This window comes from Macaca thibetana, chromosome X (genome assembly GCF_024542745.1).
Source record: "Macaca thibetana thibetana isolate TM-01 chromosome X, ASM2454274v1, whole genome shotgun sequence".
Classification (NCBI taxonomy): Eukaryota; Metazoa; Chordata; class Mammalia; order Primates; family Cercopithecidae; genus Macaca; species Macaca thibetana.
The window spans coordinates 12,563,015-12,635,103 of NC_065598.1; the positions used below are offsets into that span (position 1 = coordinate 12,563,015).

The 72,089-nt window shown below is 41.5% G+C and overlaps 1 protein-coding gene across 4 annotated transcripts; it reads right to left on the reverse strand.

Moving 5' to 3' along the window:
• Positions 1-8,027: 8,027 nt before the first annotated feature.
• FAM9C (family with sequence similarity 9 member C) lies at positions 8,028-34,760 on the reverse strand. Of its 4 annotated transcripts, XM_050775826.1 has the most exons (10): positions 34,618-34,752; positions 29,925-30,079; positions 29,719-29,813; positions 16,153-16,281; positions 15,608-15,728; positions 15,398-15,429; positions 13,274-13,388; positions 12,054-12,162; positions 10,659-10,746; positions 8,028-10,333 (listed from the first exon to the last, which is right to left on the reverse strand). In XM_050775826.1, exons 3-9 carry the CDS (start codon positions 29,729-29,731, stop codon positions 10,684-10,686), a joined length of 582 nt encoding a protein of 193 aa, XP_050631783.1. In that variant the 5' UTR covers positions 29,732-29,813; positions 29,925-30,079; positions 34,618-34,752; the 3' UTR covers positions 8,028-10,333; positions 10,659-10,683. The 4 variants fall into 4 exon arrangements, 3 of the variants coding, with proteins under 3 accessions (XP_050631783.1, XP_050631782.1, XP_050631784.1); XM_050775825.1 differs by lacking the exon at positions 8,028-10,333 and having other exon boundaries at positions 10,600-10,746; positions 34,618-34,754; XR_007722532.1 differs by lacking the exons at positions 8,028-10,333; positions 10,659-10,746 and having other exon boundaries at positions 12,084-12,162; positions 12,995-13,388; positions 34,618-34,760.
• Between the last annotated feature and the right edge of the window lie 37,329 nt (positions 34,761-72,089).

Below are 72,089 nucleotides of genomic sequence, written 5' to 3' on the forward strand. Positions count from 1 at the left end.
GGCAAACACAATAAAAACAAAAATTATTAGTATGTTAGAAGTCAACACGTGTGATTTAGAAATAATAGAACAGGCTAAAGAGCCAACAGGCATCATCCTAACAATGCAGCCCGGATTCCAAACAGCTCCTGAAAACTGGACTGAATGTAGACTTTAGCATGGTTTTCTCAGTCACACTTACAAAGGCCCCATGGAAATCAACTTCCAACAGGACTTCAGAGAAACAGAGGCTGCCATGAATGGTCAGGTATTAGGGAATGAGGTCATCCTTCCACTGGACACTCTCCTACATCCCCTGCAGGTATGTATGTCTTAAGCTTTTGTGCTCACCTGCAGGAGAAAGGCCAGAAAGTGGCTGCCACATTTTTCTCCCCCAACTGCAGGAGTGAGGCCACAGAGGTTTACCTGGGAAGAATACTCTCCACAAACTTAAATCTCAGCACATTACACTGGTAAATGTCACATTCCAGTTCCAGATATCAATCTGGATCCAGGAATGTGTGTGCTTCACTCATTCCAAGCACTCATTTGTTTGGTTTGGGGGAGGAGAGACAAGGCTAGAGCAATCTGAAAGTTCAATCAAGCCAAAATGCCTTGATCAAAAACTGATGAAACAGGGCCCCCAATCCATAACCAGAGAATGTTGGGCACTTTCCTCTCTGCAGAAATGTTTTTGCATTTAAGTTTAGGTAGTTTTAAGAGAGGAGTGTAAGGAGAGAGTTTCTGTAACTAGAGGAGGGGAGCCTTTCCCGCCTGCCTCCGGAGCTTCTCCTCCAGGGTAATCTGGCAGCCATTCAAGGCAGCCTGAACTTTCTGAGAGACTTGATTTCCTGTTCCCACTGCCTCAGCCGACTGGAGGACTAGGGTGACCTGGGGTGGGGGGAGCAAGGGACACTGGTTAGTTTAGGATCAGCAAGTGGGAACTGTTTATCCCAATATGCTTAGAAATTCTTCCAGCAGCAACTGTAAAAATAAGTTTGAACTGTAGAAGAAGCTTAGTTATTTCAACAGTGAACTTCAATCATGAGATTCTTGAATATATTTTGGGAAGACAAGTTATTTTGTTTGTTTCATTCATTTAAAATATAAAACAACAGACTTCTTACAATGCAGAGGGGACCTCACTGTCACCTAGTTCAACTCACACATTTTACAGATGATGCAGAGTTCAGAGCTATTCATTGACAATGGCTGGGGGGATGGGAGCAAGACCCATGTTTCCTGGCTCTGAACTCAGTGCAATTTCCTTCACGGATTATAGAAAAGTGCAATTCCAAATGCCACGCCTTAGGGGGAAATTTACTATATGTAAATTATACCTCACAACCTGACTTAAAAAAAAAAGTATATGTTATCCCTGCTTCCTCCTGAACCTGGGTCTGCTTGACACCAAAGCCCAGCGCTTTCCACTCTCTGCCTCTCAGTAGTCTTATTGTAATTCCTGTGAATCCATGGTCCTTTAGTGGTTTATGTTTGAGGAGGGAGCTGTGGACTGAATAAACTATGCAGCACAAAGGCATTAACCATGGATTAATGGGAAAGAAAAGCTTGCTGAGTTCTGAGTCTGACGGGTCAAGAGCTTCTGATGGTGTCATGCAAATTTCACTTCCCAATGAAATCAGTCACTCTTCATGTGGAGGGGCCATCATATCTTAGCCAGTTCCTGCTTGGGGTTCAGAAGAGAAAACAAAACAGTCTGCCCCGTGGTGGGAAAGGGACATTTGGTATTCTCCTTGGCTTCCTAGCTAATTACAAAGTGTTAATGACATTCAAAGGAAACTTGCCTCCTTCAGGGCTTTACAAATAAGGAAGGGCGGGGGAAGGTGAGCCAAAGAACAGACAGGGGCTCCAGTGAAATGCAGGGCACAACCAATCAGCCCCAGTAATCAGCAGAGGGGGAGGCAGCCTTAATTTACAAAGGAAATAGACACCCCAGCACAGGCTGAAATTGGGTAGGACCAAGAGTTCTTAAACTAATCACAGCTGGTTTCCAAACCTCAAAGATTTGTTATTGCAAAAACATTCTCAAGCAATAGATGAATAGATTGAATGGTGACAGAACAAAGAAAAGATGGAGAAATTTTCCCCACAGCAGCTTCAAGATAGGTTCAGAGAGGTATGAACTAGCAAAGTAACACATTTATCCAATCAACATTTTTATACCCATCTCCTACACTGGGTCTGAGGACACAGCTATCGTGAAACATTTAACGTCCTCTAGTATCCTACAGAAAAACAACTAAAGCATGCTTGTGCAACTCAGAACTACAAGCTCTTCCTCATGAATTGGACAATAGGTGCCTTCAAAGAATGGTTCTTTTTCCTGTATTTTCCTTCCCTTCTCTCAATGGAGAATTTTTTCCTCCACCCTAAAAAGGAAACACGACCATCAGTTTCCCAAATATGAAGAGGGAAATGCATGTGTGTATAAACAGCGGTTGCCACCTAGTAGAATTTTAAGGCTTTAAGGATTTTACCCCCTAACGATTGCAATTTCCTAAGTTAACTTTCAGAACTTCAGTTACTATTGTCTTATGTCTTGTATCCAATGTACTAGTTAGGTATTTCTTTACAGGCTTTTTAAGATTTACAGGTGTACCTGATCAAAAATAGCTGGAAAGATTCGAGATGTTTTTTACTGGATAATTTATTCCGTGTGTACCCAGGAGCCAAGCACTTGGCAAATGACCAAAAATATGATTTATTTATTTTTATTTATTTTTTTGAGACGGAGTGTCACTCTGTCGCCCAGGCTGGAGTGCAGTGGCATGATCTCGGCTCACTGTGACCTCCGCCTCCTGGGTTCAAGCGATTCTTCTGCCTCAGCCACCCCAGGGATTATAGGCATGTGACACCACACCCAGCTAATTTTTTATATTTTGGGTAGAGACAGGGTTTCACCATGTTGGCCAGGCTAGTCTCAAACTCCTGACCTCAAGTGATTCGCCCGCCTCAGCCTCCCAAAGTACTGGGATTAGAGGCATAAACCACTATGCCCAGCCAAAAGATACGCTTTAAAAAGCCAGAAGAGCTCATGCAAGAAATAAGTAGCTGACAGATAAAATGGCAACTTTTTGCTTTAATGGCAATGTAAACTATCCAGAAGGGACATTTATCGGTTCAATGAGAATTGATTTTCTTCACTCTCAACTCCTATTAACAGGTCTTCTCTTTCTGAAAGATAGGAATGTGTGCTCCAGTAATTAATTTGTTTATGTGTGACTAATACATTGTGAGACTCTCTATAGGACATCTTTCTCTGGCACTTATTTTGTCTTGATCCTGGATGGAAGACAATGATAACCAAGTGACCTGTTTGTTGACTAGGGCACACTTAAAAGCAGGTATGGATATTTGATTTCATGTACATTAGCAGGACATCAATGAAAGTGTGTGAGTACTGAGACAGGTAGGCAAGTGGCGGGGTGAACTTCACTCCTTAAAATCGTGAGCTCAAGAGACGTGAACTACCGAAGCTGTCTGACTTTTTTTTTTTTTTTTTTTTTTTGAGACGGAGTCTCGCTCTGTTGCCCAGGCTGGAGTGCAGTGGCGCCATCTCGGCTCACTGCAAGCTCCGCCTCCCAGGTTCACGCCATTCTCCTGCCTCAGCCTCCCGAGTAGCTGGGACTACAGGCGCCCGCCACCACGCCTGGCTAACTTTTTTTTCGTATTTTTAGTAGAGACAGGGTTTCAACATATTAGCCAGGATGGTCTCGATCTCCTGACCTCGTGATCCGCCCGCCTCGGCCTCCCAAAGTGCTGGGTTTACAGGTGTGAGCCACCACGCCCGGCCAGCTGTCTGATTTTGTTTGACGTGCTCTTTTAAATGATATAAGGCAAAATATATTTAACTGGTTAATTAGTGAAAATCTAGCAACAAAGGATGTCTGGTTAATTCATGGAAAATGGGAAGTTTGAATAAATTTAAAGATAATGTTTGAATTAGGCAAATAAAATTAATTCTTGTGTTTACATAGACACAGAGATTGGAGAATTGCTGTGTATTCAGTGTTCTTTCAAATAACCAGTCATTCATTTATTTAGTACATGTCTATTGTGCCCCTCTTGTATGGCTGGGAACACACCAGGTTCCAAAAATAAAACTGGGACTATGATAAAATTTTTACTCTGAAGGGTAACAGTGAAGTAAATAACAGCCACGATACGGGATTTGAGAGGTACAAAACCACTAAAAGAGAGGAAAAGGGGCACAATTTTGTTTAAGAACTAACGGATTCCAGAAAAGGTGAAGAATTAGGTGGTCTTTGACACAGATCTTAAAAGAGTAAGTAGGCACTTGCCACACATAGATGAAAGAAAGTGTAGCAGACAAAGAATAGACCAGTTCATGGTTATTAACTATCAACTAGTCCATCTTTACCACTTACTTGCTATTCATTCCTGGACACAATTGATCTCAGGGAGGTAGTGAGTAGAATGGTGGTTACCAGAGGCTGGAAATGGTAGGAGGGATGTCAGGGAAAAAGAAATGCTGGACAATGGGTATAAACATACGGTTAGAGAGAAGAAATAAGTTCTAGTGTTCAATGGCACACTCGAGTAACTACAGTTATCCTGTATTTCAAAATACCTAGACAAAATTTGCAAAGTTCTTGACACAAAAAGTGATCAAAGTTTGAGATGATGAAAATTCCAACTACCCTGATTTGATCTTTACATATTCATGAATCAAAATATCACATTTACCCCATATATATTTACAACTATTACATATCAATAAAAATCATGAAGATATTGGTAACTAATAGCTAACATTTATTCAACATGTACCATGTGTCTAACCTTCTCACCATCGTTTCCTCTGACACTCATAGCAACCCTCTGACATAGATACATCACTGTCAGTTTTACAAATAAATAAGAATAAAAATAATTGATTTCAATGTGTTTTGGGTGAGCAGCGCTGAGAGAGCCCTGATTCACCTGAATAAGAATGCAATGTGCTGTCCAGTTCTGGTTCAATTTTACATCTCAGAGCTTTTGTACTGTGAGTGCAATAAAATCAGGTGTGTGCACAGAAATTCAGGGCAGAGTTAAGCTCCTCCTAAGGAGTGAGTCAAGTATTTGTGATTTGACTGAATCACCTTAATTTAGATATCGTTACAAAGATATTAACTTATCAATCCAAGATGAAATTTTAACTAACGTCAGGGAGATGAGATGGCCCTTTCCCTCTGGTATCAGGAGAACCCCTCTCCAAGAGGCAGAGGCAAGAGACTCTGTTTCTCCTGGGTTTCAGTTGCTGAAGGAAAGGACTTGCCTCTGGTCTGTGGGAAAACTTTCTTGGGAGCTGTCTTTGCATTTGAACTCTGAATTTTGTTCAGTACATCATTGTTCTAAGGATATATTTAGTGCTTTGTGACTGTACATTTCAACATTCAGCTATTGAGTGAGACAATATTACAAGACATGATGCTCTAGATATCAGCCATTCTTCAAACAGGGTGTTTATTATGGAACAAAAGAAAATATGTGCTTCAATCTAGAATTTGAAAGCACTAACTGCAACGTTTCAAGCATATATAAATAAATGTTATCTGTCTTACCATTTTTGGGAGAAAAGTGAATCTTTACATTTGTTTTAGTGTAACTTGTTCCTGATATTCTAACCTAAAATTTCATGGTCACAAAAAAGTACAAATTAAATGTTCTCTTTATGAGAAATAAAACAGGGACTATAGCACAGGTGATGTGAAAAAAATAGTCACTAAAAAAAAGGAACCAAGAGTGAACTCTGAAGTAATCTATGGACTTGGGGTGATAATGATGTGTCAATGTAAGTTCATGGGTTATAAGAAAGGCACCACTCTGGTGGGGGATATGGATAGTGGGGAATGCTATGGTGGGAGAGCAGGGGGTAAATGAGAAATCTCTAGACCTTCAGATCAATTTGTTGTGAACTAAAAACAATTCTAAAAAATAAAGTCATATATATGTGTGTGTGTGTACACATATTCACATATACTTATATGCATATTATTTATGTATAGATACATGTATATGCATATATACATATAAACACACACACACACACATTTATACACACACACATACACACACCCCTAATAACTTTTAAGGACAAAAACTTTCTTCCCTTCAGAATATCTGCCAAAGTGACTTAAAGTACACCATTACTCATTTGAGGAAGTAAGGGGTGGCATAAATATCAACTGTTTCATCACTAAGTACATTTCGTCCTAATTCTCATCCTTCCACTATAGAATAAATGGTTACATAGCCCAGTATGTATAATAGAACTCTCATATGGACCTCTGCAGATCTCAAATAAGGATTTTCTTAGAAACCTGAAGTAGTACTTAGACTTGTACACCAACACACGCTTTGGGTAAAAGGAAAATCCTTTATGAAAATACAAGCTTTAGGAATTAAATGCTCCCCATAGGGACTCACTTATTCCTGTATAAGTGATTGCAGGCAGAAAACCAGAATCTGAATGAACTTTTTTTTTTCCTTAAACTTGGAAAACCTAGAAAAGACAAGAGTGGTATATAGGGGCCAATTAAAATAAAAAGCACAAGGGAAAATGAGAGGAAGTCGCTCCTCTCCTCCCAATGGGAGTATTGTGTTCTGAAGGATTCATGAATGGAATTTCAGAAACTCAGCAAAAGAATACATTTAACTGACTTACTCCAAATATATTCTGAATTTCATATTTACTAAATAAAGTGTTTCAAATGAACATTTTGTATGTTGTTACATGTAAAAACCGCATATTACAAAACGAAAGGTAGGAGAATTCATCACTTAAGTTTTTAGATGCATATATACTTAAACTTCCGCATACTCCACAAATACTAAACTTGAAAAACAAAGCACCCTACATAATTTACCTTGCCACAGATGTGAAATAATTGTAAGCATACATAAATGTTAACAAAATACTTTCATTCAATGCTAAGGGGAGGTATCATTGAATGGTGGACCAAAACAAACTACATGGCAATTTGATGTCTTTGGAAATGACATACCCACAAACCAGTGGCTCAGCACTGATATTAATATATCTTGCTCAGTTGTCTCAATCATTTATAGTAGTTTAATTTTTTCAAGAACACAGACGTTAAGGTACTTTTAATAATTTTGAAAGGCCATAGAGTATATCTATTTTTTGAAGTCAAGCTTTCATTGGAATTGCTTCTTTAACCTAATGATTAAATATAAAGAATGCACAGATAAAATAAGGTTTTGTCTTCTTTTATTAGAGAAAAATGTGCTTTTCCATGCCCATGCTTTCCACATTTTTGGAACTGATACAGAACCACAGAGGCCAAACCTAAAACTAAATTATCTTTAACGTTAAAATTTAATTGACTGTGTATGTAACTGTGCAATTGCTGCTTTCTCACAGAACTGTCTAGGGTTCTTTCAACAGATCATAGAAACGTGGTCCAGCATTTAACAAACAGGCTAATGATAGAGGAGATATACTAATTTATACAAGAATTAAGTAAACACTGTCATGTGGTTTAGTGTAGCTCAAGTTATGCTTGTATCATATAACATAGGTTCAAGTTCTTTTGTCAGTCATCAGAATAACAGAGGTTGAAGATACATATGAATAAGTGGCAATTATTGCTGCAGCTGTTTCAAAAAAATAAATTTAAGTAATTGTGATACACATTTCTACAAATAAAATATTCCAGTGCTTACATCAATCCTGAGTTTTAAAGATTAAATATGCACTACTTACAATTACCACAATATTATTTTGGAACAGGGCGATTTATTTATTATTTATATTTTTATTTTTTGAGACAGAGTCTCTCTCTGTCGCCCAGCGTGGAGTGCAGTGGCGCGATCTCGGCTCACTGCAAGCTCCGCCTCCCAGGTTCACGCCATTCTCCTGCCTCAGCCTCCCGAGTAGCTGGGACTACAGGCGCCCACCACCATGCCCGGCTTTTTTTTTTTTTTTTTTTTTTTTTTTTTTGTATTTTTAGTAGAGACGGGGTTTCACCATGTTAGCCAGGATGGTCTCCATCGCCTGACCTCGTGATCCACCCGCGTTGGCCTCCCAAAGTGCTGGGAATACAGGCGTGAGCCACTGCACCCAGCCAGGGTGATTTATTTTTTAAGTTGACTCTCTTCACCAAAAAGAGGGCTTTCATCATATTCTTCCAAGTCCTTGATACTCTTAAAACAAAAAGTCTAGTTCACTGACAAACTATCACTTTACATCTCACGTTTTAAACAGAGTAAATTAAATGTCAAAAGGAAACACCTTTTAGTATTCAAAGGATGCTGGTTACTTATTATTATTATTTTTTTTTGAGACAGAGTCTCGCTCTGTTGCCCAAGCTGGATGGAGTGCAGTGGCACGATCTCGGCTCACTGCAAGCTCCGCCTCCCGGGTTCACGCCATTCTTCTGCCTCAGCCTCCCGAGTAACTGGGACTACAGGCACCCACCACCATGCCTGGCTAATTTTTTGTGTTTTTAGTAGAGATGGGGTTTCACCGTGTTAGCCAGGATGGTCTCGATCTGACCTCGTGATCTGCCTGCCTCGGCCTCCTAAAGTGCTGAAATTACAGGTGTGAGCCTCTGTGCCCCTTCCCCTTATTTCAAATTTAAAAACTGTAATCAATACATGGAGCTCCAAATACTTAAATATTTTAATACCAGATTTCAGTGAAATATTATTATAGCACGTCCAACAGTCATGTACTTTGCTTGAAGAAAATGGTTTGATAAACATGTTATGGTCAAGATGGAGCAAAAACAGAAAAAGACTGGTAGTCTTACATCATGAAATACCGTATTTTTTCACCAGGTAGTGACCCATTTGTTATCACTAATAGTCCATATAACATGGTTTCCACTGAAGGGATAGAATGGTCTGTGATATGACCTCATCAAGTTAGAGAAAATATAACTATGTTTGAAATATATACTATTCCCTCAGCAAACAGTTCAACAGTTCCTACTCCCTAAAATGTGGTATGTTAATGCTGAGGAAGATGTAAAAAATGAACACACAATCTCTTTCATATTCCTGTGACATGAGGAAATGCACGAATAAAAAAAAATTGATAACAAAACTTATGTAACTGCTATGGAAGGGCAACTCACTCGGACATGTAGCCAAAAATGGAGACTGATGTCAACTTAGTTGGCAAAAGATTTCAATCGGTCAAAAACAAGAAAAAAAGAGATTTAAAAGCATTGTGAGGGAAGAGCATGAACAAAGCATGAGATTAATGGAGAGGACGTTCAGAGAAGGCTGTCAACCCAGAGAGGCAAGAAGAAAGACAGAAGGCGGCAAAACAAGCCTAAGAGGGGGTCATGTAAAGGGGAGAGTCTCTGAATATCTAAGAACTGACATGTGGGTGCCACTGACAGGCTGGGAAGAGGGAAGGGCTAGAAGCATTTTTGGAAGGGAAGGGTTTTAGGAAGATAGTATTTCTGATCAATGAAAGGTGGCTCAGAAGAGAAGAGAGAACTCAGAAAAGAGTTTAATAGTATAAGCAAGGAAGAATGAGGTCTTGAACTAGGGTAGCCTCAGTGGCAATTTAAAAAAAGAAATTTAAGGACCATTGCAGAGGTAAAACTTGCCTCATGATAACTGCATGGGAAAGATAATGGACTCAGAAGAGTCCAAGATGATACCGAAGTTCCTACCCTAAGTGGTAACATGTAGCATTAACATTGACAGGAAAACTTTTCTAGTCTCAAGTTCATACCAATTAATAAATGGTTTCTGGGGAACATTATAGTAACATGTTCTCCACTTGTGACTTCTATATAAATAACTGTGTTGTGTATAGATAATCCTCAAGTTGCTCAAAAATTTTATTTTCAAACTCTTTCCCAGTTTATTTAACACATCTCAGTTAGTGTAGAGGAGTGACATATGAACATGTCTTTTCACAAGATTGTTAAAAAGAATACCTTACCTCACAGAAAGGAATTCCATTGTTTCCTAAATAATATACATCTACATGAAGAAGAGGTCATTGTCCGATGACAATTTGCTAATGTGCTGTACGACAGCAGATAATTCACAATTCACAACATGTTAATAATCTGCTGGCTTTCCCATTCTGTTGTACATCTGAACCATCCCTTATTATTACAAATTGTCATGTAAAACCATTACTAGTCACTAATAATTTTGAAAGTGAATATGCCATAAAACACTCCTACATTACAGCAGAAAATAAAAGAGATACTCAGTAGTTACATTTGCCTACTTCCTATTTAACTAAAACTCTTGAAACAACACAAGTGAAAAAGACATCTAGAAAGGACTTATGGACTTTCTGCCTTCCAAAGATTTGTCGCTGATCTCCTAAAAACTGAAAATAAAGTCTTCATTAATGTGTTCATAAAGTATCAATTTTTATACACAAGAGGTATATTTCTAGATAAAATTTCCAATTTACCTTTTCCTGTTCTAAATAACTCCCACAAAACTATTCATGAATCCTAAAAATACTGTTTTATGTTACTGCATTTACCAATTATGTTAAATCTGGAACAATACATTCAAAGTGAAAATGGTAATTCAAAATGTATAACCAAAATATCTTTCCATACATTCAGAAACAAGCAGACTGTCTTCTATTTTTATGCATGTGTTGTATTTTATAAGAATATATTGTGTTACCAAATAGAACAGACCTTTGTGAATTGCTCGTGTGATGGCTCAATCTCTTTCAGTTCCTTTCTTATCTTGTTGCCACCTCTTTTGTTGCTCTTGAAATATCTTCTAGAAGCACAAAACAAAAAAGTGATTAAAATTGGGTAAATTTTAATACTTACAAAACATAATTCTGCATTAAAGAAATACTCTTTAAATCAATACCTGTGAACACTTTATTTTAGACAACGTTTATGACCAAATTTGAAACAATTGTGTTCACCACTCATGTGCTAAAACGATAACCTTTTTAATCAGTAATGGAGTAAAGAATTTTCTTTCTTGTACATATTCAACATGCACGTCCCAATTCTTGATTTCAAATGAAGAGTATTTGATGACCTTCCCTATAATTTGTTGACCACAGATAGGTAAGATCTATACAGAAATTAACTAAGAAACATTCTTTCTTATTAAGATTTTAAACACGTATTAAATCTTGGTCATTTCAATATGTACATAGATGAACCTTCCATTAATGACTGTTTTTCTGCACCTTGACCTAATCTCCAACAACAGTGTTCTTGTCTCCACTACGTGGCACACACAGTCATCCCCTAAATTTTGTCGCTCCCAATGACCATAATACCTACATAATACTAATAATAGCATTGATAAACAGCAACCATGAGCCAGATCGCATCCTGAAAAATTTAAATAAACCCGTTACATAGGAACCCTTTAATCCTCCAAACAACTCTGAAGTAGGCACTCTTACCATGTCTCCTTTCGTATATAAAGAAACTTTAGCACAGAGATAAATAATATGCCCATGGTTCCTGAGCTAGCAATGGTCAAACTGGAATTGGATCAAAAGCAGTGGGGCTCCAGAGTCCCAGCCCTTGACCACTGCAATCAGCTGTTTCTCCATCTTCCCAACATACAGCCACTACCTTCCTGCCACTGTAGGTCACTCACTTCAGTACTACAGCTCAGGAGTCTGTCAGGACCTGATGCCTATTGAATGGAGCACTTTTCACTGCCCAATGTCCCACCCCCATGTGCTCAGGTAACTCAGTCCCAGCTGAAATTCCACAGCTAGTCATCATAACCCCATCCCTGTGTCTATGCCCTGCCCAACTCTCCCTCTATCAACATGCTCGGCTACACCCCAACCCAGGAAATTCCAACCCTACAGCTGTTCTTGTACAAATATGCCAACTGGGCTCACTTTAACTTCTTAATCGCTATGATGCTGACCTCAGTTGGACCCCTAAAGCTGCATGGCAATTATATTCCCCTGGTACATGAGTCCACTAACGGGCCCCCTCTTTGGGCTCATGCTCTCTTCCTTCTTCGCTGGATTTCTGCATGAACTATTACTCCCTGAGACATTGATACAATAGGTAGATCATAAAGCTAAGCCTGATACCAACAATTTGTTCTTCCTTTTCTCCTTCTCCTTCCTCATCTTTCTGCTCATCTGTGGTGAACTCTTCAAGGACATTCGGCAACTTCAGAGAAATTCTGTAATCACGTTTCTGCCTATAACACATAATAAGTAACAAGGTCATACATCATAGAGAGATGATAAATTAATCCTATTCAAACCAAAACTGACTTGACATAGTTTATACTATAAAGTAGCAAGGGAGTAATAGCAGCTGAAATCTTTTTGGGAAAAGGTGAAATGAGTTACTCTCATTCTGAAAGGATCCTTTCCTAACTGACTACTAGAGCAGCTATCTTATATTCTTTACGTGTTGAAGACTAAGGAGGGTTTACTGCACTATAAATTTCCCAGAAACAATCATTTTCTCCAAGAGCAGTTTACTTTTCATTTCTTCTTACTAAATAACATATGGGTTCTCATAAGTAGGTTCGAGAATATTGTAGCCATTCATCCCGTAAGATTTCCCAAAAGAAATACTTCACTTAACTATTTCTCCACTTTGGCACAACAATGATTTCGTAAAAGGAATAGTGAAAACAGTTTAACTAATAACTTATTTACAACATAAGGTTATCCCTTTCTACATAATTGAATATTGTTAAGAATCTACAGACTAAACATTGAAGACATTTATCTTATATTCAGCTACCATATTTCTAGAAATGGCTAAACATTAATTTACAGGAAGACTATTTTATTTATTTTTTTTGAGACAGAGTCTCGCTCTGTGGCCCAGGATGGAGTGCAGTGGCCGGATCTCAGCTCACTGCAAGCTCCGCCTCCCGGGTTCACGCCATTCTCCTGCCTCAGCCTCCCGAGTAGCTGGGACTACAGGCGCCCGCCACCTCGCCCGGCTAGTTTTTTGTATTTTTTAGTAGAGACGGGGTTTCACCGTGTTAGCCAGGATGGTCTCGATCTCCTGACCTCGTGATCCACCCGTTTCGGCCTCCCAAAGTGCTAGGATTACAGGCTTGAGCCACCGCGCCCGGCCCCAGGAAGGCTATTTTTATCTGGAAGGCAAAAAGAGGTCATCTTCATTGGCTTCTAGGTAATATCTCTCAATTCTGTTAAACTGAGGTTATAAAACTAAAGAAACTTACCTGCTTAGGGAACAATCAAGTAAAATATGTTCTTCACTAGAGATGCCAATATGTAGATGCCAATGATATAAATATCATGATGCAAAAAAGCCAACAATCATACCTTTTTAGTTGCATTGTTCTCAAAACGTTTTTAACTCTATTCTTTATTTCACTGCAAGCTTTTGCAATCTTTTCACTCCTTTTTCTCTTTGCAGCAAGATCCTCTTTAATGTCAGCTAGATAGTAAATGAATATGCATTAAAAGTTCATGTTGAAAACTAGTTTCTTTGCATATATTGAAATCAATATGTGACTTGATGGTTCAGCAATATCAGAAGGACATTTAAAATGTAAAATGCAAAGATCGTTTTACAAAGCAAGATTTACTCACTTTATGTAAAACCTTTCAGGTATTAATATTAGTATTCCAATTTCAATTGGTATAACAGCAAATCACTTAATTGACGGATGATGAAAAAAAGCAAATAATTAAAACAGTTCCTTTTCTTTTTTCTGGGACGGAGTATCCCTCTGTCGCCCAGGCTGGAGTGCAGTGGCGCGATCTCGGCTCACTGCAAGCTCCACCTCCCGGGTTCACGCCATTCTCCTGCCTCAGTCTTCCTAGTAGCTGGGACTACAGGCGTCCGCCACCACGCCCGGCTAATTTTTTTGTATTTTTAGTAGAGACGGTTTCACCGTGTTAGCCAGGATGGTCTCCATCTCCTGACCTCGTGATCCGCCCGCCTCGGCCTCCCAAAGTGCTGGGATTACAGGCATGAGCCACCGCGCCCAGCCACAGACTTTAATTTCTACATTTATAAAATGTCCTACAATTCAAAGGACATATTTTTGTGAAATACTGTCACAACTCATTACGTAAAGCACAAAAAAGTATCTTATTTAATAAGACCATCAAAAGGGTAGAAATAATACACAATAAGCAAAGTATTTTTAATCAATCTCGTGGTTGATGCTATTAACTGTATTTTAATAAAAGAAGCAATGTCCATGGGTATAAACATTTAGGTTTAAACAGATAAAGAAATACATTCAAAAACACGTTTGAAATATTTTCTGAGAGCTTTTTATCTGACACTTTTACCCATAGTGTGGTGTTTCAGAAAACTGTAATACTGCAAGGAATGCTTTCCCAAACATGGTTTCACATCAGAGATCTACCATCAATTGCTAAGAATAGTTTTCGGCAATCATAGAAGAGCTGCACCATAATACAAATATTTTTTACATATGGTATCCATCTATAATGCTCAATGTATTAGGAAGCTCACAAAACCAGCACTTTGTCACCACCAAGCAGAGCAAAGTTTTCCAAATATACTGCTTGTATGAATTATCACTATAGAAGAGCTGAAAATTAAAGTAAGCTTTTTAAAAATAAGAGTATTGTCTCCATCGTCTCTACAGAAATTTTCTCAAACTTTTTTGAAGATATGGTCCTATAACAGTGCAACTAATATTTCACATGGCAATATAAAGTTTATGAGTTTTTGGATCCAATTACATGTTTCTCACTGGATAGAAAGGTTGTCTTTCCTTTTCTACTACACAATTTATTACTGGAATAATAATAGAAAATCATCATTTTAGATAATTCAATTTTCCCTGGTACTTTAAAGAAAACAAAATCAGAAAGTTGTGACAATAGCTAAATTACGAACATGAAAAGCTCATGTTAAAAACTTTGAGTACATACAGACAGGAAGAGGGGAACAACACACACCTGGGCCTACTTGAGGGTGGAGGGTAGTAGGAGGGTGAGGATTGAAAACCACCCATCAGGTACTATGCTTATAATCTGGGTGACAAAATAATCTGTATACCAAACCCCTGTGACACGCAATTTATCTATGTAACAAACCTGCATATGTACCACCAAACCTAAAGTAAAAGCTAAAAAAAACCTGATATATGACTTAATGTGTGTACACTGAAAGGAATGAATAGAGCTGTTTCTCCTCCAATGTCCTCTAATATCCCCCAAACAATTAAATTTCCACGTGTATGAAAGAAAAGCCATCCCTCTTGCCATTATTAGAAGCATCCTCACATTCTGCATGAACAATTAAAAAGGTAAGTAAGAAAAATTATCAGATTACATTAAATGCTATATATGAGAAGAAGGCATTTAAGACCATCTTGTCATCCACTAATTCATATAACCTACTGTAACAGTTGTATGGTTAAAAACAATTTTCATAAACCACAAATAGCTCGTAAAATATACCTGCAATATCTTCTAGCTCCTTGGTATCAACCCTGTAAAAAAAAAGTTGCAACAAAATTTTAACATAATGCTACACAAAATGCCATGTTTGTTGGGAAGAAATGTTTTATGTGAAATGTTCTGCATAGAACAGAACAGTGATGACATGATCCAAAGCTGACTTTTCCTAAAGACCTTATCTGACAGGCAAAAGTGACTTAAACACTTTACCCCACGTGTTCATCTGTTTCAGCAAAAGGTTCTCTTTCCTGATGCTCATCAGTTACATCTCCCTTCTTTGTCTCTGTAACAGGTTTTCTTTCCTCATGCTCATAACTTACTGGAGCCTTTCCTGCATTAAAATAAAAAAGACAAACTTTTTTAGAGGAAGACGCTGTTGTGGACATTTTTTTTTTTTTTTTTTTTTTTTTGTAGAGAAACGTACTATTTGTAGACTTTGTAGATTTGGAAGCCCTTCGGGCTCAAGTCCTAGTAAACAACGTTCACAGGTCAGACCCCTTGGATGTCAGGACAGCACCCATGGAGAAGAGCTGCTTTGAGAGCATTTGTAACCCTGCTATGAGGGGGAGCCTCCCACGGGAAGCCTAAGGCCCTTGAGCCTGCGTTGAAAACCTGGGGCATCTTAGCACACGCACGGTGGACTCCAAAGCCACGAAGGGGTCGGGGGCCTCGGGCTGCCCGTGTGCCCCCAGCGCAGAAAGCAGGCAGACCGTCAGGCGTGCACCTTCTTCCATATCCCCTTGGACTGTGTTTACCCGCAAGCTCCATTTCCTGGGCGACCGTAACTTGAGCCTCCAACTGGTCCTTGGCAGCCATCCTGCTGCGCTTCCTGCCCACGGGCTGCATGGCTGGCTGTCCTGGGAAGCTAGAGGCAGCCTCTGAACCTGGTGAGTACAAAGACACACTAAGGAAACTAAGGAAACGAGGCGTGTTAAATGAAAGCCATCAGGATCGCGGGTTCAAGGGCGCCCCGAGTCCCCTGTGGGAGCAGGAGGGGACGCGGAGAAGATGCCATCATCCTTTCCTGTCCTGGCCCGTCCAGCGTTTCCCTGGGGCTGGCTGCAGAGCTCGCAGAATTCCGCGGCCTCTGCGGGATTCCTGCAGTACCCTTGGGACAGAGCTTGGCCCTGCCCCTGGGTTCCCCAGCGACCCCATGTAGTCAGGAGGGCCGCGGGGAGACACAGGATCTCCCCAACCATCTCCATGGATTGAGCCGGTGTGCAACTGTTTCTGACAGTCAGGGACAGGGACTGCCCACTGGCCAGCCTGAACGCCCAGGGAACCCCTGGTCACCCCAAGTATCCCGTCCTGATGGGCGGCCAGACAAGACGGACCCATGTCGACCCCCCCAGCCTCCCTCCCACAAACGCTGCACACATGTACAGGCCTCCGGGACCCTCCTGGGCCCTGGGGACCACTCAGGCAGCTCCAGCTCCCTGCCCTGCCCATTTCCTCGCAGGTCAGCCTGGCTGCCCCGCCCTTCACACTAGCTTCCCCAAAGAGCCTCATGCCCGCCTTCCCCGCATATCCACCGAAGGCACCTCGCCTGAGGGATCCCTGATCTTGCTCCCTCAGAGGACCTGAAGAGGCTGGCACCACGAAAGCTCACTGCCTGGTTCCTGGGTTCTCGCGAGAGCAGCCGGCCTGGCTGCCCGCGCTCCTCGCTGATTGGTCGGCTCAGTGCGCATGCAGGTGGCGTGCGGCATGGGGCCACGCCCCCTGCCGGCACACCCTCCCGCTCAGGGACTGTCCATGGCTGCTGTGGACTGATTGGGTGGCTCTCTGAGGCCTCTGTCCCCACGATTTTCCAGCTCCTCATCCTGGTGAAGGAAGCAAGGACCCGGGAGTGGGGAGTGCCAGAGGACCCTGCCCTAAGGAATGGAGGCCAAGTGAACGGGGCTTAGGACCTTCCCCCAGGCTCGTTCCAGCCACTCCTGCCCCTTCGGGTGGAATGGCCATCACCCCTGCGGGTGGGGCCCAGGCTCCCTCCCATGCCCTGTGTGCTTCCAACACGCCCAGCTGCATCCTTTTTATCAATGCATTGTGCTTTTATGTTTTATCTAAGAAAATTGTTGACTCCCAGCAGCGGCAGGTAATTTTCTCCTATCCTACTTCATTCTCTCACACTGGGTATTGCATGATTCTGTAGTGGATATACAAAGTTAAAGACTTTGTCTAGATTTCTCATGATGTGATCATTTCTTTTCTTTCTTTCTTTCTTTCTTTCTTTTTTTTTTTTTTTTTTTTTTTTTTTTTGAGATGGGGTCTTGCTCTGTCACCCAGGCTGGGCTGCAATGGTGCAATCACTGCTCACTGTAGCCTCAAATTCCCACGCTCAAATGATCCTCCCACCTCAGCCTCCCAAGTAGCTGGGACTACAGGCGTGTCCCACCATGCCCGGCTAATTTTATTTTATTTTATTTTATTTATTTATTTTTACAGACAGAGTCTCACTCTGTCGCCCAGGCTGGAGTGCAGTGGCGCGATCTCGGCTTACTGCAATCTCTGCCTCCTGGGTTCAAGCAATTCTCCTGCCTCAGCCTCCCGAGTAGCTGGGACTACAGGCACACGCCACCACGCCTGGCTGATTTTTTTTTTTTTTTTTTTTTTTTTTTTTTTTTGTATTTTAGTAGAGACAGGGTTTCACCATGTTGCCCAGGCTGGTCTCAAACTCCTGAGCTCAGGCAGTCTGCCCGCCTCGGCCCCCCAAAGTGCTAGCATTACAGGCATGAGCCACTGCTCCCAGTCAATTTTGTTTATTTTTTGCAGAGATGAGGTCTCACTATGTTGCCCAGGCTGGTCTGGAACTCCTGGGCTAAGCGATCCACCCGCCTCAGCCTCCCAAAGTGCTGGGGTTACAGGCGTGAGCCATCGTGCCCAGCCCGATGATTTCCACGGCTGGGTTGGAAGCCATCTTCCCCTGACAAGGCAGCTCACCTTTATTTCTAAGAGTTCTCTATAACCTAAAGAGAATCCCTAATTACTGAAACTAAATACTACCAGCTGTCCCCATTTCCCCACAATCTACTTGGTACCCAAATTAGCCAATGAGACATCTTGGGCAATTTTAAGCCATGATTGCCTCAGGTTTCCCTCTCTTTCGAGCTTAAGATGTGTAACATTAAGAAAGAAGACAAATCTTGCAGAGGGCTTTGTGCAACCAGTCTTACAGCTTTCTATCCCATCTGGATCAATGTAATTTTCATATGCTTCATCAAAGATTTCAGCTGAAAGTACTATACCAGGTTCTGTCTATAATTGGAAACACATACACACATACACCAACTACTGGTATTCAGCTAAGAATTCAATGCCGGCTCATTTTTCTTTAAAAGAATGTCAAATCAAGGAACAATTCTCCATCGCAAAGCGGAAGTTGATGTCAGGTGAAGACAAATGGGGATTACAGAGCTACTTCTTTGGCATAACCGCCTAGAAACAAACTGAAAAGGATTCTGCAATTTTAAATAGGCACAAAGACATTCTTTTCAGAACACCAAGTGTCCAAGTTACAAAACCCTGAAAAAATTCTTCTTTTAAACTTTCGGATGGAGCAATTTATCTCTTTTTCCCAGCTGGAGTATTTGTGAGATGTCTCTCAGAAAGAAACAACTCAATACACAAATCATTAAGCCTTTGTAAAGGGAGGAAGTCTATTTGAAGCAACTCTCCGCTGAGGAAACAGGTTTTGTGAACTAACCAAAGCCTTTAGGGCAAACATGGTCACTTCAATTTTTTTTTTTCCCCCACTGGAGGTTATCTACAAAGACCACAGGAAATGTTTAAGCAAATTTAAAGGCGATTTCTCAAGAGTTATTAGAATAAGTACAGTAATTTAGAGAATTGGTTTCTAATAACTGGAGGCATAACCCCCTCTTACCCCCGACACCCTACTCCACCCTATGTGAATCGAATGACAAGTAAGGATAATGCTTCATAACAAATGTAGAAATAACACCAATTTTCAAAGCAGCCCTTGCTCTTTTATTGCTGTCATTGAGAACTAACTGAAAGAAATGCACCCCTTGGATTCATAGACAGACAGAGGGACAAACAGATGGCTGGATATGTGATAAGCAACAACAGTATGGCCAAATGTCAATGATGGAATCTAGGTGGTGGGAACATGAATGTTTTCCATGAAATTCTTTCAACTTTTCTGTGTATTTGAAATTTCTAATAATAAAATGTTGGAAAACAATTGTTCATTTTGAAAACATCTAGAAATCTAAGATGTGATCACTGGGTTAAAGACTATATACATCCATACTCTGTAGCCTGAATTAGTGATTTACGCTCTAATAGCCAATCAAATTGCTCATTTATCAGACAGGGCTGGTAGCACAGGAGATGGAAGTTTCTCTACTGATAACCCTCCAGATGTTTGAGGGCTTCATGTTCATTTACATTTCAGTCTTTTCTCCAATTCTTAGACTGTTAGCAAAAGTTTATACTCAAATGAAGCAGCAAATTCTAGGCTCCAGCTGTTTAAGAATAAATGAAAACATTCATGTCTTTCAGAAAGGCTTATCTGATGTACTCTGCACAAATACGCTCACCTATGATCTTCTCTGTGCAGACTCTATCAGGGCCGTTCTCAATGGGCTTTTCAAGACTCTCTCCAATCAGATTATAATTCCTTCAAGGGCAGTTCTTTGTCAACTTTGCTTCTCCAGCACTCAGCACCATGACTGGCACATGGTGTGCCGTCAGCAAATGCTGTGTTTGCTATATGTGAATTAATGCTGTGCATACATGTAGAGACATAGGCTCAGACCCTCTCATCAAATGGCAAAGTCTACCACCCAGTCCTGAGAATTACATCTCAGCTTAGAGCAGAGGGGCCTCACCCTGGCGTCTCCTGGAATCACTCAGGAAATTTCAAAACACACTGCTGCCTCCATCCTACCCACTGAGTTTCTGATTAACTGTGTTGGAGTTTGGCCTGGGTCTCAGGATGGTGAAATCTCCCCAGATGATAGAAAAGTGCATGCAGCACTGAGAATTCCAGGGTTTGGACTTTACAAGCCACCAGGTAATTTCATTTTCACTCACCTTCTTTCCTTTGATTCTCAGGACAAGCTACCAGGTCTCCAGGACTGAAGGTTATCATCTAAGTTGATGTTCTCAACTGGAGGTAATTCCACCCCCCCACCCCCTACCAGGAGACAGTTGGCAATGTCTGGAGGTATTTTTGGTTTTTATAGCTAGGGATGGAGGTGCTACTGGCATCTTGTGGGTAGAAGCCAGGGATGCCGCTAAACATCCTACAATGCACAGGACAGCCCCACCACAAAGTATTATCTGGCTCCCAATGCCAACAGTGTTGAGATTGACACACCGTGGTCTATTGTAACTGTTTGATTAGCTAGGGCTTTCTTAACCAAAGTAATCTCCTTTGTGCACTGTGTGCCCATGGCCTGTATAAGACAGACAATTGCACAACAATTTATCCCAGAGTACATCTGAGTCAACTGTTGATGTTACATGTTGGATTGGCTCCAGCAAATGAAGAGCTGACATTCAATGAGTGTTCCCTTTGTGCCAGGCACGTTATATACATGGCCATATGTTCCTCCCAGCAATCTTGAGAAAGAGAGAGAGAGATTCTAAATTTGAAAACTAAACTCATTATACAAGGTCATACATTGAATTAAGAGTTTGAACCTTTAACAACAAGCTAAAGACAAGAAGTTGCCTCAGATCCTTAATAGGTTGCCTTAATATAAAATTAATAGGCCGGGCGCGGTGGCTCAAGCCTGTAATCCCAGCACTTTGGGAGGCCGAGACGGGCGGATCACGAGGTCACAAGATCAAGACCATCCTAGCTAACATGGTGAAACCCCGTCTCTACTAAAAAAATACAAAAAACTAGCCGGGCGAGGTGGCGGGCGCCTGTAGTCCCAGCTACTCCGGAGGCTGAGGCAGGAGAATGGCGTGAACCCGGGAGGCGGAGCTTGCAGTGAGCTGAGATCCGGCCACTGCACTCCAGCCTGGGTGCCAGAGCGAGACTCAGTCTCAAAAAAAAAAAAAAAAAATATATATATATATATATATATATATAAAATTAATAATGCCCTATGTTTCTCAAAACCCCTTGTTTGAGAAACTCAAGCCTAATACATTGTTCATCTTTCCTGCTCTTATTGAATGGAATTGATGTGCCATTCAAGCCTAATCATTAACAAGACATACCAGTACCCTTTCCTTGTAATCCTACCTTCCTCAACCCCACTAAGGATCCACAAAATACCTTTTAAGGTGAAGTTCTAATCACTTTCACATTATTGTAACCATGGCTTATGGCTTATCTTTGTTGTCATGGATAATTGAGACAACTGTGTGGGAATGGCAACTTATGAATGATCTAACAATAGGCCTATTAATATAGCAGTAAATGTCACAGTTATAATAGAAGGTACCATGCTTACACAGAGTATTGCCAGACCTAGCACAATTTCTGGCATAAGGTTTGTGCTTAATAAATGCTTGCTGGATGAACCAATGAAGTAATCAAATGAGTCGGAATAAGAGGTAACATATTCAAGAGATTTATAGAATGGAAGATCTAGAGTGCTTTTATTTCAGATTGATATGTTCTCTAGTGGTAACCGAAAGAGTAATAGCTGACTTTCACTTTATTATTAAAGCACAAATAGAGCATATCAATTTTTATTTTCTCATTCTTATTTTGGTATCTAATAGTGTCACCAAATATTATATTATATGGATAACTATAATTCCGATACTCACATCAACATTTCTAATCTTGTTGGTAGACATTATATTTTTCTTTAAAAGAAGGATAAACAGCTTAACATGGGAAATATTTGACATTATTAGATTTCTTAAAAAGAATTTTTGTGCTTTTATCAGCCTCTGACCAATATCTACAGGACTGACTTCTCCTTTAGGCACAGAGTTGAGGGACCACAAAATTACTTCAATTTCTCTTAAAAATAGCAAGGGAAAATATTAATATAATTCAGTATGGATTATATTATCTTTATACTACCAGAGTCATAAAATATAATTTTTATTTCATGTATTATTTTATATATATAATTTTTTTTTTTTATGGAGAAAGGGCTTCACGAAGGAAAATGTGTCTATAGCTTATCAATGTCATGCAGTGGCCCTGGATGTCACCTCTCTATATTCCACTGCCCTACTCTTTTCAAATAGCTTTTTTGTTTATTAGTTTTTTGGGGTTTTTTTTCTTTTTCTTTTTTGAGGCAGAATGTCATTCTGTCGCCCAGGCTGTAGTGCAGTGGCACGATCTTAGCTCACTGCAATCTCTGCCTCCTGGGTTGAAGCAATTCTCATATCTCACTCTCCCGAGTAGCTGGGATTACAGGCATGTGCCACCACACCCGGCTAATTTTTGTATTTTTATTAGAAACAGGGTTTCACCACATTGGCCAGGCTGGTCTCGAACTCCTAACCTCAAGTGATCTCCCCACCTCAGCCTCCCAAAGTATTGGGGTTACAGGCATGAGCCACCACACATGACCATTAATTAGCTTCCAATTCCAATTTTTTTTTTTTTTTTTTTTTTTGAGATGGAGTCTCACTCTGTCCCCAGGCTGGAGTGCAGTGGCGCGATCTCAGCTCACTGCAACCTCCACCTCCTGGGTTCAAGCAATTCTACTGCCTCAGCCTCCTGAGTAGCTGGGACTACAGGCGCCCGCCACCATGCCTGGCTAATTTTTTGTGTTTTTAGTAGAGATGGGATTTCACTGTGTTAGCCAGGGTGGTCGCGATCTCCTGACCTCGTGATCTGCCTGCCTTGGCCTCCCAAAGTGCTGGGATTACAGGCGTGAGCCACTGCGCCCGGCCCGATTTCAATTTTTTAAGAGAACTTTGTTTCATCATCTAAGTGACTATCTGGGTCCTTCAGTGGAGGGAGACTGGCAACTGAGGACATTTTACAACCAACTGATGACAAGGGACTGACTCAAGGTGTGGAAGAGGGGAGAGGAAATTGGTGATGTGGGAACATACCAGTTTGCAGGTCAAAAATGAGGGGTTAAAGATAACTCCAAGACTCTTACCTCAGGGACATGGGCAGATGAAGGTGCAGTTAGGCTAGCAATCTCAAGTAAATACCATGAGAGAGGAGATGGTCAATGGGTCTCACGGAGATTGGGACTGGAAAGGGCTAAACCTGGCAGAGATAAAGGAAAAGGAGCCAGCACAACAGACTGAATAGATAGGAGGACATGCTGGAGAGCTGAGTCCAGGGACAGAAGAGGACAGAGATTTTAGAGTTGTGGAGAGTTCAGTAAATTCAAAGACCTCAGAGGGATGAAGAAGGTTGAGGCTTGGATGGCCACCACAAGCTTTGACCATCGCGAGGGTACCCAAGGTCTTTGGTAGTTTCTCAAGTGTGATGTAGGGAGAAACCAGATTGCAGTGGATAAAAGATATGAAGGCAGAGGCCGGGCTCGGTGGCTCATGCCTGTAATCCCAGCACTTTGGGAGGCCGAGGCGGGTGGATCACGAGGTCAGGAGATCGACATGGAGAAACCCCATCTCTACTAAAAATACAAAATTAGCCGGTCATGGTGGCATGCACCTGTAATCCCAGCTACTCAGGAGGCTGAGGCAGGAGAATGGCATGAACCTAGGAGGCAGAGGTTGCAGTGAGCCAAGATCGCTCCATTGCACTCCAGACTGGGCAACAAGAACAAAACTCTGTCTCAAAAAACAAAAACAAACAAACAAACAAATGATATAAAGGCAGACAGGGAGAAAGAGGGTTCCTCCCTCCAGGGCCAGGACATTTTAGAATGTAAGTTGAGGAAAAGGAATCAGTGGTCACAGAGAGAGAAAGAACAAGCTGGTGTTTTTTCTTCTCTTCTGTCTCTCAAAATTATACTTTCACAGAGAGAATGAAATGTAATAATCTAGACCAGGATCAACAAACTACGACCCCTGGGCCAAATCTACATTGCTGCCTATGCTTGTAAATAAAGTTTTATTGAAACACAGCCATGCCCATTTTTTTCTCTATTGTCTATGGCTGCTTTTACACTATAGTGGCAGTGTTGAGTAGTTGCAGCAGAAACCACCTGCCCAGCAAAGTAAAAAATATTTACTACTCGGTCCTTTTGAGAAGGTTTGTCAACCACTGTTCTAGGTCAACTCCCCTGATATAAAGATGGAGAAACAGACATTCCATTCCATTTCTATGTTCATTTGCTTTCGTGTTCTGACAAAGCAGAAGTGTCTACCGGAATTATTAATTACGTAGTATATGCGTCATCACCCACTGAATTTTAAGAGCTATGTATACAACTTTCATGCAAAGCGTCACCACTTTCTACTCTCATCAAGGTGAATTTTCCTCCCCATTCTAGCTGCAAACCAAAACTAAAGCTAAATGCACTTCCATCCTTTATACAGGCCTCATTTCAGGAATGTTTGTTGGGCACATTAATGAGCAGAAATGACTTAGCTTTATAACTGCTTCTGAAAATCTTGAGATTTAAGTGAGAAGAAATATTTTTGTTTCTGCCTCCAACCTATTTTAGTGTAAATCAAAGTTAATAGCTCATGGTCTGGTTGGCAGTTCACAAGAAAGGGCGAGGTTGCCAGAAAATCAAAATCACACAATTTCCTGTTTTTGAAGATGTATTTCAACAAGATCACTGAGAGCTTCAAAGACAAAAATGGCTGTCTGCCAGGGCCAGACCAGCTCCAAGTGCCTTTGTTTGCTTTATTGTTTGATGCTGTGGGGTCAAAGCACTCTCTCTATTGTGTTGTCTCTGCTCCCCACCTCTGTTATTTTTTTTTTTTTTGGTTGTTATTCTATTAAGATTCCTGCTGAAAATTAAATTAAGCTTCCTAAGTTCTTCTTTGTTGATCCTAGCAACTAATTATAGAGAAACGAGAAAAAATTCTCAATACTTGGGCATTTTTTTAAGATTGTAATTGGCTACCCACAAAGTTGGTGGAACAATAGTTTTTGGGGAAAAAAAGAGATTCGTACTGATTTTTCAATGAATATTTAAAAATACCTTGGCATCAAACTTCCTCCCATTAACCTTGTTTGAACATAAAAAGGTCCCTCTTACTGGTGCTATAATTGACTTTCCCCACCTTACTCTTCCCTGTTCATCCTGACACATCCCCCACACTCCTTTTTAAATTGTGGCATAGGACCCATGTGGCCCCTGTAATCTTCCTTCAAGGCCAAAGCCAACTCCCAGAATACTCAGCATGTCAGTGTCACCTGCTCACAACTTTGGTTCTGGCATGGTTGAAAATTCTTCCAAGTAATGCCCAAGAGGGATAGCTTTTTTCTGGGGTGAGCTTGCTAAGCCAACTCAGAGGATTACAGTAGATTGTGATTACATCTTTCAGTGCAGAATGTCGGGGGTGGGGTGGGGGCGGGTGCATCTATGGAAGGATTAGAAAACTCGCTGACTAGAGGGGCTGCCAAGATCACTTTGTGTGAATTCGACTGCTATAGAAACTATGAAATTAGCTCACTGATCTGAACTTTGGGTCAAGACCCATGCAGCCATTCTAGACATGAATGGTTTTGGCCTTCAGTCACAACAATTGAAAATTAGACCCTTGAAGAAGGCAGGAGTCTCTGAAGCCTCCTTAGAATGTGAGGGCTTTAGACCTGGAGTACCTTAAAGGTTTTCTTTAAAAAACATTTGGATATAGTGACCACATTGTCTGATTTTAAATTCAGAAGGCATCCATAGAGTATCTGAAGTGCTACTGCCTTCGAGCCAAGATGCGTTATTTAGGGTAATGGCATTTCTGTAATCTGTCACTCCTGAATCTCCTGTAAGAGAAGCATTTTCTTAGACCTGGTCATTCCTGTCTAGGTTGACTATCAAGAGCTGTACACCTCTAAGAACAGATCTGAGGTGTGATGTCACACAGGTGGCCTGAAGGGGAAGACAGAGCTCTCTAGTTGTTGTAACTTAAGGTAAAAGGTGTGTAACCCCGGTACTACAATGACAGGGTCAGCTCACTCTGAAACCTGGTGATATCACCTGAAAGTCCTTGAGTTGAAATGGAGCACCTGCAGTCATTATGGTGATCACACCCTTCATGTCTTGCTAAATATCCCTCAACAGTTTAGTGATATAGGTAGTCATTAACAGGTCCCTAATGAGATTTTATTTTATTGAATTGTATTTCATTTTTGAGACGGAATCTCACTCTGTGGTCCAGGCTCGAGTGTAGCGGCACCATCTCAGCTTACTGCAACCTCTGCCTCCCGAGTTCAGCGATTCTCGTGCCTCAACCTCCTGAGTAGCTAGGACAACAGGCGCATGCCACCACACCCGGCTAATTTTTTGTATTTTTAGTATAGATGAGGTTTGCCATATTGGCCAGGCTGTTCTTGAACTCCTGATCTCAAGAGATCTGCCCACCTCAGCCTACCAAAGTGCTGAGATTATAGGCATGAGTCACCCACTGTGCCCGGCCCCTAATAATATTTTAGTTAAGGAGATTTTCTGTATTTACGTAAGGCCATGCCAGAAATGTTTTCTTTAAAGGTGCTTTATTCATAGAAGTTTGCTGTCCTCTTTATAGTTTAAAATAATTGATTACTAGTTAGACACTATCAGTGTTTAATATTGAACCATCTCTGAATCACCAGTTTATTCTGTTCAGATTTCAAGTGGGTCGGGATTCACATACACATTCGAACTTCGAATCCATATTGGTTCCTCAACACAAAAGGAACAGAGACACAGAGATAATCTTTGGCCATTAGTATTCACCATGGAAATTACCAAGATAATCTTAAAAGATCATAAAAATCAAGAAGTTATAGTTTAGTCCCATAAAATCAGAATCATAATGTATTTCAAATAAATATCACTCTAAATCAGTATAATCCGTTCATCACACTATAAGTAACAATTACCCATTTGAAAGAGCTTCCTGAGTAGCCTGCAGGCTCAAATCAATGTTTTCTACTTAGTACAATCACAGCATTAAAAATTTTTTTTTATAATTCTAAAAATTATATGGGCTTAGGATAAATAAATGACAGTTTACCCCTTCTCAGTTTCATTCTTCAGAAGGATGTTAACATTACCTTATGTAAGCTTTCAGAACATTGTTTACTATACTGTACTTATAAAAATATAACTGAAATCGGTTGATTTGCTCCTCAGCAACCCTGTGAGTGGAAGCATTTTTAACTAATAAATCTGTTTTCAAAAAATAGGATCATAATATACATCTGCACTGGCCTTCTTTCCTAACCTAATGATGTACTTTGGACATCCCTGTGTATTATTAGACATACATCTTCCTCATTTCATGGTTACACAGTATTCCACTGTATGGAGATATATTTTAACCAGTTCCTTCTTGATGGCTATTTATGTTGATTCTAGCTTTTTTTCCCCTTGGCTGGTATAAACATTGTATTTTTATATCATTGTGCAGTTGTGAAAATGCCTAGAAATAAAATAATTGAATCAACTAGATCCAGTTATTTAAAAATCTTGTGATCTGTTTCTCAATTATTGCCCTCTCCAAAATTGTCCCAGTATATATTTTCACTCATAGGGCATGAAAGCCAATCCTAGTGTTTATAAGGGAAGCACTTGTGTTAACAGAGGTGTTACTCTTATAGTCTAGAATAGAGCCTTTACGTGCATGCACTCTCTCTCTCTCTCTTTCTCTCTCCCTTTTTTTTTTATAGACTCTGTGAGCAGATTAGCAGACATTTTGTATTTATAGCACTCAGTGGCAAACTGCATGTGATGATTATACCAGATTTCATCCTTATCCTTGATTGTGTGACGTTGTTCACATAGACACTGAACTTTAATTTGTGAAGATGGGCTTGATGATTTCAGGAAAACAGAGAAGACAAGATAAATTCTTAAGATCGCTATTTAGAAAACTGTTGTGAATTTGCTGATTTGGCATGTGGATGTAGAATAATAAACCTTGTTACTGGTATTACAGATACCATGCAAGTCTTTGCCCTATATTATTGTTTTTCAGAACTCAAGCCATTTTACATGTCCATAGGATCATCTTTCTGCAATGACACCGGCTGTCAGAATAATTTATAGAACATAGAGTCCAACTCTGGATAACCCAATCAAAAAAAGGAGTTGATTGAAAGGACATAGGTAGTTCATATAATCATTAGAAAAGTGAAAGGTCAGACACAGAAAACAAACAGGAACCAGGGGCAGGCCTGATGACCAAGGGCAAAACAATTCACACTGTGCTTTGGTTAAGGCCACACTGCTGACACCACCACTCCTGGGCCTCCCCACACCTCTGGGCTCCTGACCCCACTACTGCCACCTAGAAGAGTCTCACACCTGTCTCCCTCAACACACAAAGTCCTAGGTGCAACTTTCTCATTGGATGAGCCTAGGTCATGTGCTCAAGCCCCAGCCACAGAAAACTCTGGGAGAGGGAATTGTCTGAGGTCCTTTAACTTCCCCTTTGGAAAATCTAACAACACCTGCACAATGGCGAATTGTCTCCAAATAGAGAGTTCAATGCCTCATAGCCAAAACAAGTCAAAAACAATAAAGAGGAGAAACGAGAACTGATCACCACTCTGAGGTCTCCACTTCTGTTTCTGGAATGATGTTATAATTTATTTCTGACTTTCTTTATTGGCACCTCCTTAAAAGCAGCAGATTAGCTCTTTGTAACCTGATCTAACCTCTCTGCGTTGGCTCCCAGCATTATTGTTTTTAAAGATTCTCAGCGCCGGGCGCGGTGGCTCACGCCTGTAATCCCAGCACTTTGGGAGGCCGAGGCGGGCGGATCACAAGGTCAGGAGATCGAGACCACGGTGAAACCCCGTCTCTACTAAAAATACAAAAAATTAGCCGGGCGCGGTTGTGGGCGCCTGTAGTCCCAGCTACTCGGGAGGCTGAGGCAGGAGAATGGCGTGAACCCGGGAGGCGGAGCTTGCAGTGAGCCGAGATCGCGCCACTGCACTCCAGCCTGGGCGACAGAGCGAGACTCCGTCTCAAAAAAAAAAAAAGATTCTCAGCAATAACAAGAATGCTTCGTGATCACCTAGCGCTTGCAGGTTGCTAGATGCTTTTCCACGTAGGACAGCATGTGCTCAATCGCCCACTGTGTAGTGGGGATAATTCCTCCGTGTCTTGTTCGTTTTTGGACGTGACTTTTTTTTTCTAACCCTTCTCTCTCCAAACCCTAACCTGGCCATTCCCACTGCTTTCTCAGCAACATTGGAGAGCACCATATTAATCATCGGAATGAAGACTTAACTGTTCTTGGATTTCAGGACCCTCCTTCTCCCATATTGTCCTGTCCATCAAACCACTGCTTACCACCACAAATCATTCATCCAGCCAGCGGGGTCCCTCCTGCTCAGTCCTGGGTCTTACCACATGCATTACCCATTGGCCTCAATGGAAATAAGATCCTGTATTTTGAATGAAAAAAAAAATGCCTTTATTAGTATTATTTTTATTTTTAAAACCAGCTGTATGTTCTTTGGAAAAGTAGGGAAGCCTTCTGGACCTAGATTACTTACCTGAAAGCTGAATGTGGAGCCGGGTGATTTCTGATTTCTTCCTCCACTGTAACCTTCTATATATTTAAAAAATTCCATGAACAGAAGTGGGATTGATAGAGGAGGGTACTCAAAGCAACATTAAAGGGGGGAACTCCTTCTTTCACTGGCTTTATCTGAAAATGAGAATCATAACTGATATTCTCAAAGTAGCTTGAGGACTCGAGTTCATTGACACCATGTGAGTTAACTGTTGAATGCTCCTTTGAGGTCTTAATATACATGCCCATGGAGATCTTTTTAGCTTTCAAATAAAAACCATAAGCATGAAATGCCTAATTCCTGTCCTGGGCACTTCATGCTTTATTAAAATATAATAGTATTTGTTATTTTCATGTGTGATAATGGCATTGTGGTTGTGTTTTTAGAAAGTGTCTATCATTTAGAGCAGGATTTCTCAATCTCAGTGCTACTGACATTTGGAGACAGTTCTTTGTTGGGGCTGAGGGTGTCTGTGCATTATAAAATATTGAGCAGCATCCCTGACTTCTACCCACTAGATGCCAAAGCACCCCTTCCACAGTCGTGACAATCAAACATGTCCCCAGACATTGCCAAATGTCCCCAGAGGAGCAACTTCACCACCAGTTAAGAACCACTGTTTTAGAGATACATACTAACATATTTTCCAACGAAATAATAAGATATCTGGTAGGGAGTGGTTGAGGATATGGGTGTGGATAGGGCAGGATTGGCCAAGGACTGACAGCTGTTGGATTGGGTGATAAGTACTGGGGCCTCATATTATCTTGACCACTTTTGTGTATATTCAAGTATCTAAAATTAAAAGTGCAAAAAACATTGTTTTAACACATCAGTGGTATTGATTTTAAATCTGTTCTCAAGGTTGAGCCTGTAGAGCATCTTACCCTGGAAAGATTAGGAGCTGAGGATAGGGGAAGTAGAATATTATTCATGCTCTTGACTAACTGTTTTTGACCATTCTGGGGACATACTAAGTTTTGAGTGGTTAAACTGAACTCTTAATCAGCCTTACTAGTGTCAAGCCATTCTGCACATGCCACCATTATTTTTTTCTTCCTGGTCATCTGGATGAGCATTAGCCAAATTGAAGGTTGAGGCTGCATTATCTGAGGAAGCCTTCCATCCTCCCCATGGCCAACAGCCCCTTGTTTAGGCCATTTGCTTGAGTGCAACTATATCCCAGCCTTGCTGCTTTCAGGGCTGATGCTTAAGGGCAGGTTTCCCTTATTACAGTCTCATGGGCACCAATGTACACAGTGAGAAAGGGCCTAGGGGAAGGCTGAGCCTGGCTGGAACTAGAGGAACACCAGCAGGGATCCAATTAACAATACATAATTACCAGTGGGCCTGACCTTTCTTTAGCCTGAGAAACATAACTGGAACTTAGCTTGAGACTGGGCAGAGTAACTCTTAGAACCTTTATTTTGAGGCTGAGTATTGGGTTGGACCATCCAGAATGGAGCAGGAATATGTAAGGATCACTTTGGAGATGATGTTGGGCTGGTGGTAGCAAAGAGGTTGTGCAAACTGGCAGTAGAACATCAAAGTGATTCTTTTCTAAGTTTAAGAGGAGTAATCAAAGCTGTCTAGAAAAATTGGCAAATCATAATTCTCTTCGGCATAGAAAAAATGTAGATACAATTGATTTAGAAAAATCCACAGCTACTTTCAATCTTAAAGATAGTAGATGGTGTGACTAAGAGCTGGAACTCCAGCCACACCACCTGGACTTAGATTCCAATTCCACTCCTTATGCGCATCCCACGCTAACCTTTGTAAGGCAAGTTTCCTCACCTCAGTTTCCTATCTGTAAATCCAGGACAATAATCATATGCCTCTCCTAGGGTTATATGAGGATTAAATGAGTTAGTATACTAATGGGTTTAGAATAGGGCCTAGTGCAGAGTAAACAATGGATGTTGGTGATTGTTAGCTAGAACTAACCTTCTTTATCTTGTAAGACAGTGTAAACATTATGTAGGCAGGACAATTTGAGGGTCGGGGAGAAGAAGCCGCTTCCATAAAATTTAAAATGATCATCAAAGGCCATTTCTTTGGATTAGTAAGTTACTTGCTTTTCATATTTTTGGGAGTTGGCATGTAGCATGGGGACATTTATCAAGTGCTGTTTCTCTGATAGAGCCATTCTTAAAAGACAGGAATTTGAATGGGGTGAAGGTGGGAGGAGCAGGGGACATCTGGATTATGGGGGCTCTGCCTTTGAAATGGTGGCTGTGTGGGTCCTGGAGGGACTTTAAACCCTCAGAAGACAGTGGCCACTGATGCTGGGAGATGGGTGAGGGATCCCCAAAAAAGATATGCCATTTGAGAATTATTTCTGAGCTAAGAATCTCTTGACATAAAGTAACCGTGTTAAACTGAATGTGCCCCGTATCAAAGGGTTCCCATTCTCCGTTCAAATTTGTCTTTTTTACTATTAATGTGTTAAAGACTCCCAAACCCTTTGCCCTTGTTGGGTACTTTGTTTTCAACCCCATCTCCCAGATGACACACAAACCCTCTCTAGTGTCATTTCAAATCTGGAACTGAATCTGATAGCTCTCTTTGTTGTCAGAATTTTCTCATTAAATGAGGTTACAATACTTCATATTTACAGGCTCCTTAATTTCATCTTTGATGTTTTTCTTTTTAGCAAGCATATTATTCTGGCTTTCTTACAAATACTGCTCAGAATCAGAGCAAGGGCTTCTTACCCCCTTGCAAGGGTGGCCCAATCACTGTCTGCTTTTGATTTGTGTACTCTGTGCCTTCTGTGAGCAGCACTGCCACTTGAAACCCGATTCCCAGAGCAGTCCTTGGACCTCTTGTATCAGCATTCCCCAGACTATGAATTAAAATGGCAGTTTTCTGTTTCAACCCTAGACCTTCTGAATCTGAATTTCTAAGAGTGGGGCCCAGGAAACTGAATTTTTATTAACTATCCCAAGGGATCTGATGCACACTGAAGTATGGAACTGTGACCTCGTACCCTAAACCCACGTTCTCCATTGCAAATCCTTCAGCATCCTTACCTTCTGTCTTACCCACCCAGGAGACTCCCTTCCCAAATACGCATCCTGCATGGTGTCATTGCATTTGCTTTCCTAGGGAGGGATGAAGATAAAATCTTGACATGTGCTTTGTGGTGAGGGGAGAAAGCAGTTTTTATCTGAGGCTGAAAAGTTACATCTTGAGCCTCAGACAGAAAACTTAGGATGAGTCACCCAAGGAAAGGGTCAAGAGGTCGGCTAGCCTGAGCTGATAGAGCGAGACAGTCTTGTGAGTCTGACTAAGTTAAACCATGATCTTGGGTCAATAAATACTTGCAGAATGAAACAGATGATTTACTGATATTGAAATGGCCAGGCCACTTGGATGATCTCCCCAAGTACAATGTCTAACTTTGAGACTTTATACATTATAGTAAAATAGTGGCCAGGCATAGTGGCTCACACCTGTAATTTCAGCACTTTGGGACGTTGAAGTGGGAGGATTGCTTGAGCCCAGGAGTTCGAGACCAACCTGAGCAACATAGCAAGATTCAGTCTGTAAATTTATACGTGTGTGTGTGTGTGTGTATAAAATAACTTGGGCACCCTACAAGCTGACTGGGACTTGGCCTTGACTCTGACCTTGATTGCTCTTATTCTATGAATAATTCCAAAAAGATTGATTATCTGATTACTCAGGCCACTGCAAACGGGAAGCACCTGATTAGAAGCAATTTGCAAGAGCAAGAGAAATATGCAAATACAGGCACAGTGAAAGAGGCAAAAATTGACAGAAATTTCTGGAAAATTTGCTTGTGTGGAACTTATCATTCCTTGATGATGAAAAATGGATAGGTGAGAACGTAAAGATAGCTGTAAAAATCGAGCACTTCCAACTTTAAGACTTGACCTTAAGAATCCTCTAGTACTTAAAAAAAAGTAGGCCATTGTTGATCAAATATAACATTGACTACTTTGGGATGGAGATGTAGAGATGATGAAGGGTGAAAAAGGCTTTACAAAAGTCATGGAATTGAGTCAGTAATGATCTAGGGGGCTGGAACTAAATCCCAAATAGGTCTCTCCGAATTTATACATTTGGTTTCATAAAAGGAAATTGACAGCCTAGAAACCTCTGTTGAGCTTCTCTTCCATTTGATTGACCTAAATTTCTTTTGGCTGATTACCAAAGCATTACACTAGCAAAATGTTTGCCACTACTATATGGACATTTAAGCTGGAAATACAATACTCAAGTAATTAGAATCAATGTTTCCTATACAAGTATAAGTGATAGCTCAGATGTTTCTCTGCATATAGGGGAGAAATAAAATCAAGTTCTGGCAGAATTCTGTAAACATCAGCTAATTTCAGACAATTCCAACAATACCATTATAATGTACAGGGTGTTGAAGTCCAAATTCTAAAATAAAATTGAATAATATTATGCCTAATTGTGTGACCCTTAAGGTTATGCTAAGAGAATAAACTTAGTGTTTATTGTTATCTGAGGATATTAACTAAATAATTAAGGCAATAACTTGTGTTTGATAGTACAGTGTGCCTATGTGATTTTCTGTTAAGAGGGAAAATATATGCATTAGTCTGCTTTCATGCTGCTGATAAAGACATACCCAAGACTGGGAAATTTACAAAAGAAAGAGATTTAATGGACTTACAGTTCCATGTGGCTGGGAGGCCTCACAATCATGGTGGAAGGCAAGGAGGAGCAAGTCACATCTTACATGGATGGCAGCAGGCAAAGAGAAAGAGAACTTGTGCAGGGGAACTCCTCTTTATAAAACCATCAGATCTCGTGAGACTTATTCACTATTATGAGAATAGCATGGGAAAGACCTAATACCATGATTCAATTACCTCCCACCAGTTCCCTCCCACAACACATGGGAATGCAAGATGAGATTTGGGTGGGAACACAGCCAAACCATATCATTCCACCCTGGCCCCTCCCAAATCTCATGTCCTTACATTTCAAAACAGTGAAATATGTCCCAACAGTCCCCCAAAGTCTTAACTCATTTCAGCATTAACTCAAAAGTCCACAGTCCAAAGTCTCATCTGAGACAAGGCAAGTCCCTTCCGCCTATGAGCCTGTAAAATCAAAAGCAAGTTAGTTACTTCCTAGAGACAATGGGGGTACAGGCATTGGGTAAATACAGCCATTCCAAATGGGAGAAATTGGCCAAAGCAAAGGGGCTACAGGCCTCATCCAAGTCTGAAATCCAGTGAGGCAGCCAAATCTTAAAGCTCCAAAACGATCTCCTTTGACTCCATGTCTCACATCCAGTTCATGCTGATGCAAGAGGTAGGTTCCCATGGTCTTGGGCAACTCCACCCCTGTGGCTTTGCAGGGTACAGCCCCTCCCTCCTGGCTACTTTCATAACCTGGCATTGAGTGTCTGTGGCTTTTCTGGGCACACAGTGCAGGTTGTTGGTGGATCTACCATTCTGGGGTCTGGAGGATGGTGGCCTTCTTCTCACAGCTCCACAAGGCAGTGCCCCAAGAGGGACTCTGTGTGGGAGCTCTGACTCCACATTTCCCTTCCAAACTGCCCTAGCAGAGGTTCTCCATGAGGGCCCAGCCCCTGCAGCAAACTTCTGCCTTGTCATCCAGGCATTTTCATACATACTCAAAAATTTAGGTGGAGGTTCCCAAACCCCAATTCTTGACTTCTGTGCACTGGCAGGCTCAATACCACATGGAAGCTGCCAAGGCTTGGGGCTTGCACCCTGTGAAGCCATGGCCCAACCTCTACGTTGGCCCCTTTCAGTCATGGCTGGAGCAGTTGGCATGCAGGGCACAAAGTCCCTAGGCTGTGCACAGCATGGGAACCCTGGGCACAGCCCACAAAACCATTTTTTCCTCCTAGGCCTCTGGACTTGTGATGGTAGGGGCTGCCATGAAGACCTCTGACATGCCCTGCAGACATTTTCCCATTGTCTTGGGGATTAATATTTGACTCCTTGTTACTTATGCAAATTTATGCAGTCAGCTTAAATTTCTCCTCAGAAAATGGTATTTTCTTTTCTATCAAATTGTCAGGCTGCAAATTTTCTGAACTTTTATGCTCTGCTTCCTTTAAAAAACTGAATGCCTTTAACAGCACCCAAGTCACATCTTGAATGCTTTGCTGCTTAGAAATTTCTTCCACCAGATACCCTAAATCGTATCTCTTTCAAGTTCGAAGTTCCACAAATCTCTAGGGCAGGGGCAAAATGCTGCCAGTCTCTTTGCTAAAACATAACAAGAGTCACCTTTGCTCCAGTTCCCAACAAGTTCCTCATCTCCATCTGAGACCACCTCAGCCTGGATTTCATTTTCCATAATATTATCACCATTTTGGTCAAAGCCATTCAACAAGTCTCTAGGGAGTTCCAAACTTTCCCACATTTTCTTGTCTTCTTCTGAGCCCTCCAAACCGTTCCAATCTCTGCCTGTAACCCAGTTCCAAAATCCCTTCCACATTTCAGGTATCTTTTCAGCAGCACCCCACTCTACTGGTACCAATTTACTGTATTAGTCTGTTTTCACGATGCTGATAAAGACATACCCAAGACTGGGAAATTTGCAAAAGAAAGAGGTTTAATGGACTTACAGTTCTACATGGCCTCACAATCATGGCAGAAGGTAAGCAGGAGCAAGTCACATCTTACATGGATGGCAGCAGGCAAAGAGAGAGATAACTTTTGCAGGGGAACTCCTCTTTATAAAACCATCAGCTCTTGTGAGACTTATTCACTATCATGAGAACAGCTCAGGAAAGACTTGCCCCCTGATTCAATGACTTCCCACTGGATCCCTCCCACAACATGTGGAAATTCAAGATGAGATTTGGGAGGGGACACAGCTAAACCATATCAATATACAAGGGAGAAAATGTGGGAATAAGGGCTAGGGAAATTGTTAGCAACAACCATCTGGGTGACTTTCAATTTTATTTTTATTTTTATTTCTTTTCCATTTTTTTTTTTTAAATAGATACAGGGTCTAACTGTGTTGCCCAGACTGGTCTCAAACTTCTACGCTCAAGCAATCCTCCTGCCTCAGCTTACCAAGTAGCTGGGACTACAGGTGTGTACCACCATACTTAGCTAATTTTTTTTCTCTTTTAAATTGTAGAGACAGGGTCTTGCTATGTTGCCTGGGATAGTCTCGAATTCCTGGCCTCAAGCAATCCTTCTGCCTTGGCCTCTCAAAGTGCTGAGTTTACAGGTGTGAGACACCACACCTGGCACAAGCTTAAATTTTATTTATTTACTTATTTATTTAAGACAGAGTCTTGCTCTGTTGCCCAGGCTGGAATGTGGTAGCACAATTTTGACTCACTGCAACATCTGCCTCCTGGGCTCAAGCAATCCTCCCCCCTCAGCCTCCCGAGTAGCTGGGACTACAGGTATGTGCCACCATGCCTGGCTAATTTTTGCATTTTTTGTAGATGCAAGGTTTCGCCATGTTGCCCACGCTGGTCTCCAACTTCTAGGCTCAAATGATCCACTGGCCTAGGCCTCCTAAATTCTGGGATTACAGGTGTGAGCTACCATGCTTAAATTTTAAATCTCAAATGGGAATTTGCAACATTCATCTCATGCTGAAAAACATCTTTCTTATGAACTCTGAAGAGGCCTAAAGCCCTTTCTGCTCTTGAGTTCTTCTATTTCTTGAGCCAGGAATCACTAGAGGCAAATCTCTAACCTTCTTGGGTCTTAGTTTCTCCATTTATAAAGTGGGAACAGTATTGCTTACCATGGCACAACTACCCCAAGATTAATGGTGGCCAGGATGACACTCAAATTCCAAACAGGATTTCTGAGAGGACCTCTAACATTTGAATGGAGTACTAGGATGTTAGATCTGGGAGAAATTTGTCTAGTTGTATGGCATTATACTCATCTGGTAGGGGACAGAATGGAATCAGAGAGGTTAAGTGGCTTCAGCATCTCTTTTTATGCATTTTTGTGGTACACAACCTCAGTGTGTCTCCTCAGCTCTGGGAGCTCCTTCAAGGCAGGAGACATATCTTAATCATCTTGATGTCACTCAATCCTAGCGGAGTGCCAGGAACACAGCAGATGTTTGCTATTTGTTAAATAAGTTGCTAAAGGCAGTCAGAAAAGGAGTCTCTCTGGTAACTGGACTCCTAGCCAGCCCTCTTTTCATTAAGTCTCAGCTCTGTAAACATTCTTGACAAATATGTTAGTTCAGAACATTCTGGACTCACTGAGGGATTTTTCTCAGCAGCATCTCACTGGAGATGTTTCAATTCCTTTGCCAAGGGTCCTGGTTGTGTGGTCCCCCAGGTCTTGGCCAAGTCTGCACAGACGTGGTCTATTTATCTGGGTCTCTTTCTCCCTGCTGTGGGTCCCTTGAGGATCGTGAAAGCGAATTAGTCATCTTTACATCACTGCAGACAAGCACAGTGCCTGCTGCACAATCGTGGTTCTGTGAGAGTTTGTTGAAGAAATTAATGTTAATTAACAGTTGTTGAATGCTAACCCCTGTGCCAGCCACCTTTTCAGAGGACTGTACCCAAGGAACTCCTTTGATTCTCACGACAGCATTCTCATCATTATTTTTAAAAATATTTATTTATTTATTTGAGACAGAGTCTCACTCTGTCACCCAGGCTGGAGTGCAGTGGCGCAATCTTGGCTCACTGCAACCTCTGCCTCCTGGGTTGAAGCAATTCTCATTCCTCACCCTCCTGAGTAGCTGGGACTACAGGCATGAACCACCACATCTGACTGATTTTTTGTATTTTTAGTAGAGACAGAGTTTCATCGTGTTGGCCAGGCTGGTCTTGAACTCCTGACCTCAAGTGATCTGCCCGCCTCAGCCTCCCAAAGTGTTGGGATTACAAGCGTGAGCCACCGTGCCCGGCCCCCTACATTCTTATCATTATTCCAGTTTTATGGAAGAGGAAACAGGCACAGAGAAGCTTGGAACCGAATACAAAACCACACAGCTAGTAATTAGAGGAGCTGGGATTTGAACCAAGGGAATTTGGCTTCAGAGCCGACCATACCAGTGATTCTCAACACTTTGTTCTTGGCCCTCCTTTGCGCTCTTAGAATTAACTGAGTGTCTCAAAGAGCCTGTCTTTATTTAGCACCTCAAGGCGCTAAATCTCTCAAAACTTATAATAGTAGAAATTAAACTGAGGAAATTGACAAATGTTTGTTGATGAATTAATTTAAATATAACAATCATAAGTCCATTGAATGTTAATGTGACATAGTTTTATTTTAAAAAACTATACTTTTCTTTAAAAATGTAGTGCAAAGAGTGGCAATGTTTTTTGTTGTTGTCGTTTGTTTTGTTTTGTTTTGAGATGGTTTCACCCTGTTGCCCAGGCTAGAGTCCAGTGGCATGATCGTGACTCACTGCAGCCTCCACCTCTTGGGCTCAAGTGTTCCTGCTGCCTTAGCCTCCCAAGTAGCTGGGATCACAGCTGTGTATTACCATGCCCTGCTAATTTTAAAATTTTTTGTAGAGACAGGGTCTTGCTATGTTGCCCAGGCTGGTCTCAAACCTCTGGGCTCAAGCAATTCTCCTGCCTCAGCCTCCCAAAGTGCTGGGATTAGAAGCGTGAGCCACTGCCTCAGTCCTGAGTGGCAATATTTTACATTGTTGCATATTTCTTTAATGTCTGACTGAATGGAAGACAGCTGGATTCCCTTATCTGCTGTGTATTCAGTCTCTTGACATATGTCCTGTAGCTTCTGGGAAACTCCACTGTACACTTGTGTGTGAGAGAGAAAAGGGCAAATAACATCTTGGGTTTTGGCACTCCCCAAGGGTGCCCCCAGGGTATAGCTTGGACAATATATAACTCCCTCTCTGCATGCTCCCCAGAGTGGAATGGTATCACAAAGCAAGAGAGTTGGCCTTTCAAGGGACCTTAATGCTACAGAGGTGAGTGGTGCAGCCTACTCTAACCTAGGGCGTCCTGTGATGTGGCTGTGGACTTATGAAACCAACGTGTGTCCTATGCCCTCAAACTGCATGTGGTTTCCTGCCTCTGTGCCTCTGCTCTTGCTGAACCCTCTGTCTGGCATGCTGTCCTCCTTCAGGTGGTTTCCTGGAGGCTCAGGCTGTACTGAATATCCCCCTCCTCTAGGCTCTCATAGTACCCCAAATAGACCTCCATGGCAGCCATCACCACACTACATGAGTCTCTCTACCCCAGGCTGAGTGCTCCCTGAGGTCTGGGATTTAGGATTTAGCCCTCTTTGCATTTCCAGTGTTGAGGGCAGAATGGCAGAGCAAAGTGCTGGCGAACATGGGGGTGGAGGAGACAAATTTGACCTGTAGATCAAGGGAAACTTCCTGGAGGAAGGGGATTGGGCCTCGCCAGGGGCAGAGGGAAGGAAAGGGCAATCCTGTCATTCGGAACAGTTTGACCCTGGGGCAGGGGCATCTTCCAGGGGAAGACAGAATTGGTAGAAGTGGTTGGAGGGTCCAAGGCAGAGAAGTCAGTGGGAGACAAAGCTGGAAAGATCAGAAAAGACACATAGTCACTGCATACAGAAGTCACTTGGATGAAAGGAACTCTTCTGATCTCAATCTGTGTGCGTTTCAGAGCAATTGGACTGTAGGTGACGTTGATGCCTGGCTCAGTGCAGGAAATGAATATTCAGGCCCTTTCAGCTGAGATTAAAGTACTTTTACTGAGCAGCAGTCAACAGACCTCACATTTTAGGAGACTCCTGGTCCCCAGAATGACTATTAGCTGGATTGAATTCTGAACAAGCAAGGGTTTTTGTTGTTTTTTTTTTTTTTTTGAGGCGGAGTCTCACTCTGTCGCCCAGGCTGGAGTGCAGTGGCTCGATCTTGGCTCACTGCAAGCTCCGCCTCCCGGGTTCACGCCATTCTCCGGCTTCAGCCGCCCGAATAGCTGGGACTACAGGCGCCCGCCACCACACCTGGCTAATATTTTGTATTTTTAGTAGAGATGGGGTTTCACCATGTTAACCAGGATAGTCTCGATCTCCTGACCTCGTGATCCACCCGCCCCGGCCTCCCAAAGTGCTAGGATTACAGGCGTGAGCCACCATGCCTGGCCTTTTTTTATTTTTTATTTTTGAGACAGAGTCTTGCTCTGTCGCCAAGGCTGGAGCGCAGTGGCACAATCTCAGCTCACTGCAACCTCTGCCTCCCAGGTTCAAGCACTTCTCCTGCTTCAACCTCCTGAGTAGCTGAGATTACAGGTGCTCGCCACCACACCTGGCTAATTTTTGTATTTTTAGTAAAGATGAGATTTCACCATGTTGGCCAGGCTGGTCACGAACTCCCTGACCTCAAGTGATCCTCCTGCCTCGGCCTCCCAAAGTGCTGAGATTACAATTGTGAGCCACCGTGCCTGGCCAGGAGCAAGGTCTTAAGCAGAAAAATGCTCACAGCCACTAGGCTGGTAAGTCTATTTATTCTCAAGGATGAAGGCTCTAGCCTTCATACAAATATGACAGAAAGCAATCACACACCAAGCTACGTGACTAGGAATTAGAGTACTTAAGGAGGCAGAGATTTGTTTTTAGTTAACAGCAAGAAATACATATTTTCCTCTTATTCTTCAGCTACCATTCTGGCTAGTTTTTATTACTCTCAGGAGAGGCAAAGCCAAGAATTTCTTGTAGACATTATTTCCCAGCAAATGTCGCATTTTAGAATGCATACTGACATCTTCCCCTTAATTGATTTATTCCAGACATTCAACTTGGCAGCATTTAATAAATTATGATTACAAACAGCACCACTTAAAAAGTATGACTATTAAAACGGTGCTCATTGAAGAATTTGAAAGTACAGAAAAACAAACAAAAAGTAGCAGGCCAGGTGTGGTGGCTCACACCTGTAATCCCAGCACTTTGAGAGGCTGAGGCAGACAGATTGCTTGAGCTCAGGAGTTTGAGACCAGCCTGGCCAACATGGTGAAACCTCGTCTCTACAAAAAAATTACAAAGATTAGCTGGCTGTGGTGGTGCATGCCTGTGGTCCTAGCTACTTGGGAGGCTGAGGTGGGAGGATTACTTGAGCTTGGGAGGCAGAGGCTGCAGAGAGCTGAGAGTGCACCACTGCATTCCAGCCTGGGTGACAGAGTAAGACCCTGTCTCAAAAACAAAAAAACAAACAACAACAACAACAAAAACTAGCAGGAAAAATCTCCCTTCTCTTCTAATTCCAAACACTAAGATTCCCATCCCTGTGTGGTAGTCTCCCCAGATGGCTGCCATCAATTTTTTTTTCCTTTGTATGCACATGCTGTTCCACCCAGCAAGAAGTCATTCTACCTCCCCTGGAATCTGGCCTGACATCCTGAATTGGATTGGCCACTACTAGAAGTCTGCATAAATGATGCTGTGCCAATTCTAGGCCTGGACTTTAAGACGTCTGGCAACTTTCACTTTCCCTCTGAAAACCTACTGCCACATAAGAAGTCTCTGCATTGTCAAAGACACCATGCTGTGAGGAAGCCCAAGCTGTGATGTGGAGAGGCCACCAGAAGAGAACCAAGGTGTCTGACATGTGAAGAAAGCCTTCTCAGTCCTTCCAGCCTAGCCCAGCCCCCAGTTCAGTACAGTAGAATTAGTGAACTCAGCCGATGCCACCTGGAACAGAAAACCACCCAGCTCAGACTAGTCTACCCAAAGAATCATGAGAAATGATAGTTATTGTCTGATGACACTAAGTTTTACCAAGTTTGTTATTCAGCAGCAAGTAATAACTGAGACGCCTTGTTCTATTTTAGAATATTTTCTTAGTATCTTTTTTCACAGCTTTTTTAGCAGTCACACTTACACAATAAATACAATTGGTTTTTAGCACTTTTCACAATACATTTCAGGACTTGTCTCTTCTCATTTTATCAAAAGTGGAAGGAATATTTTTAGTGACTACACACTGTTCAATTGTAGGGATATATTATCATCTGGGCCAATCAAATTCTGTCTGCCAGGAAGGTAGAATTGGGACAAAGTGATTCTGGTCAACCTTTGTGACTGAGGTGGCCACATTTGGACATTGTGCAAGCAGAACTAGAAAATCAGAACTAGAAAATCAGTCATAGACAGAAAGAAGAAAGACGTGGGCATAGAGGCTGGGCGTGGTGGCTCACGCCTGTAATTCCAGCACTTTGGGAGGCCGAGGTGGGCAGATCACTTGAGCTCAGGAGTTTGAGACCAGCCTGGGCAACATGGCAAAACCCCATCTCTACAAAAAATAAAAAAATTAGCCTGGCATGGTGGTGTGCACCTGTAATCCCAGCTACTGAGGAAGCTGAGGTGGGAGGATTGCTGGAGCCTAAGAGGTGGAGGTTGCAGTGAGCCAACATTGTGCCACTGTAGTCCAGCCTGGGTGACTGAGTAAGACCCTGTCTCAAAAAATATAAAATAAAATAAAGAAGTGAAAAGAAAAAAGAACTGGGCTTAGAAGGAAGAGAGAAAATGAAAAATAGAGACAATACGGCCCACAGTGTGTCCTTGAGTTCTACTGATTTTCTAGTTCTAGCCCTTGTGTTGTATGAAATACTTGAATAGCTTTTTTCCCAGCTGCCATGTAAGAAGTGATAACTGAGATGTAAGAAGTCTGACTATGCAGAGACACCATGGTGTGAGGAAGCCCAAGCTGTGATGTGGAGAGGCCACTAGATAAGGCCTCCTGTATTCCATGAAATACTTGAGTATTTTTTTCCAATAAATTCTTCATTTCCTTTCAAACCACTTTGAGAGACTTTTGTTCCCTGCAATCAAATACTTACTGAATAAGGCCAATAGTTTCAAAAGAAGAGCAGGAAGGAATGTCATGTTGGAGAGGCAGGAAAACCTTCTTTTTTGCAGCATGAAGTTGCCTCTGTGGTCTTCAGTTTCCTGATAGTGACTCAGCTCTACAACTTGAAAATGAGCAGTTAACAGGCTGCTTGTGCCAAGTAATTCTGGTGATAGATGTGCATTTTTTCTATAGCTTCCCACCATTATAGTCCACTTTGGATGCTGAATTCTCATTCAAAAAGGAATGGAGGCCAAAAACCATGTGTGCTCCTCAGATAACAGTGCCAAATTCTCCACTTGCAAAATGGGACATTAATAATTGCCACCTCATTCCACTCAGTCTATGATTAAAATCATTTCTTCAGTTTTTCAAATTTAATCACAGCTTTTGAAATTAAGGACATCTGAATGTTGTGTGTGTATATACAGTATAATTAATGCTGTATTTCTGGGCTAAGAGCCCAGAAACTATTGTATATAAGTATGCACAAATGTACCTTTACAGTTTGATAATATTTCATTTCCATGTAGGCAATTTTCTTCTTGAATAAATTACTTGATGGTTGTATTTTTTCATGAACCATCATGAAGAATATTCCAGATTTCCAGATTTGCTCTCCAGTGTTTTGAATGTATAGCAACCTTGCCAACATGTGGCCTTGAACGTTCTGCACATGGCTAAGGATCTGTTGGATTACCATTCTCTATAGCTGCCCTTTTCCATACAAGAGCCACTAGCCACATGTGGCTACTGAGCAGCTGTAGTGGATTAATTCCAAATTCAGGTGTTCTGTAAGTGTAACATACACACTTAATTTTGATGACTTAGTACAAAAAAAAAAAAAGGAAAAGAAAATATCTAATAATTTCTACATTGACTACATGTTGAAATAATAGTTTAAAAAATGTGGTTACTGGAAGATTTTAAATTACATATATGGCTCACTTTTATGGCTTGCATTATGTTTCCAGTTGACAGCACTACTCTATGGAGCTGAATCCAACTTTTTGTGAGTTTCTCTGGGCCCCCAACCAACAGGGACAAGTAGCCTTAAAATGCTAGCTTATTACTTCTCAGTATTCCCAAAAACCAGGGAAAGCAAATAGAAGAATCAGGATGTGTCTGCCCTGGATGCTTCCTTTTTTTTTTTTTGTCTCCTTCTTGACTCTTAGTGTCCTCTCTACCACCTAGTGCTCCCTAAGTGGCCCACCAAGAAAACCTACCCAGCAAGCGCTTCCTGAAACATCTTCCTGAGCTCCAGAGTGAGCATTGTATTCTTTTTCTTTTTCATCTCCCCCAAAACTAACAAACCTCTCAGTGTAGGAATCTCACATAGCTGTTATATGAAATATGGACTTTAAAAAATTTCTCACAAGGGTATGAAAGATAAGCCTTTGTATTAGCCTGTTAAAGGTAAGGTTGAAAGGCTCTCCAATGGGACAATTTCTGGCCAGGTGTTCTAGTAGAAAGATGCATTTCCAGCAGTTGAGAGGGCAGTATTTTGGGGTAATGTGTTTAAACCAAACATTGTTAGCACACACCTATTCTGTAAATATATTAACCTTTTCCCTCTAAAGGCATAGTTATGGGTCATATGATCAAAACCATGTGATCTTATTAATTTTCCCTAAAATAATCTCTACCAGCTTCCATAGAAGCCCCTTTTGCCCCTGTCCTCATATCCTCCTCCCTAATTAAAAGTCTATAAATCAGAAGGTTCCATTATCGACCAAATCACTTCTGTTGTAAAACTATCGGCTGAGATGTTTCTAGCTGTCCTCCATTATACATGACTTTCTCTCCTTTGAAGTAACTAACATGTTTTTTATTCACTCAGTCACTCACTTGTTCATTCATTCATTCATTTAATATTTATATACCATGCACTTTCTAAAAGTTCTTGAAGTTCTTCGGTACCCTTCATACGCATGCAAACCTGTGCTTCCACTGTTGTGCTGTCAAACTGGGGGCCTCTAGTGAAGAAGGAAAATAATTCCACAAGCACACCAATCCTGTTCAAACAGACACCAAGCCCTTTGGGAATTTTACACTCAGACCCAGGTGGAGAACTGGGCTTCTTAAAAAAGTCCTGTAAATCAATCCATAGTATATAAAAATTAGCCATGTCTAAAAGAGGTTTATTAAGCGATTTCCACAGCCACTGCATTAGATTTCAAGGAGTTTATAAGGATAAGCAGATCTTTATTGAGAATCACCATTAACATGGTCATTAGCTTTCACATCATTAAATATCTCATTTCAAGGGCAATTATGTTGGATTTCACATTTATCAGAAAATAATTGCAGAAAAATGTGCCATACACACCATTTTTTCAGAGGCATCAGCAACACAAAAGGTGGAACTCAAAAGCAACATTTCCTTTTTGTGTATTATTTGAAACTTACGCAGCCCAGCTGACAACTTGATTTCAGCCTCTTGAGGCCAGAGCTGAGAATCCAGCCATGCCATACCTAGACTCCTGGCCCATGGAAACTGTGAGATAATAAATGGGTGTGGCCAGGCACAGCTGACACCTGTAATCCCAGCAATTTGGGAGGCCAAGGCAGGAGTATCACTTGAGCTCAGGAGTTTGAGACCAGCCTGGCTAACATGGCAAAACCCTGTCTCTACAAAAAAATACAAAAATTAGCTGGGTACAGTGGTGTGCACCTGTAGTTCCAGTTACTTGGGAGGCTAAGGCACGAGAATCTCTTGAACCCAGGAGGTGGTGGTTGCAGTAAGCCAAGATTGCGCCATTGCACTCCAACCTGGGCAATGGGAATGAAACTTTGTTTCAAAAAAATAAATAAATAAAAATTTAAAAAAATAAATGGGTGTTATTTTGAGCCACTAAACTTGCGGTAGTTTGTTATATAGCACAGAAAACAGATACATTGGGTTATTCATTCATGTCTATGACACAGTATTCATAAATTTATCTTTAAACTAGTTATTCTCAAACTCTCTCTATGAAAAATCAATGTTTTAATCTCCAATCTATCATGGAAAAATACTTCCATAAAATGAATTATTAGAAAAAACTAAATTTAAAAGGTATACAAAATACAAGTCCATGAACCAATACTCATAACATTTAAAAAAATGAGTTCTTACAAAAATTTAATAAAGACATACAAAATGCAAGCCTAAGAGTTTTATTAGATTTGATAGAGAGTTACTCTGTCAAATTAGTGTAAAAGTATTTAAATATTCTCAATTTACACGTCTCCCTGAGGCTGGATAATAAACAGTTCACTGAAGAGTGGCCATCTACAGATCATCTATTTAAATGATACCAAATCAACTTATAAAAATAGCTGGTATTTATGGAGGTTTTATTATGCCCAGGACAGTGTCCAGTCATTCACATGAATTACCTTCTAGTGATGATCATCCCAACTCTGAACTTTATGAATTCTCCTATTTTATGTATGAACAAACTATGATTAATGGGATGAAGTAACTTACCCAACTCGGTCACACAGCTAGTAAGTACGGGAGGTTGTGACCCAAACCCAGAAATCTTAACTACATAGCATGACACTGCAGAATCCCTTTATCCATGGTAATATTTGAGATAATACAATGCTCAAACTATGGTAAGTATGGGATGAAATTAATTTCACCCTGGTCAAAATTTCCACAAAGTCCTACATAAGGAGATTTCTGTGCTTTTGTTCCCTAAAATTGAGACCCATCACTTATACCAAACATGAACTAGAGAGAGATGAGGCATGTGGTGAGGTCTAGAAGGAAATGAACCGTGCTGTTGTTGATGTCTCTTCTCAGAGCATGGTGGTTCTTAGTATAGTGGCAGAATCAGAGATGCGGAAGAGAGGAAAGCAGGTGTACCTTGGTGATTTATGCTCCATTTACACTGGGTTATGGATTTTACTTCCTTCACTGAAGTTTGTCAGAGGCTTGAGGGTAACAGTTTCCATCACAATCACTGGGGGGATTTTTGTAACTACTGATGCATAAGATCTGTCCCAAGAGATTCATAGCTTACTGGTCTAGAAGAGGCCTGGGAATCAGAAGTGTTTCCAAAGCTGCTTGGGTGATTCTAATGTGTAGCCAGGGTTGAGAACTGAAGTTTTAAGAAAGATAAGCATGGAACTAGGTACAGCTGAGTCATTTCTACTGGATGTCCTCTTGCCCAGGGGTGGTGTGAAAGCCACAGGAGAACAGCCTTCTGCCCACGGCACTCACTGATGGGGAATGCCCTATTGGGATTAGGGTGGCTCAAGTACCTCCATGTTATATGAAGCTCAGGAAAACATTCACCAGCCACTTTAATAGTCTCCAGCCTCTGTCATTTCAGACCTTCATTAGCTTAGGTTTCAACTACTTTGCAAAATATCATTCCATTGATTTTAGTGTTTTAAGTTATCATTTATGGCAAAATTAGAATTTCATTGTTACTCAGCCCCCATTTGTGGTTTTTGCTTATACCATAGGAGATACGTCCTAAGTATTAGAACTTTCCTAAGCATTTTAGCATTTTTACATTTAACTTACATTTTACATTTAACCAGCTTTGACCTGCATCACAAATCATTGATATTTTGCATTTAAGAATTTTATATTGTTTTATCTTCCTATGTCAGATTGGACATAATAGTAGATCTAGGGTTGGTGGAAACTGTAATCTCACAGCATGTTTGTTAGAATCCCAGTCTTGTGAGAAGTTCCTTGAAAAGAGAGTTTTCTAACTCCTTAGTACTCAACATGTGGGGATGTATGAACCAGAACATTGGCGTCTCCTGAGAGCTTGGTAGAAACACAAAATCTCTGGTCCCACTGAAGACCTATTGAATCTGGATCTTCATTTAACTAGACTCCCAGGTGATTTTTATGTTTGTGTAGGAAGGGTTTAAGAAGCATTGAATGTTGAGAAATAACTGCAAATTTTGTTCCTTTTCCTGCAGATGCATTATACACATTAGCATATGAAAGCTTCTATTAAGTACAATGGTAAAGAAAATGGTTTATCCCAGATATTCTCAAATGTATTTGAACATAGGGCAACATTTTTTTTAGGGTAGCACTTTAAAAAAGCCTTTTATTGGAGCATGACATATATCAGAATAGTGCATATATTGTTGGGTAACCATTCTCCATGGGTCTCTCACCTTTCTGCATGCCTTGTAACCAGAGGCTCTCACTCCATTTGTTCTGAACTCTCTTCTCAAGGATGTTTGTATAGTGAACAGCCTTGGAAGACAGAGATAGGGTTTACCTCCAGAACAAAAATCAGTCCAGTATAATAAAGCCATTCCAACACAATAGTGGTTCTCTCCAGGTCAAAGGTCAGGCAGGCTTACTGCCTCTTTAAAAATATTTGGATTCCCTTCACTTTGTGTTCTTAAACTATGGCATAAACCCACTGCATGTGCAGTATTCAACTGGGCTCCTCTACATTGCCCCCATGGGACTTAGAGGGCAAGAGAAACTGATACAAATATGAAGCTCATGTTGTATGCTGTTCTCTGAATAAGAAAGTCCTTTGCCTCTGACCCAGGAGTCTCATGTCTTCTGCCAACATCCATGAAACTAGGGCAGGATAACTTGTCAGCTTACAAGTAGGGTCAAATCTGAGAACCTTCACAGTTCTTGATAATTATATAGGATTGATTTGATGGATCTTTGCAAACTGCATATAACTGTGTAATAGGTGATCAGTTCAAGAAAGATAAAATTGCTAGTGCCCAGAAGGCCTCTTCACGACCCTTTGCAGTCACTACTCTCCCCAACTCATGTGGACTAACAATGACCTCATATGTATGTAATGAGCTGTTTTCTAAACTGAGATCATTGAAGCTGACATTGTTCAGTACCTACTATGAGTCAGGCAACCCTCCTAATGACTTTATGTGTAGTAAATATTTTAATTCTCACAGCAACTGTCTGAGGTAGGAATTATTACACTCATCTTGCAGGTGATAAATTGAAGCACAGGAGAAACTAAGTGACTTGCCACAGGTCACAAAGCTAGAATTTGAACCCAGGTAATTTGACCTCAGAGCTTCATTTTATTTTATTTTATTTTATTTTATTTTATTTTATTTTGGAGATGGAGTTTTGCTCTTGTCGCCCAGACTGGAATGCAGTGGTGCAATCTTGGCTCACTGCAACCTCCACCTCCCGGGTTCAAGCGATTCTCTTGCCTTAGCCTCCCGAGTAGCTGGGACTACAGGCACCTGCCACCATACCTGGCTAACTTATTTTTGTATTTTTATTAGAGACAGGGTTTCACCACGTTGGCCAGGCTGGTCTCAAACTCCTGAGCTCAAGTGATCTGCCTGCCTTGGCCTCCCAAAATGCTGTGATTACAGGCATGAGTCACCATGCCCGGCCTTCCTCAGCGCTAACTGTTAATTCTGTCACACACTGGGCCCCATGCTCTGACACTGGCACAGAATATTTGCAACAGGCATAATCTCAGGAAGTCTGAGCGTGAGTGGTTTTACAATCACAGGCAGGCCTCAAATATAAATATGCTGTGTTCCAAGAATTTGTTTATAAACCAATCATCTTTCTTGTATCATAGAAAAGGTATTGGATACATCATCTGAAAAATCTAGACTCCAATACTGACTTGCATTTTTAGTAGCTGTGTGACCTTGGACAAGACTTTACCTCTTTGGGCTTCAGTTTCCTCATTTATAAAATAACAGAGGTGGACCAGATGAGCATGCAAGCTTCTTCTGACTTTAAAGTTCTGTACTTTTACATCCAATATATATTCTCCACAGAATTAGCACTATCGATTCCAAGACTAGCACCAGAATATTTTTTTCTGAGTAAAATGATCCTGGAAATTTGAAAAAAAACCCATAGAAATATTTCTGTGGACTGGAACCTGATTTTATTATCTGTGACTTGGGCAAGTCATTTAATAGATGTGAAGCTGTTTTCACCCTGGCAAAATGAAAATAAATAATATTTGTTCTGTGGGGAATCATAAAACTTCAAACAAGTTATCTATCTATCTATGTATCATCTATCTATCTTTATGTTTTATAAGGTGATATGTATTATACACACAGGTATGTTATTGTTGTTTATAACCTCATTCATCCATTTATCTATCCATCCATCCATCTATTCATTCATTCATAAAGCATTTATTGAATGCCTGCCCACTTCTTGTCAAGTACTATGTGAATAGTGGAGGTATAAGATTAGAATGCAGTGTGATAGAGGCTCTGAGAAGGGCAAGTACAGGGTGCTCAAAATGGGCACCTAATCAAGTTGGGTGTGTTTTGTGTGGCGAGGAGGGGGAGGAGAAAGCAGGGAAAATTCCCCAAGGAGTTAATATAAAAGTTGAGACTTGCGGGACAATGTTGACCAGACTGGTGGGAGTGGAGATAGAGCGTGGGAAGGGAACACAGGACACAACATGGGCCAAGGATAGGCCCAGGCTGAGAGGCATAAGGAAGCTGAATTATTTGTAGTCAGTGTGGTCGATGCATTTGGACTTCTCAGAGCCACGTTTCACGCAGCGAGTGTAGGGGTAGTGTAGACGGCTCCAATTATGGGATGGTGCAAACAGCTGTAGTTTGCAAACTTTCAACCTATGCTTAGAAAAGGATCCTTTCTTAAGCAGCTTTTCTTCCTCCAAATTGGGGGAATTGGGGGAGAGATCCCTGGAGCAAGTCCTGGCTTCTTTTGAATCCCTCTGAGAATTACTTTTCGTCAGAGGTTACGTATATAGTCATCAGCCCAGGATGTCCTAAACTCCACATCGGCCTGTGGCTTCATTCCTCACCTTGCACCTCTTTCTCCACTTTCCTTCTTCCAGCCAAGAGGGCATGGAGGCTGGAGACGGAGGCTGGAGACTGAGGCCATGTTTGGGGGTATACTTTCCTCTTTGAGGCTGGCTGACTTTAATCCAACTGCTCCTGGGTTAAGATTCTGGGAGGTGCTTCTCTTTCTTACCTTTCTCCTCTCAGCCTCCCACTGCCCCCTCCTGATCCAACCCTGGGCCTGACGTGTTTCAGGAGTCTTAAAGACATGCCTTGCTTCTCCGGAGCTCATGCAGAGGCTGCTGAGGCCAGAAATCTCACAGATTACTTTTGCTCCAGCCTCTGGTTTTTTTTTTTTTTTTTTTTTTTTTTTTTTTTTTTTGAGACGGAGTCTCGCTCTGTCACCCGGGCTGGAGTGCAGTGGCCGGATCTCAGCTCACTGCAAGCTCCGCCTCCCGGGTTCACGCCATTCTCCTGCCTCAGCCTCCCGAGTAGCTGGGACTACAGGCGCCCGCCACCTCGCCCGGCTAGTTTTTTGTATTTTTTAGTAGAGACGGGGTTTCACCGTGTTAGCCAGGATGGTCTCGATCTCCTGACCTTGTGATCCGCCCGTCTCAGCCTCCCAAAGTGCTGGGATTACAGGCTTGAGCCACCGCGCCCGGCTGCCTCTGGTTTTTTTAAGAGCAATTGCCTGGGAGGAACTCTGAGGGAGGCTTTCTGCTAAAGAAGGGAAGTGCTTTCAGTTTCGGCGTTTTCATCTGGAGTTCAGCAGGGCCTCCCGCAGCCTTTCCAAACAGACCAGGCACATGCAGAGTGGGGAGATGGCGTCACCCAGAACACTTCTAATTTTCCTTATCCGAATGATTTATGTGACTCAGAACTCATTGGCTGATGCAAAGCCAGGGAGCTGGGAGCTCCTTTCGAACTGGTGGAAAGACTTTCTATGCATGGGAACTGACTTTCCTGGGCACCAAGTGCTCGTCTCTGGGGCCCTATTTTGTTTTCATAGCTGCCTTCTGGTGGAGGGGAGAATGTATTAATACCATGATTACTTGCTCCCTGCCAGCAAGCACTGCCTGGCAGGTTGTAGACCCCTGGATGATTTGGTAGAAAAGGGAAAATGTGGTCAAAGAAGCTCAGGGCCTGGGTGCTCTCGTTATCCTCTTTCAGGATTTAGTCCAGTATACCACGGTGCATTTAATGCATCTGTATTTTTTTTTTTTTTTTTTTTTTTTGAGATGGAGTCTTGCTCTGTCACCCAGGCTGGAGTGCAGTGGCGTGATCTTGGCTCACCGCACTCTCCACCTCCTGGGTTCAAGCAATTCTCTACCTCAGCCTCCCAGGTGGCTGGGATTACGGGTGCCTGCCACCACGCCACGCCCGGCTAATTTTTTTTTTTTTTTGTATTTTTAGTTGAGACGGGGTTTCACCATCTTGGCCAGGCTTGTCTTGAACTCCTGACCTCATGATCCACCCACCTTGGCCTCCCAAAGTATTAGGATTACAGGAGTGAGCCACCACGCTGTGCCTGCATCTGTATTTTTAAGCAAAAACAATTTCCCCTTTCAGTTGGAGAATTTTCATTCTTAATCGTTACTGCCTATCTTTCTCAAAAATTCCTGTGTCAATTTTGGAAAACACTAATTCTTTGGATAATGGGGACATCCTTATATTTAACAGTTGCTTGGCCTTTAATTACCAATGGAAGGGGGAAAATTATAGAATTTTTAAAAATGGTTGTGTTGGAAGAAGATCTTTTAAGCAGTCAAAGCAAGTGGTAGCATGTGGCAAAGGGGTGGCACTGATGGGAGAAGCATTTATTTATTTACTGATTTTTGCCGTTTTAAAATGAATTTACTAATTTGGGTTAGTAGATGACTCATAAAATAGCCCTGTATGTGTTGTATAAAATAGAAGTGAGATAATGTCCCTTTTCTATTTAAAAGCCTGCGATGATGAAAGTAGCCCTATTCACAATAGCTAAAAGTGAAAACAACCCAAATGACCATTAAATGGTGAATGAATAAACAAATTATGACATATGCATTCAACAGAATATTGCTCAGCCATCAAAAGAAGTAAGGTACAAATGCATATTTGAATGAACCTCCAAAATATGATACTAAGTGAAAGTAGTCAGTCACAAAAGTCACATATGATATGATTCCATTTATATGAAGTGTCCAGAAGAGACAAACCCATAGAGACAGAAAGCAGACTGTGGTTGGCAGGGGCCATGGGGAGGGGATGATGGGGAATCACTACCAATGGGTATGGGAATATCCCTTTGAGGTGACGAAAATGTTCTGGAACTAAATAGAGGTGTCGGCTGCACAACACTGTGAATACACTAAAAATGCCACTGAATTGTTCACTTTAAAATGGTTAATTTTATGATGTGTGAATTTCACCTCAGTAAAAAATAATAATAATTAAGTAAGATCTGGAATGGTTCCCTATTTCTCCAAGAATATAAGCCAAATCCTTACAGAGGCCTGCCAAGTCCTACAGGAGATGGCCCTGTTACCTCCTGGCCTCGTCCTCTCCTCCTCCCACAACTGTCTCACTGAGTACCTTGACCTCCATCAGTTCCTCCTAATGCCAGGCATGCTCCCACTCCCAAACCCCCTTTGCACTGGCTATCCTGTCTGCCTGAAAGACACTTCTCTCCAGTGCCCACATGGCTCCTTTAGTCTTTTATGGCAATGCCCAAGGAGGCCTGTCCTCACCACTCTATTTCCAATCACACCAGTCCCCAAGTATCATTCCCTTTATTCTGCTCTACTTGACTTATTCCCTTCTAACAAACTATGGCTTTTTACTTATTTATTCTGTTTATTCTCTTTCTCCTTCTCCTCCCTCTAACCATTGGAATGTAGCTCCACCACCAAAAAAAGAATTTTAATATGTTCTGCATTCTAGGCTCAATTTGTATTGATTTTTTTAAAATGTCTACAAAATCAAATAACAAAGAATTACACATTCAAACAGATTCAATTAAGTGGATTCTGAAAGAAATATCTGTAGAAAACGAAGTCTCAAATCCCATAGTAAAGCATCTTCATGGCTTTTTATTCTCTGCCAATGTTTATATTTCCTGGATGCATAAAATCATTCAGGCTGAAGTTAAAACATCTTTCTTTTATCACAAGTAGCTTGAGTTTTGAACCCGGAGGAGGCACTCTGGGTTGAAAGTTATTCATTATAGAAAATGGTTGAACTATAAAATGTCTTCTACTGGGAGAAGGTCGGCTTATTTGGGTTGCTACAACTTTATTGAGGGTGGGGCAGGGAAGAATATAAAAGTCTTTTTCTGCTGCTGCATTTGTTTATCAAATTTGTGCAAGGCCTTGTTGATCACGGGAAGCATAAAGAACCCAGATACTATATTCATGTGTAAAGTGAGGCAACGGAATCTATCACAAGGGGAGTGAAAGTCTAAAAAAAAAAAAAATAAAGGGGGAACAGAGAGAAAAGAAAGGGCAAGAATTTAGAAATAGATAGCCGCCTGAAATATTTTTGTACACGAACAGGAAGTTGCTTTCAGAAAGCCAGGCCACAGACTGTTGCACACAGACATTGCACAAGGAGCTCTAGGATTAGAAAATAGCATCATGAGCTGAAAGTGATTACATTTTGCAGATGGGTGTCTCTATTAATTTGGATCTATACTGTGGCTAGAGATCCTGCTGTCTGACGGAAAAGCAAAGAATGTAAAAGCCAAAAAAAAAAAAAATGCTGTAACCCTTCTCTTAATATTGGCATTAAAGCTGAAAATGTGCGTCTGTTTATCCGAAGCATAAGGAAGTTGTATATCATAGTAGCAGAATGTATCAGCTATCTAAGATTGAGTGCAGAATTCTGATAAGAGAGCTCTTGAGCACAGAGTTTCAGCTTTGGACAAGGAAGAATTTCTCTGTGTCATTTTGCTTAGGGAACTGTTTCCCGAATAATACACATTTCATTTTTCTGGCATGGACTTGGACTCATGTGGATTCCATTTGAGGAAAGCAAAGCTCAAGAAGCAGAGGGGTGGTGGGATTTTTTTCTGACTGCTGCAATTTCACAGAATGCAAAACTAGCGTGACCCACTAATGGTGACTGTTGTGCTGTAGAATGTCCTGTTCATAGCCACAGGGGAAACCACTGCGATTCTGAGGCAGAACTGGCTAGTTCAGGAACCAGCAAAGACACTAGAGTTAAAACCCACATGCCTCCCCTTGTCTTGTAATAGCAAAATTTTGCCTGATGTTGGAAGAAAAATTCCTTTTCTTAATCTGGTGTAAAGCAAGTGCATGTGAATGTTTCCCTTGATTAACTTAAGCTCCCTCAAATGATAGGTGCATTTGTGTTTTTGTGAAGAGTTGGAAGGTGGATCGGTGGTGAGGTGAGACAGGCATCATTGTCGTTTAGGATTTTTCACGTGTCCTTGGGACATAAACCAAGCTAAAGATATCCAAAAAAGCCAATTCCTCTTAGAGCTCTCATGATGTAGTGTGAAACCTGCCTAGGAGACTCCAGTGGTTCTGAATCAGAACACAAATTGGCGGGGGGTACATTTTTGGTTATCATGATTGGAGGCGGGAAAGGGGCAGTGGAAAGGCTGCTCTTGTCGTGGAGTGGGTAGATGCCAGGGCGGCTGCTAACCATGCCACCATGCACAGGACAACTCCCCCAATACAGAGTTGTCCAACCAAAAATGTCACTAGTGCCGAGGCTGAGACATCCTCATCCTAACACACCCCCTAAACAATAAACCCATTTGAAACATTCCCCAGTTGGTGAAATTAACCAGAACGATAGTCTGATAAAACAAAAAACAAGCAACCTAGTAAGTAATATTTCCTCCTTCCTCTTTCCCATTTCACAGAAAATCGTTGAATAAATGCAAGCAGGATATTTTTAAGAAAACAATTCTGTAAGCAATCTCCTTAAATATGTTTCACTTCAATTTCTGCCATTCTCTAGAGGTTATTATATGCCCAGTACAATTATCGAAATCACTGTAACAGTAAAAATTTATAGCCATATTAGTGTCTTTTGGCTAAGTTGAAATAGCAGATGAGAGTACAACACAAAAATCCTTTAAAAAAACATAGCTTATTTGATTGCTGCACCAGTTTGAGAAAAAAGGCTAGAATTTATGTTAAAACTGTCTTTAGGGCCCGGCACGGTGGCTCACGCCTGTAATCCCAGCACTTTGGGAGGCCAAGGCGGGTGGATGATTTGAGATCAGGAGTTCCAGACCAGCCTGGACAACATGGTGAAACCCAGTCTCTACTAAAAATACAAAAAATATTAGCCAGGCATGGTGGCGGACACCTGTAGTCCCAGCTACTTGGGAGGCTGAGGTGGGAGAATTGCTTGAATTCTAGAGGTGGAGGTTGCAGTGGGCCGAGATCACCCCATTGCTCTCCAGCCCGGACAACAGTGAGACTGATATGGCTCTGATGAGTGGAGAAACACCAGGGTTCTTGGTCCTCATGTTGGTTTAGATAAAACAACATGGACACACATGGAGTGGTTTTAAGGAGCGCAGAGTTTAATAGGCAAGAAAGAAGGGAGAAGAAAGAAGGAAGAATTTCCCCTGTACAGAGACAGAGGGAGGGGATCTCCAAATCCAAGAGAGGAGGCCCCATGTGCCAAGGATACCAGCCAGTTTTATGAGGAGGCTGGAGGAGACAGTGTCTGATTTGCACAGGGCTCAGGGGATTGGTTTGACCAGGCATATCATTCATGTAGCCTGCGAAAAAATTGCCCCCTCACCCTAGCTTTTAATATGCAATTGCAGGGCACCATGACATTCTACACACGTGGGGATATGTGGGGGTGGCCATGTTGCCAGGCACATGTCGGGGGTGGGTAAGGGCAAGAGGACAATGGTGGGAATCGCCATGTTGGGTGGACCCAGTTTCTAATGGCCTGCATTTGCATATCAAAGGTTGCTGGCCTGGGTCTAAGAGCCAGGGCTTTTCTGCTAGACAAGAAACGTTTCTGGAGCTGCTTTAAAAAAAATGAAAACTTTCCAAGGACCCCTTTTCCTCTCTATCTGCCTAAAATAATTTTTTAATAACTCCTACCACAAGACTTTGTCTCAAAAAAAAAAAAGCAAAAAACAAACAGAAAAACCTGGACACAGTTTAGATCTTTAGATGCAGGACAATAAGTGACTTACATAAAAATTCAAGCCCAAGAAAACAATGCCTGTTTCAATACTCCTGAGCTTGTATCTCTTTTAATTTATTGGCCAGAAAGGAAACAGCTTCAGTTACTCTTCCTAGTTGGGAAACTTAACATGAAAACCTAATATGAAGCCCAAGATCCTTAGAGAATGTTAATACAGAGAGTCCTGCCCATAGCTTGAAAATTTTTGTGCTAATAGCATTAATTGGGGTACTCAGGAGGTTTGGGATTTTAGGACAATTGGTGTCACCACTTATCTGTGTGGCCTTGGCCTTCAGTTTCCTTACCCGCAAAACAAAAGCTATGACTTCCAAAGTCACTTTCAACTAAAGAAACAATGGTTCAAAAATAGTCAAATACAGGCAGACCTTGAGATTTCTACCAAGCCATCAAATGTCTCTAGTAATTTTTACTGGTTTGGAAGTAAAATAATAGCTCACGAAGCCGTGAATGTGTTCTTTAACCAGTAGAGAAAAGAATATTTATTAGTATCTGCTTTAGAAGGATTGCAAATAGTTAAGACCAACCCTCTTTCCTTCATCAGAATAAATGAATCCAGGTCCTCTGTGATAGAGAAATGATTTTTTCTCCCACATACAAATCTATTTATTTTTCTGGGATATCTGGAGTTGAGTATTTAGATCCTTTTAGGCCATTCTATGTCAATTTAGCCTTGCGGAACCCCCTGAGACAATAGTACTTCTATCTTAATATTAGTGCGAATATTAATTTTTTTTTTTTCCCTGAGATGGAGTTTCACTCTTGTTGCCTAGGCTGGAGTGCAATGTCGCAACCTCAGCTCACCGCAACCTCCACCTCCTGGGTTCAAGCGATTCTCCTGCCTCAGCCTCCCGAGTAGCTGGAATTACAGGCATGCACCACCACACTTGGCTAATTTTGTATTTTTAGTAGAGATGGGGGTTTCTCCATGTTGGTCAGGCTGGTCTTGAACTCCCAACCTCAGGTGATCCACCCACCTCAGCCTCCCAAGAATGTTAATGTTAATTTAGAATTTTCCAGGCATATCTGTGTGCAACAGAAATTACCTGGCAGCATGGTATATCAACATCTAGTGTACTCTCTCTGAGAGGCTCTTGTAAGCTGAAAACAGGAGAAAACACAGGGCAGGAGCACAGAACATGGGCAAACAGCATCACTACATGTTTCCTCCTTTACAGGAAGTCTCTTGCCGGAAGCCGTGCCACAGAGCACACAGGCAGTTTGCGGAGAAGGATGCAACCCACACTATGTCCGAAGCGGGCTCTGGGGAAGGCAGGGTTTGATTGTTTCTCAGGTTGTTTTACTGCCCTGCCCACACCCTCCCACCCAGAAAAGTTATTCCTTCTGCAGCTGTGTGCAATTTTTTCAGGAAGGAAGGAAGTCTTTGTTTTTCCCAAGACTTTGTCTTGCCTTTTCTCCTCTTCTTGGGCTTGAGTTTAGATGGGCCATAACAGGAAAGAGCAACGAATCCCAAACCCAGTTTATTTTTTCATTCATTTGTTTTTTGTTTTTTGTTTTTTTTTTTTTTGAGACGGAGTCTGGCTCTGTCGCCCGGGCTGGAGTGCAGTGGCCAGATCTCAGCTCACTGCAAGCTCCGCCTCCCGGGTTTACGCCATTCTCCTGCCTCAGCCTCCCCGAGTAGCTGGGACTACAGGCGCCGCCACCTCGCCTGGCTAGTTTTTTGTATTTTTTTTAGTAGAGACAGGGTTTCACCGTGTTAGCCAGGATGGTCTCGATCTCCTGACCTCGTGATCCGCCCGTCTCGGCCTCCCAAAGTGCTGGGATTACAGGCTTGAGCCACCGCGCCCGGCCTCATTTGTTGATTTATTTTTATCTCAGCAATAGTTTAGTGAGAAAGAAGGTTAATATGATGACAAAAATACGGGTCTGGAAGACCCTTCGTGAGTTTTAAGAAGACAGGCCACCATGGCAGCTGTAGCTACATAAGCATTTGCTGTATAAGTCAATTACTAAAAATTGTGTGTTGTCTACTTAGAAATGTTTCTTGGGTTGTTTATTAAGGTGCGTAACTTTGAGAATGAGGAATAGAGGAAATGGAAGACGAGTAAGAGAAACCATCCTCCATTTGAGATCTTGTGACCCAGCTCTGTTTCCTTTGCTCTCTGTCTGAAGTTAAAAAACAAAAACAAAAACAAAAAACAAAACAAAACAAAAACTTAAAAACCCTCAATGGAGAAATATATAAATATTTACCAAGGCTTCCCTTCTATCTACAATACCTTTGTGCAAGATACATCATCTTAAAGTCTTGCAATTTGATTGCAGTTGAAATTAATGGTGCAAGAGGTTTTCTTTTTTGTTTGCTTTTTTCTTCATAACGGAAGTGTAATCTCCTTGCAAAGCTTGTGAGCATGCATCCTAAATTGTGAACTTCATCTGCCGTGGAAGGGAAAACCTTGACCCAATACCATTGGAATCTAAAAGTGTGGTCCCTAGGATTCTGAGCATACTAGACGAGATTTAAGGCCCCTTTCAGACTCTGCATTAATGCTTGTTCAGTAGTGATAAATAACATCGATTGGTATTGAGACCAGATTAATAACAGAAGGCAGCTAAAAGATATTCCCTCTTAGCCTAATTTCCCAAAGGGCATCACTCAGCTACCTTAGCGGGGTGAGGCTCTTCCTTCTCTAAGTGGTGTCTTTAGAAGCTTGAGGGATTATTGCTCAGGGGAAAATGGCTCAATCTGAGGGATTCTTTTTTATTGAGACGGAGTTTTGCTCTTGTTGCTCAGGCTGGTGTGCAGTGGTGCAATTTTGGCTCACCGCAACCTTTGCCTCCCGGGTTCAAGCGATTCTCCTGTCTCAGTCTCCCGAGTAGCTGGGATTACAGGTGTGCAACAACACACCCAGCTACTTTTGTATTTTTAGTAGAGATGAGGTTTCTCCATGTTGTTAGGCTGGTCTCGAACTCCTGACCTCAGGTGATCTGCCCTCCTCAGCCTCCCAAAGTGTTGGGAGGGATTCTTAAGAGCAGCTGAGAAAGGGGCCCTGCACTTCAGCTGGCTCCAGTTTGTCATTCTTTGTCTGGTATCTTCAGACATTGCAATAAGAAAAAATAAATACAGTGTGAGAAATCAAATGGTTTTTGTCAAAGTGTAAAAGGGACTGCGTCTGACTAACACTGGAGTTGGACAGAAGCCATAAAGGATGTTTTGTGTGAATGTTTCCGGCTGCAAAATCTACCTGACTGTTGCGCTGAAACCACAACTATCTATCACATGCTTGTGAGAAACCCCCAGGAGCTTCCTGTTTCGTGTGAGTCGTGAGAAGATTGCACAGCACAGTACAGCTCTCATTGTCTTTGAGCTAATCTCAAGCTAGGAGAAAGAAGGATAATTCATATTTTGTATGTTCAGGTATTTAGAAGTCTTTACACCCATAAATCGATTATATATAAATTAGTATGCAGATTCACTACCATCGAGAGGATACTGTGTACATCTGAGGATACTGTGTACATATGGTTGAGCCGTTCCGCCTAGGCCTTGGGGAGGAGTTGGGGCATCTCCAGGGCTAAAGTAATGTGGTTTGGTACGGGGACTTCCAAGGAGGCATCAGTATGAGATAGAACATGGCTGACCAATGGCGAGATGATGCCCCACAATGGAACAGATGGGATTGGCGTGGGTGGGGTAGTTTGTGAGACCAGAAGACTTGCAATCTCTCCTGCTGAGACCAATACCAACCAAAGAATAATTAGAGAGCATGGAGGACAACATGAACTCATGTGAATTTCACATCATACCTCACAAGTTAACTCTATATATCGCCTAAGGAATGGCTGAAGCTTCTTTTGTTGTAAATGACAATAGACACATATCCAATGCCATTAAGACAGCATCTGGTCACCCAGTGGCCAATAATGTCAAAGTTCTGATCACAAGGTGAGCAGTTTCCTGAAAATAGAAGAGCACTATGGCCACAGACATGGGTCCCAACATAGCCACTCTCTGGAGCCACCAGACACCCTCCTCACACTCCACAGAGTTTGCTTAAATGTGCTCTGAGCTGGATGCATTTGTAAAGGTTTTTCTCTTCCTCTTTGTTAACCCAAGAAAACAGAAGGACGTCTCAGCTAGACACCAGCCGCTGCCACCTCATCTCTTCTCTGACTCTGCTCCGGCAGCTGAGGTTTCCTATGTTCTCTCAGTGGGTTAGGAGAATAGGGGTGGCACATTGTCCCTTAATTAGACAGCAAGAGCAGCCATCTCCTGCTCAACTTGCCTGGGCAAGCTTTTTATTCATCATACCTGAGAGTAACAGTAGTAGCTTTTTGTATGGCATATGTTATATGTAATCATGATGACCTTTTTATAAGCAGAAGAGTGGACAAAATACAGGAGGAACTTAGAACTGACATTCTCGCTTCCATCATGTGGACTAGACTATCAGCATGTTGCTGTGTCTCCATTTCATGTTATTAATTATTTAATTAGGGATCAGGCTGGGCGGGGTGGCTCACATCTGTAATCCCAACATTTTGAGAGACCAAGGCAGGAGGATCACTTGAGCGCAGGAGTTCAAGACAGCCAGGGCAACATAGCTAGATGCCAGTGTTTCCATAAAAAATAAAAAATAAATTAGGCGTGGTGGTATGTGCTTGTGGTCCCAGCTACTTGGGAGGCTGAGGTGGGAGGATTGCTTGAGCCTGGGAGGTCAAGGTTGCAGTGAGCTGTGATCGCACCACTATACTCCAGCCTGGGCAACAGAGCAACACTCCTTCTCAAAACACACAAAAAAGGATCAGCAAGCTTAGATGAAATATTATTTTCATAAGTGAATTTTTCATTATGAAAAATTTATTGAATTTTTCGTAAAACAATATTTTTTCATAAAATAATATTTAATTTTCCAAAACAATATTTAACAACTGTAAAAAATTTGAACAATATAGGAAAGCACAATGATAAAAAACAAACCCCGCAAAACCCTTATGGACTTCATTCTCAGCCAAAATTGCTGTTAATATTTTGATGTATTCCCCTCCAGTATTTTTTTTCTCTGCTTCTACATATGTTGGTAAACACGTGTCCCTCTTTTTACAAACCTAGATCATTCTGGATATTCAACTGTGTACCCTATCTTTTTTCATGTTATGTAGCATTTTAGCCTCATTTCCCCATTCTCTTATAACATGATTATTAATGGCTATGTTCATTTTAAGAATATGCCATATTTTTTTTTCTAATTGTTGTTGAGGGATATGAGGTATAGAATTTTTCTCCATGGTAAACAACATCACAATGAATATATCTGTCCATAGATTTTTAGACTATATCTCTGAATACTGACCAAACATGTGATCCTTGAATTAAATTTTTCAACATCAACAGAGCTAAATATTTTTATGGTTGTTGATGCATATTGTCAGCCTGACCTTGAAAATGACTACATCAATTTATACTCACATCAGGTCTTTAAAATTTTTATTATCAGATGATCCTTGGTACCAAGGACTAATAGTGACAGTGCAGTGTCTTAAGTGACAATGAAGAGCATAGACCAGCTTCATATATGGAATTTAAAGATCCAAGAGAAAAACTGATCAGATGTGGAACTAAGGGTGCTTCCCAGGGTTGTTCTAGAAGGAAATGGCCATTTTGGCAGAGCCACTGACCTTTTTAACAAAGATACCAGAATGAGTTGAATGCTTATTCTGCTTGAGCATGAAAAAAACATATACTTCATCCAGAATTTCCCTTCTATCCCCCAGACCCACACTTCTCTATTCAAGTCAGGGTTTGTGACAGGGTAGCCTAACAGGGTTTGAGGTTTCCATAAGGAGAGGGCTCATATGCATGAGGTTAGTTCTTGCAAAAAGGAAAGCATAGAAGTTGATCTTTGAGGTCATTTTGTGCACAACGTGCAGTAGGCAACGAGAGGTGAACCAACCTTGATTCTTTTCTGCTTCTGGCCAGAGCTGACTCTGTCATTGTCTGTTTTTCCACTGATGATAATAATATCCGTTGGCTTCCAAAGGGTAGTTGGGGTTGAATTCCTGTTTATCAAAGGGTTGGAAGAGAGGCCCTCTGATAGCCTGTGCAAATGATTGATAGAAAAGTACAGCTGTGGCCTTGGAAGCCCACATTGTCTCTCTCAGATGGCTATCAAATGAGGCCTTGGGTTGCCTCTAATGTAAGGAAGCTAGAGTTAATCGTCTCCATCTTTACAGAGCTCCTGGGCTGATTGTGCAAGAGATTCATGATCTGATCACAAGAGCAAAAAGAACGCCTGTGTTGCAGATAACAAAGAATTACACAAGGCCTGAAACAAACCCCAATGTTTTAAAACACTTGGTGGAAATTTAAGTTGCAAAGCATTTTATCATCTCAGGCCATCTCTCAGAGGGGCCAGCTGAAGCTACCCATACACATCATTTTACAAGCACTGGGCTTTCAATGGGTCTTTTAAAACCAGCTGAACTGTGGTTTGCTTTTCAGTGTGTAAGCTGGTCAGCTTACAGCAGTACAAATTGGCAGCGTGGCAAGAAAGAAAACTGAAATTCAATCCAACACTGGGATTGGAAGCTCTTGAGACTCAAATGTCACCGACACCAGGGTGCGGCTTCTCCTCTAATTATCCTGTCAAACGAGGGTTGAAAATGTCAGCACAGACTTCAGGCTCGGCTCCTCCAGCAACCAATGAGAGTGGGCTTGGGTCTGGTTTAAATGATGAAGAGCAAATTTGAAAAACCCTTCAGTTGATTTCAAGACTTCCTGGGACGGCGATGTTTAAACCACAATGTTCTTCTTTTGGGGCAAAGTTAAGAGCCAATAACAGTTAAGGTTTCTCTGCATGTTCTGCCCATATTTGGCTGTAATCTTGCTTCATCCAACTAAATTTATAATATATGTGTGTGAAAAGCAAGCCTTTGGGATTTGTCTCTCTCTTTCCTTGTTATAAAGGAAGCCTTATCTTTAAGCGTTTGAGGCTACCTGTGAACTTACAGTCTAGCTTCAAAGCAAAGAAAGGAGCCAGTGTAGAAAACTTCGTTTTTACTTTTATTTTTTTAAAACAAGCTTTAATTGTAGCTTCTGGCTTTATACCACTTACAGGAAAGTATGTAGAAAACCAAGTCTAGTTTCGGCCTGTGCAGTACTGACCAGGAGAGGCTTATGAGATTACGGGGATATTGAAGAACACAGAATGTCATATGGATGATTGTATTTTATCTGTAATGTATGTGTAGGAGAGATCCATTTCTCAGAGATGCCAAGAACTAAATGCACCCTTTAAAGTATTTTCTTAGGGGTTGCTTGAGGAGGATGATCAAGTCTTACAGAGAGATAAGACACAAATATAATAAAACTTATTCTCATTTTAAGTGACTATTGACCACTTGATATGTATCATCCATTTCATTCTCACCACAATCCTATGAAGGAGATTCAATTCTATCCACATTTTACAGTGAAGAAACTGAGGCAGATCATGTAACTTCCCCAGATGCCCGAGCTTATAAGGAGTAGAACTAAGAATCCACTCTGAACAGTCAGCTGCCAAAGCCCCTCACTCTTAGCCTCTTTGCTCTACTTCACTGAAATGTTTTCTTAGGTTTACTACCAAGAACAGAGGCTGTAAGTAGTATAGAATGCCCCCAGGGACCCCAGAGTCCAAGACACCAACTTCCACTGCCTCTCAGGACCCTAAGGAAAGAAAACTGAGAGGTCATTCAGCTTGTCTCAGGTCCAGAACTGTCTGGTCAGAGGGGATCCTGGGATCCACCAGTTGAGCCCTTCATTCAGAGCCCCAGTTATTCCTAGTCTTGGGAAACCCAGCTCTAGAAGCCCCTCCCGAGCAAGACTGAGGACAAAGGGGCTAGACTAGAGACCCAGCAACATGGTCCTCCCATGTTCTCAAAACTCAAGAGACCTAGGAAAGAGAAGGGTGACAAGGCAGCCCAGCACCTGCCCCCCCCCCCCCCCGCCACCCCCCACTGCCAGGGGCCAGAGAGGCCCCACTTCACTCTGTAGAGCAGTGGGATTCATCTGGGGGCCATTTGGCCCTCCAGGAGGTGTTTGGCAATGTGTGGAGAAATTTTAGGTTGCCACAGCTGGGTTGGGGAGGCGAGGGTGCTACTGGCATCTAGTGGGTAGAGGCCAGGGATGCTGTTAAATATCCTACAACGTACAGCACAGCTCCTGCCACAAAGTGCTGCGGTGAGAAACCCTGCCCTCAAGTCTTGGTTGGGCACATTCCACCCACAGCTCTGAGGAAGCTCCATCTGGGGCTTCTTCAAAGAGTCATTCTGCAACCAGGAAGCTGGCAACCCATACAACTATGCAGAAGGTGAAAGAGAGAAGGCGGGACTATGAGCACGGGTTTTAATTACTGCATGTTTCTTTCTGACAGAGAGAGGTCAGTGTTTGCCTCAATTTGCAGGTATCAGGACCAAGGTGGGCGGTGGGCAGTGGCGGGGCGGTGGGGGCGGCACTGGCTCTGTGTAGCAGGCTGAATAATGGCTTCTAAAGATAGCAGATCCTGATCCTGGTAGCCTTCTATGAAAAAAGGTGGTCTTTGCAGATGTGATTAAGTGAAGAATCTTGAGATGGGGAGATTATCCCATATCATCTGAGTGGGTCCTAAATGTAATCACACGTATTCTTGAGAGAAGGAGGCAGAGGGAGATCTACATGCACATGGAAAAGGCGATGTAACAACAGCAGAAATTGGGGTGATGAGGCCATAAGCCAAGGAATATGGATGGCCACTAGAAGCTGGAAAAGGGAAGGATCAGATGCTCCCCTAGAGCTTCCTGGGGGAACATGGCCCTGCCCACACCTTTATTTGGGCCTAGCGAGACCGATTTCAAAATTTGGCCTCCAGAACTGTGAGAGAATAAACTGTTGTCTTAAGCCACCAAGTTGGTGGTCATTTGTTACTGCAACCATAGGAGACTAATCTACCCTGATACTCCTGGTGCCCCCAGATGGATCTTCTGAGGCTGAGGGGCAAACTCTTCCATGCAGGCAAAGCCAGAAAAAGGGGAATGGAAATTTCCTTTGCACTTTCCTTGATACACTTACCTTTCCCACCCCACCCTTTAAGCACCCTTTCCTGTGAAGACATGGCACCTGCCCCCTCATCGGCCTCTATCAGTCAACAATTTCAACTGAATGTCGGGCAAAGCATATGACATCACTAGTGCTTGGTTCAAACCTGTTTGAGTCACCTGTCACTTTCTACCTTGAATTTTTGTCACCAATGTACATGCAGTAACTTCTGTACTAAACTATGACTCAAACATTCACAATCACACTCAAACACAGTCTAGTGTTTGTCACAGCCTAGTATAGAAGGTACTGCATGTACATTAGAGCAGGGGAGCAGGAGCCTGATCTGATTTATTATGAAGTCTCCCAAGGCCTCCAGCACACAGTATCAGGCACACAGGAAACAATCAATGATTAATGTGTGCTTCCTCCATCCTGACTATGAGAAATATTACTTAGGTCTCTTTATTGACGGGTGGCCAAAAAGCACAAAGCCAAATCTGATGCTTATTAACAGTAATCGCATGCATGCTGTAAGCCCTGCAACAACTATCATTATCCGTGTTTTGTTTTTCAATGGAGGTATAATTTACATACAGTAACATGCACACATCTTAAGTGTATAGCTTAATGAATTTTTACCTAAATATACCTCCTGGAAACCACTGACCACACAAACATCTATCTCTTTCCATCACTCCAGAAAGCTTCCTTGTTCCCTTTTCCCAGTCAATTAACCCCCATGTCCCTCACACGCCAGTGAACCACTATTCTGCTTCTACTCCCATAAACTAGGTTTGCTTGTTTGTGAACTTCATATAAACAAAATTGTACAGAATGTACTCTTGCGTCTGGCTTCTTTCTCTTAACATAATGTTTCTGAGATTTATCCAGGTGATTGTGAGTATCAGTTTATTCTTTCTTTTTTAAATTTGCTGTGTATTATTCCATTGTAAGAATATGCCATAATTTGTTTATCCTTTCTTCTATTGATGGACATTTGGATCATTTCCAGATTAGGCATATTGTGAATAAAGCTGCTATGAATACTGGTGTATTTTATGGACCTGCACTTTCACTCCTCCTGGCTATGTACTTTTGTAAAATTGCTGGGCCGTGGAGAAGGCATCTGTTTAACTTAATAGAAGTTAGTATCACTATTTTTGATTTGGATATGAGAAAAAAAAGGTTTTTTTAAAGAAAGAAATGAAGCAGTTACAATGTTTCTTCACTTATTTTCCCAAATCCGTTCATTGTATTAACTTTTTAAAGAGTAGAGTGTCTCTTTCCTGTGCCACAGGCATGGTTAATTGAATCAGCAGTACAGAAAGTTAGAGGGTCACGAGGTACGAAGAATCCAGCAAACTCACATCTGCATAAATACACTCTCATATCATTTTATATGCATTCACACCAACCTGTATCTTTAAAACTGGACTTTCCTGACATGGGGGTTGACCACAGTGCTGACACAGACAGAATTCCTATGAAAGCAAATATTTTAAGAGGAAAATTTCCCCTATAATGAAATCCTGATTGAAATGACAATTGCAAGCAGTGAAAAGCGTGTGGAATATGTAGAATGAGCAAAATCAGATCTTTCTGTGGTGTCCTTTCTGAGTATCCAAGGAAGTCTCATTCCCCTGCCAAATGCACAGCTCTCCTAAGGCCTGGGCACAAAGAGAACTGCCCGGTCTTCCCAGCTGCCAGCTCCCTTCCAGAATGAATTCCCGAGTCCCAGCTGCTCCCCACTGGAGTGCCACTGAATTCTACAAAATCCTGACCAGCATTGCAAAAGCGAATAAACCGGGACAAGTATTTTAAGACCCTATGGTGTCACAACACTGAAGGCTGGTATGCTAAAGGGAAGAACAGAAATGTCCAAGCTTGTTTCTCTACAAGGTATATTTTACAACAGCCGTTACTCATCACAAATAAAATTCCTTTCACCAAAATAGGCATTTCATACAATTTTTCTAATGATACACAGTGCTTATTTTCAGGTTACCTAAAGTCCCAACCCTTCTGCTATCTCAAACTTTGACCACTGTCTGTGAGGTGCATCTAGAGTCTAATTAAATGGCAGCTTGGTACAATTATACATTCCTTGGTCCTTTCTTACAGAATCTGAGATGACACCCCGGGATTGCCATGGGAAAAATTGCCATGTCTGTGTGATATCAAATAGTCTGATCAAGTCAGCAAATAAGAAATGTCAATCACTCAGGTTTTGTCGTTGGCACAAGGAAATCAAAACAATGGGGTGATTCAATATCTTTCCCTTTCTTTTCTTTTTTTTTTGGTTTGTTTTTAAACATTTATATTTTTTCCACTGCTCTCCTGTTGTGTTGATAGTCATTTTCTGAACAAAAACAAAACACTTTCTACTTGATCTTCTTTGCCATTTTTTGAGAGACTATCACATGTACTTGTCCTGAAACTGTTTTCAGAGCAGAATTTGGCTTTCTCAGTGGGGCTGGTAAACAATGCAATGGGAATTAGCCCTACATTTTCCACATTGCTTTCCTGCAGTTCAACTTCCATATGAGTTGTTTTAATATGTAACTTACTAGATCTATCATGATTTGGAGTTAATTTCTCTCTTATTCTAAAGAGCACACTGGATTGCTTAGGGAGAAATGACCAAGGACTGGCAGAGGCTTCCTTATTAGGAAGTCAATGTATCTGCCACTGAAACCCCATATCATGAACCTCAGAAGCCTCCATCGTAGTGGAGGATTTAGTTCTCTCCTCCGCATATTTTTTTTTTTTGAGATGGAGTTTCGCTCTGTCTCCCAGGCTGGAGTGCAGTGGTGCAATCTCGGCTCACTGCATCCTCCGCCTCCCGGATATAAGCAATTCTCTGCCTCCGCCTTCCGAGTAGCTGGGATTACAGGAATCCACTACCACGCCCGGCTTTGTGTGTGTGTGTGTGTGTGTGTGTGTGTGTGTGTGTGTGTGTTTAGTAGAGACGGGGTTTCACCATCTTGGCCAGGCTGATCTTGAACTCCTGACCTTGTGATCCACCTGCCTCAGCCTCCCAAAGTGTTGGGATTACAGGCGTGAGCCACCACGCCCGTCCTCCTCCACATATTTTTTATGGAATCACTTATTTCTTATTTTAGTTCCACTAGCACAAGTAAGTTTCAATTTGGGAAATGGTGAATATATTACCACAAATGTTTTTGTGGGCCCACAGACTCTATCATAGACTTTTTGTTGTTGTTGTTGTTGTTTTTGTTAATGTCCGATTTAATGATATAAAATTTACCTATGGTATAATTTAACCCTTTTATGAATACGATTCTATGAGTTTTGTGAAACAAATGTAGAGATGTAACTACCACCACAACAAGATATTGAGTATTTATATCACCCCATAAAGTTCCACTTTGCTTCTTTGAAGTCAGTCTCCTCCCACCAACCCCCAGTTCCTGGAAACTACTGATCTGTTTTGTGTACCTATAATTTTGTTTTTTCCAGAATGTTGTATTAATGGAATCATATAAAACATGGCCTTTTGTCTCTCACTGTTTTCACAGCATGACGCTTTTGAGATTCATTTATGTTGTGCATATCAGTACTTGTTTCTTTTTATATCTGAGCAGTATTCCATTACATGGATATACCAAAGTTTGTTTATACATTTACCTATTAATAGAGCATTTGGATTGTTTCTAGTTTAGGGCAATTATGAACAGTGCTGCTATGAACTTTCTCTTAGAAGTACTTCAGTAGACAAGCATTTCCATTCTATGAGTAAATTACCTAGAAGTAGAAATGCTGAGTTGTATGCTATGTTAAAAGAAACTCCCACACACAGTTTTCCAAAGAGGCAGTATCATTTTGCATTTCCACTAGTAATTTATAAGATTTCCAATTGCTTTGCATCCTTGGCAGTATTGTCAGTTTTTGTTGTTGTTGTTGTTTGTTTGTTTTTTATTATAAGCCAGGCATAGCCCCAGTTACTTGGGACGCTGAGGCAGGAGGCTCACTTGAACCTAGGAGTTTGAGGTTGCAGTGAGCTAGATCACACCACTGTACTCTAGCATGGGCAGCAGAGTGAAACTCCATATCTAGAAAATATTTTAAAATAATTAAGTAAAAACTGTAGACATTCTCTTGGGTTTTCAGTGGTATTGCATTGTGCTTTTAGTTTGTATTGCCCTAATGACTAATGATATTGAACATTGACTAATGATATTGAACATTCATGAGCTTCATGAGCGCATTTGCCGTCTGTTTCTCTTCCTTAGTAAAGTGTGTAATCAAATCTTTTGATCATTTTTTAATTGAGTTGTTAGTTTTGTTTCATTATTGGAATGTGACAGTTATTTAGATACTTCTCGATATTAATTTTTAAAATCAGATACATGATTTGCAAATATTTTCTCCAAACTCTTGACTAGCATTTTTATTCTCTTACCAGTGTCCTATTATACACTGTCATTTGTAGTGAATTGGGGTTGTTTCTTGCCTTCACCCCTGTCATCTTGGACAGCAGGGTAAGGAGATAGGTGGTGCCATTGGCTTCTCGTCCAATGCATAACACTCTGGCTGTAGCTTAAGGTCTATTATAGGTTGAATGTTTTGTGTTTACCCCAAATTTACATGATGAAATCCTAATCCCCATTGAGATGGTATTAAGAGATGGGGCCTTCAGGACATAATTAGGTCATGAGAGCTTGTTCTTGCTCTCTGCTCTCCATTATGTGAGGACACAATGAGAATCTAGACATCTGTAAACCAAGAGGTAGGCCCTCACCAGACACTGGATTTGCCAGCACCTTGATCTTGGACTTCCCAGCCTCCAGAACCATGAGAAATAAATGTTTACTGTTCAAGCCTATGGTACTTTGTTATAGCAGCTCATACTGACTAAGACAAGGTCAATCTCCTGAGAGAAGAATATTGACCTAAACACTGGATTCTTCACTTCTGTAACTGTAGAGTACACAGAATAATTGGGAAAGTTTGGTTAGTATGCAGATTTCCAAGCTCCACTTCCAGAGATGTTTATTCAGTACCTGTGAAGTGAGACCTAGATTGTTGCAATATTTAATAAGCAGCCAGATTATCCTGATACAGGTGACTCTGGGATGAGACTTTGAGAAATCCTGAATATCTAAAGCCACTCATAATGCTTCATGTGTGGTGTGGTAAAGATGCAAAGTCTATGTCCAGGCCTAAACAAGATGGTGAGGTATAAGTCAGCGCAGGGGATGTTGCCACAAAATTAGACAAAAAGAGAAGAATCACCAAGAATGCAGGAATTTTAGGACATTTTTACTCAACATTCAGGCTATTCCCTTATCCATCACTTTGCTATCATAGCTTTCGTGTGTGATATTTTATTTGAATATAAACTGGAGGGGAAAGGTTGTTGACAAATAAATAAATTATGGCACATTAAAAAA

Excerpts from the sequence above, each read along its gene's own strand:
- FAM9C (XM_050775826.1), bottom strand. Across the intron at positions 15,430-15,607 it reads GAAACAGATGAACACGTGGG|GGTTGATACCAAGGAGCTAG; the intron begins GTAAAGTGTTTA and ends TTTTTTTTACAG. Across the intron at positions 10,747-12,053 it reads GAGAAAAGGAAGAACAAATT|AAGATATTTCAAGAGCAACA; the intron begins GTTGGTATCAGG and ends TTGTGCTTCTAG.